Source organism: Aulonocara stuartgranti, assembly GCF_965226115.1.
Source record: "Aulonocara stuartgranti genome assembly, chromosome: 16".
Classification (NCBI taxonomy): domain Eukaryota; kingdom Metazoa; phylum Chordata; class Actinopteri; order Cichliformes; family Cichlidae; genus Aulonocara; species Aulonocara stuartgranti.
This window is the reverse complement of record NC_138952.1, coordinates 35,336,833-35,397,780: the sequence shown is the minus strand read 5'-3', so window position 1 is coordinate 35,397,780 and position 60,948 is coordinate 35,336,833. Positions and strand designations below refer to the sequence as shown.

General features: G+C 41.6%; 3 protein-coding genes across 27 annotated transcripts; 1 reads left to right on the top strand and 2 right to left on the bottom strand.

Annotated features, from left to right (window-relative positions):
• Window positions 1-2,794: 2,794 nt before the first annotated feature.
• Window positions 2,795-18,668, top strand: LOC309690755 (uncharacterized protein). 18 transcript variants are annotated; one of them, XM_082508069.1, is made up of 16 exons: window positions 2,795-2,826; window positions 3,413-3,556; window positions 4,711-4,873; window positions 4,961-5,153; window positions 8,365-8,409; window positions 9,114-9,158; window positions 9,863-9,940; window positions 10,612-10,689; window positions 11,361-11,438; window positions 12,110-12,187; window positions 12,859-12,936; window positions 13,819-13,872; window positions 14,051-16,040; window positions 16,157-16,222; window positions 16,671-17,093; window positions 17,588-18,668. In XM_082508069.1, the coding sequence occupies exons 1-16, from the start codon at window positions 2,805-2,807 to the stop codon at window positions 17,800-17,802; spliced, it is 3,750 nt and encodes a 1,249-aa protein (XP_082364195.1). In that variant the 5' UTR covers window positions 2,795-2,804; the 3' UTR covers window positions 17,803-18,668. The 18 variants fall into 18 exon arrangements, with proteins under 18 accessions (XP_082364195.1, XP_082364207.1, XP_082364210.1 ...); XM_082508081.1 differs by having other exon boundaries at window positions 9,114-9,191; XM_082508084.1 differs by having other exon boundaries at window positions 8,365-8,442.
• Window positions 18,669-24,049: 5,381 nt separating this feature from the next.
• Window positions 24,050-32,725, bottom strand: LOC309690704 (uncharacterized protein). 8 transcript variants are annotated; one of them, XM_082507981.1, is made up of 4 exons: window positions 27,839-32,725; window positions 27,627-27,691; window positions 25,704-26,153; window positions 24,050-25,523 (listed from the first exon to the last, which is right to left on the bottom strand). In XM_082507981.1, the coding sequence occupies exons 1-3, from the start codon at window positions 27,859-27,861 to the stop codon at window positions 25,726-25,728; spliced, it is 516 nt and encodes a 171-aa protein (XP_082364107.1). In that variant the 5' UTR covers window positions 27,862-32,725; the 3' UTR covers window positions 24,050-25,523; window positions 25,704-25,725. The 8 variants fall into 8 exon arrangements, with proteins under 8 accessions (XP_082364107.1, XP_082364114.1, XP_082364109.1 ...); XM_082507988.1 differs by having other exon boundaries at window positions 24,050-26,153; window positions 27,839-27,886; window positions 28,036-32,725; XM_082507983.1 differs by having other exon boundaries at window positions 24,050-26,153; window positions 27,839-27,957; window positions 28,082-32,725.
• A 16,236-nt stretch (window positions 32,726-48,961) lies between these two features.
• Window positions 48,962-54,468, bottom strand: LOC309691193 (uncharacterized protein). The gene is made up of 5 exons (XM_082508790.1): window positions 54,428-54,468; window positions 53,188-53,239; window positions 51,347-51,502; window positions 51,019-51,114; window positions 48,962-49,875 (listed from the first exon to the last, which is right to left on the bottom strand). Exons 3-5 carry the CDS (start codon window positions 51,449-51,451, stop codon window positions 49,558-49,560), a joined length of 519 nt encoding a protein of 172 aa, XP_082364916.1. The 5' UTR covers window positions 51,452-51,502; window positions 53,188-53,239; window positions 54,428-54,468; the 3' UTR covers window positions 48,962-49,557.
• Window positions 54,469-60,948: the final 6,480 nt, after the last annotated feature.

The window sequence follows — 60,948 nt, the reverse complement described above, 5'->3', positions numbered from 1 at the left end:
AAGTTACACACCGATTCAATATTGATTTTAGTGACCTCCGATTGGCGTAACCGGGTGTCATTACTGCCGACGTGAATTATGATTTTACTGAATTTACGTTTACCCTTAGCCAGCAGTTTTAAATTTCCTTCAATGTCGCCTGCTCTGGCCCCTGGAAGACAATTGACTATGGTTGCTGGTGTCTCTAGCTTCACATGTCTGAGAACAGAATTACCAGAGTTTGACCCCCGACGGGTGTGTCGCCGAGTGGGGAAAAACGGTTAGACATATGTATGAATTTGAGGAGTGGAACCAAAATGCAGACACAAAGGAACGTGAAAGAAAATTTGAATATTAACAGAAAGCAAGCCGTTTATTAATCTCTACTTTTAAGATTAGGCTTCAAACTTTCCTTTTTGCTAAAGCATATAGTTAGGGCTGGATCAGATGACCCTGGATCCTCCCTTAGTTGTGCTGCAGTAGATGTAGGCTGCCAGGGGATTCCCATGAAGCACTGAGTTTTTTCCTTTCCAGTCACCTTTCTCACTCACTGTGTGTTAATAGACCTCTCTGCACTGAATCATACTTGTTATTAATCCACAGCATGTCTTTGTCCTGTCTTCCTTTTCTCACCCCAACTAGTCACAGCAGATGCCCGCCGCTCCCTGAGCCTGGTTCTGCCAGAGGTTTCTTCCTGTTAAAAGGGAGTTTTTCCTTCCCGCTGTCGCCAAAGCGCTTGCTCATAGGTGGTCCTATGATTGTTGGGTTTTTCCTCTGTATCTATTATTGTGCGATCTACTGTACAATATAAAGCGCCTTCAGGCGATTGTTGTTGTGATTTGGCGCTATATAAATAAAATTTAATTTAATTAAAAGATTACAAAACAGAAGGCAGAGGTGAAGATAAACAATAACCTAACCTGGGGAAAATATTTTTTATTAAAAAAAAAAAAAAAAAAAAAACCATGAAACCTGACATGGATACAAAGATACCTGGAACATGGAAACGTGGCACCAAAGACAACAGATGACCTGACACTGAACAAATTAGGACAGGACTTACAGTGGCTTGCAAAAGTATTCGGCCCCCTTTAACTTTCCCACATTTTGTCACATTACAGCCACAAACATGAATCAATTTTATTGGAATTGCACGTGAAAGACCAATACAAAGTGGTGTACACGTGAGAAGTGGAACGAAAATCATACATGATTCCAAACATTTTTTACAAATAAATAACTGAAAAGTGGGGTGTGCGCAATTATTCAGCCCCCTGAGTCAATACTTTGCAGAACCACCTTTTGCTGCAATTGGATTCCATTAAAATTGATTTGTGTCACGGCTGGGAAGGCGAGCCGTGTGGTGTGGAGGAAGGAGGACCCGAGATGCAAGCAGTGGATGAAAATGCTAGTGAAGTTTATTTACAAGGTGTAGTGGCAAACAAGCAGTGGGGCATGACAAATAACTGAAGACACCTAAACTGGGAAGAACTAAAATAACAGACCTGGGAGCATACGACAAAGGGCTGAGAGGCCGAGACGACGACCAGCAGGACACCGAGTAACACAGACTGACACGGAGGAACACAGACAAACCGGCAACAGGCAGGAGAACACACAGGGCTTAAATACACACACCAGTAATCAGGGGATGAGAGACAGGAGGGCAACACGGCTGGGAGGAATCAGAGCTGACGGGACAGGGGAAACGTAAAGTGAACACACTCACATCAGACAGAGACCTTCACAATAAAACAGGAAACTCAGACACGGGGAACCAAACAAGACACAGAACTAAACAGACAGAGTGACACCATAGACAGAGACACAGACTCAGAGGCAGACCAAATATAAGACATAGAACTCAAACAATAATAATAATCATCATCATAATAATAAACTAGAAAATGATAATAAACTAAAAGCGCTAGGTCACCGACCCAGGACCATGACAATTTGTGTTTGTGGCAGTAATGTGACAAAATGTGGAAAAGAGGGACGAATACTTTTGCAAGCCACTGTAAGTACACAGAGAGATAATGAGGGGATGAGGAACAGCTGGGACAAGGGGAAACAAAACTAGACTCATTGCATATAGGACAAGGACTTTCCCAATAAAACAGACATCACAAGGGTAATCTAATAAACAAATGAACTTAGCAAACCTAAAGAACTTATAAACAAACATCGACATCCAAACAAACTAAAACTTAAAACGCTGGGTCAACAGACCCAGGAAAGTGACAGTAAAATCATTTATTATATACATTATACTTATTTTCTTAAATTGCTTATCTATTATCTGTATTTTAACTTGGGGGTCTAGGGGTGCTGCATGTTTATGATAACACACTGACAATATCAGGACAATTTTAGCCTTACTCTATCAGTGAACAGCATGCCCATGCTAACTTAAACTAGACCAGCAAGCTAACCACATGTGTATTAAGTGTTACTTAAGAATAGGAACCAAACAAATTAACGGAACGAAATTAACTGTAACAGCAGTTTGCAAAACATTGTGACAGTTCTCAAGTGTTCCTACCTCAAATACAGCACGTGTTGCTGTGTTTTTGTTGTTAAATGGACGAGGAGAGACCGTGGCTGGTGAGAGGATGCAGCATTTCGTCAGTGGAGCATAGAACGACGTCTCTGATTGGTCAACAAGTGAGTAAAGATGCATCTGATTGTTCGAAAGCCTCAACCAAAGAGCTGCTGGTCACGGCAAGATACAAACTCGCCGGAGCTCTGCGTGAACGGCACATCCGGGACCTTCAGCACTCAGGAGAGATTTATCTTGACGTATGTATTTACCTTTGATATCCATGATTTCACGCACGCTTCGAGGTAAAGTTGTATGTTTAACAAGCTAATTAATGTTAGCTAAATGGAATGGAAACAACACACAATCGATTTGAATAAAGTTAAAATGGTGCATGATGATAAATGGTAATAAATATACTTTAGCTTTATCTTCAGCAACAGATATTAGAAGTTAAATTTAGTTGTTTTTAAATTTCCACTGGAGTTAAAGGGCCTGCGGCCCTCTCTGCATCTGCAACTGCAGAGACAGTCAGTCTAAGCTCTTTTTAAGTGTAGGCTACTGCAACACGCATTTTATTTCAAGATATGTTTTCTGGGATTTAAATGATAATATTAATGTTTTCCTGTTTAGCACAAATCAATGACATTAGTGTTTCAGTAATGGTAGTAAAGTGCACAGTTTACAGTATTTGTCCGTGTATTGGCATGTTAAAATTATTCGTGAAGGTAATTTAATGTCACATTACATTTGCAAAGTGTTTGCACTGGTATATTAGTCTGATTAGCAAATGCATTGTGATTTAAGGCAGAAAAATACTATTTAAAATACCATGTAAAGAAAGTACTGGTTGGTTTTGTCTTGCTGACTTTTCGTCATTTTCTCATGAAGATGTGTACAGGTTGAGCAGATTGAGAGTGAAGAACATGTCAAAAAGAAGACTCAGACTTCGTCCTGAAGCAGAGGCTGCTCACTTTATTTTATCTGGAAGTGACAAGACTTGTTTAAAGGCCCAATGGATCAATGACTATAAAGGTATGTTATATGTTGTTCCTTATGGCTACTGCATGAATATTACCAGAGCTGCAACTAATGTTTATTATAATATTTAATAATATTGTCATGGCCCTGCGACCATGACTCGGTGACTTTGTGTTTATGTTCTTTATTGTTATTACTTTCATTATTATTCATGGCTGTTTTGGGATGGTTTGTGTTTGGGATTTTAGACACTGGGTTCTGGGTTTGTGCTCCCTCTGTTGGTCCCTGGTGTTAGTGTTCCCCTGTCTCATCAGGTTAATCAGGTCCAGCTGTGTCTCCCACCTGTGTGTGACTTCCCAGTGTCTCTCTGTGTATTTATAGTGTGTGTTTGCCTCTGTTCCTCGTCGCGTCGTCTGTGTTCATACCTGGTGTAATCCTCTGCGTGTTCTCCCTGCTGTTCTCCCTTCATGTTCAGGTTTGCCACGCCTCTGTGTAGTTTATCCCAGTTTAGTTTCGTCCTTAGTTCTGTTTGCCATCTCCACTTTGTGTTTGATATTATCAATAAATCACCCTCACACCTGAATAAGTGCTGCGTTTTGGGTCCTCCTTCCACTCTCCACACGGCCGCTGCCCCGGACCGTGACAAATATATAACAATTGCTTCAGTTTCCCTGAGGGAACCTCCCAAAGCTAGCTAGCTATCTATCTATCATCTAGATTAAAAAATGTTTTATATTTTCATGTATTTGAAATTTGTTGCCAACTATTTTAATAATTGTTTTTTTTATTATTAGCATTTATTTATTGTATCAACTCATTTGTTGCAGCCCTGAACGTAAGCATCTAGATCAGGGGTGCCCAATCCCGGTCCTCGAGAGCTACCGTCCTGCAGCTTTTAGATGCATCCTTGTTCCCACACACCTGAATCAAATGGTTTGATCTCTTCAGCATGCCATCATGTTTGGCAAAGGCCTGATAACAAGCCATTCATTTGATTCAGGTGTGTGGGAACAAGGATGCATCTAAAAGCTGCAGGACGGTAGCTCTCGAGGACCGGGATTGGGCACCCCTGATCTAGATGTTCCCCTCACAATTAAAACATTTTGTGATTGTTTGTTCTGCATATGTTTTGTCAGTGGCTGATCAGCTGCAGTAAACCTGATTTGGATTGTATTACTTAACGCTACTTATTGAACATCTTGTATTAGGACGTGGTGTATTTGCCTCTGAACCAATTGAAAAGGGATCCTTTGTGGTCGAGTACCGTGGGGAGCTTATCTCAGAACATGAACGGGACAAGCGGCAGAAAAAGTACACAGAAAAGCAAACTGCTTTCCTATTTGATTTTAAATGGAAAAATAGCACATGGTGGTAAGTAAAGGCATATACAATATCAGTTGTTCTTTACAACATTATGTTTTGTTCACTAAAAACATATGTTCTTTTCTTCACTTTTAGCATTGATGCCTCCCGTGAAGACGACTCACTTGGCCGGCTGGTTAATGATAACCACAAGTACCCAAACTGCAAGATGAAACAGCTGGCAGTCCAGGATAAACCTCATCTCTGCTTGTTTGCTATTGAAAATATCCAAGCGGAGAGTGAAATCACCTATGACTATGGAGAATCTATGTGGCCATGGCGAGCTCTGGTAAGTAAATCCTCTTCATAGATTGTGCAGTACAGGGAATGTTAAATATTAGTAGATGAAAAGATAGATATTATTCTAGTTATGAAGACCAGAGTAGATCAGTGCAGGGTTTTATTGACAAAATTTGATATTTTTGTCCTTTTACAGATGTTTTTGTCCATTTAACCTGAAGCTGATCAGTTTACATGATTGGATTTCTGGGGAAATAGATGGCTTTACATCAGTGTTGGGTTTAGAGCTTTTATTGCCAACAGCAGGACAAGTTAGAAGTCAGGAACATGAACTCTACATGTGTTCAGTCGTCATGTCCTCATATTGTTTCAAGCTGTGAAGAACATGAGTGTGTTTCAGAATATATATATCTTTGCAGCAGTTACGATAATAATGTGCTGTTTGCACGATGAGCACTGCTGCTCTTTCTCAGCAAGAGCCTCCCCGAAATTGACCGTGCGCTTTGTGTTGTCCGTGCGCGCGTCTGTGCATTTCGTGGCGTCTGTGCAGAAATGACTCGCAAGACAAGGCTGCAAACTATTCTCACAGACTTCAAATGTGCACTTGAATCCAAGAAGATAGAAAAGGATCTCTCTCTGTCTCTCCCCCAGCTCTGCTGACTTGCCACTGAGAGAGTAACAACTGCCCCTCCCCCCTCTGCTCTGCAAACAGGTGGCTGTTTTTGCACCCCTCCCCCCTCTGCTCTGCAAACACGTGGCTGCTTTTGCACCCCTCCACTCACTTGCTCAGAGCCAGTGTGTGCAAAGTGGAGCAACATAACACTGACAGAGGTTCAGAGAAGGGAAAAAAAACAAAAAACGGAGCAGGCTGCCGTTGTTCACTTCAAGAAGGCGGCTCTATAGGCTGTTTTGTTTGCGACCGACACACAGTATAAATATATTCTCAATCACATTCACACCACTCTGTTATATCAGTTCCACTACATCAAGACTATTTTATGGTGGTGAGCTGTTTTATTGTCATGTATTTTGCATAGTAAGATAACCATGTCCTGCATTCAAAACCACTGAAAATGTCTATGGTGGTGCTGTACCTAATATTTTGCTCATTTGATCCAAAACCTATTTTTCCTTTATTTTGAAGGCTGAGGCTTAGATCCATTAGGTATTCACGAGAAAGGCATCATCACATGTCAGGATTACAGTATATCGAAAATATGTGATTATAATGGGAGTCAATGGGACCCAAAATGGTACGAGGAACACAGGAGGTAACACTTATGTGAATCTCCTTTGCTATATACCACACCATAGAGGGGATCATTGAATTTTAAAAATAATCCTAAAATGCACCTCATGGCCAAGTTTCATGCAACTAGTCTTTAAAATGATTGATATATTGAGAATCAAAAATCCAAAGGGTCCCTATTTTGACTTAAACCCTCCGAGGATTTTAAAGCATCAATTTGGTCTTTATTCCAATTAAATTTAATATTTTTGTCCTTTTACACATGTTTTTGTCCATTTAACCTGAAGCTGATCAGTTTACATGATTGGATTTCTGGGGAAATAGATGGCTTTACATCAGTGTTGGGTTTAGAGCTTTTATTGCCAACAGCAGGACAAGTTAGAAGTCAGGAACATGAACTCTACATGTGTTCAGTCGTCATGTCCTCATATTGTTTCAAGCTGTGAAGAACATGAGTGTGTTTCAGAATATATATATCTTTGCAGCAGTTACGATAATAATGTGCTGTTTGCACGATGAGCACTGCTGCTCTTTCTCAGCAAGAGCCTCCCCGAAATTGACCGTGCGCTTTGTGTTGTCCGTGCGCGCGTCTGTGCATTTCGTGGCGTCTGTGCAGAAATGACTCGCAAGACAAGGCTGCAAACTATTCTCACAGACTTCAAATGTGCACTTGAATCCAAGAAGATAGAAAAGGATCTCTCTCTGTCTCTCCCCCAGCTCTGCTGACTTGCCACTGAGAGAGTAACAACTGCCCCTCCCCCCTCTGCTCTGCAAACAGGTGGCTGTTTTTGCACCCCTCCCCCCTCTGCTCTGCAAACACGTGGCTGCTTTTGCACCCCTCCACTCACTTGCTCAGAGCCAGTGTGTGCAAAGTGGAGCAACATAACACTGACAGAGGTTCAGAGAAGGGAAAAAAAACAAAAAACGGAGCAGGCTGCCGTTGTTCACTTCAAGAAGGCGGCTCTATAGGCTGTTTTGTTTGCGACCGACACACAGTATAAATATATTCTCAATCACATTCACACCACTCTGTTATATCAGTTCCACTACATCAAGACTATTTTATGGTGGTGAGCTGTTTTATTGTCATGTATTTTGCATAGTAAGATAACCATGTCCTGCATTCAAAACCACTGAAAATGTCTATGGTGGTGCTGTACCTAATATTTTGCTCATTTGATCCAAAACCTATTTTTCCTTTATTTTGAAGGCTGAGGCTTAGATCCATTAGGTATTCACGAGAAAGGCATCATCACATGTCAGGATTACAGTATATCGAAAATATGTGATTATAATGGGAGTCAATGGGACCCAAAATGGTACGAGGAACACAGGAGGTAACACTTATGTGAATCTCCTTTGCTATATACCACACCATAGAGGGGATCATTGAATTTTAAAAATGATCCTAAAATGCACCTCATGGCCAAGTTTCATGCAACTAGTCTTTAAAATGATTGATATATTGAGAATCAAAAATCCAAAGGGTCCCTATTTTGACTTAAACCCTCCGAGGGTTTTAAAGCATCAATTTGGTCTTTATTCCAATTAAATTTAATATTTTTGTCCTTTTACACATGTTTTTGTCCATTTAACCTGAAGCTGATCAGTTTACATGATTGGATTTCTGGGGAAATAGATGGCTTTACATCAGTGTTGGGTTTAGAGCTTTTATTGCCAACAGCAGGACAAGTTAGAAGTCAGGAACATGAACTCTACATGTGTTCAGTCGTCATGTCCTCATATTGTTTCAAGCTGTGAAGAACATGAGTGTGTTTCAGAATACGTCCTCATATGGTTGGACCAACAACTCTAGTGTGTGTGTTACACTGTCCTCATATTGTTGGGTAGCAGAACTGTACTGTGTTAAGTTTCTATAGAATCTGGCATAAGGAAGTCAGATCCTTCTGTAATAATGTTCACTGAAACAAGTATGATCTGTAGTTAATGAGCTAGTCAGCATTTGTAGTACAGAATGTTTCTGACATTATATTGTTGTCTTTTGTTGCAGACACCAAGTGTTGAGACCCTGTCCCAACCTCCTACAGACCAAGAAGTGAGTGACAAATCCACTTCATTCCTCCAACAGGTTACGCATAAATTTTTGTATTTGGAATCAAGTATATGAGTCAGTTGGGCCTAGTGCATAAATGAAATGCACTTTGATTGTATTAAAACAATCAGTTTGAGTGAAAGTTTCCCAAAATCAACATTAGCATTAGGAGAAGGAAATTGGCTATACCAGTTGTTAGTCCAAACTTTCCCTTTAAAGCATCAATTTGGTCTTTATTCCAATTAAATTTAATATTTTTGTCCTTTTACACATGTTTTTGTCCATTTAACCTGAAGCTGATCAGTTTACATGATTGGATTTCTGGGGAAATAGATGGCTTTACATCAGTGTTGGGTTTAGAGCTTTTATTGACAACAGCAGGACACGTTAGAAGTCAGGAACATGAACTCTACATGTGTTCAGTCGTCATGTCCTCATATTGTTTCAAGCTGTGAAGAACATGAGTGTGTTTCAGAATACGTCCTCATATGGTTGGACCAACAACTCTAGTGTGTGTGTGTTACACTGTCCTCATATTGTTGGGTAGCAGAACTGTACTGTGTTAAGTTTCTATAGAATCTGGCATAAGGAAGTCAGATCCTTCTGTAATAATGTTCACTGAAACAAGTATGATCTGTAGTTAATGAGCTAGTCAGCATTTGTAGTACAGAATGTTTCTGACATTATATTGTTGTCTTTTGTTGCAGACACCAAGTGTTGAGACCCTGTCCCAACCTCCTACAGACCAAGAAGTGAGTGACAAATCCACTTCATTCCTCCAACAGGTTACGCATAAATTTTTGTATTTGGAATCAAGTATATGAGTCAGTTGGGCCTAGTGCATAAATGAAATGCACTTTGATTGTATTAAAACAATCAGTTTGAGTGAAAGTTTCCCAAAATCAACATTAGCATTAGGAGAAGGAAATTGGCTATACCAGTTGTTAGTCCAAACTTTCCCTTTAAAGCATCAATTTGGTCTTTATTCCAATTAAATTTAATATTTTTGTCCTTTTACACATGTTTTTGTCCATTTAACCTGAAGCTGATCAGTTTACATGATTGGATTTCTGGGGAAATAGATGGCTTTACATCAGTGTTGGGTTTAGAGCTTTTATTGACAACAGCAGGACACGTTAGAAGTCAGGAACATGAACTCTACATGTGTTCAGTCGTCATGTCCTCATATTGTTTCAAGCTGTGAAGAACATGAGTGTGTTTCAGAATACGTCCTCATATGGTTGGACCAACAACTCTAGTGTGTGTGTGTTACACTGTCCTCATATTGTTGGGTAGCAGAACTGTACTGTGTTAAGTTTCTATAGAATCTGGCATAAGGAAGTCAGATCCTTCTGTAATAATGTTCACTGAAACAAGTATGATCTGTAGTTAATGAGCTAGTCAGCATTTGTAGTACAGAATGTTTCTGACATTATATTGTTGTCTTTTGTTGCAGACACCAAGTGTTGAGACCCTGTCCCAACCTCCTACAGACCAAGAAGTGAGTGACAAATCCACTTCATTCCTCCAACAGGTTACGCATAAATTTTTGTATTTGGAATCAAGTATATGAGTCAGTTGGGCCTAGTGCATAAATGAAATGCACTTTGATTGTATTAAAACAATCAGTTTGAGTGAAAGTTTCCCAAAATCAACATTAGCATTAGGAGAAGGAAATTGGCTATACCAGTTGTTAGTCCAAACTTTCCCTTTAAAGCATCAATTTGGTCTTTATTCCAATTAAATTTAATATTTTTGTCCTTTTACACATGTTTTTGTCCATTTAACCTGAAGCTGATCAGTTTACATGATTGGATTTCTGGGGAAATAGATGGCTTTACATCAGTGTTGGGTTTAGAGCTTTTATTGACAACAGCAGGACACGTTAGAAGTCAGGAACATGAACTCTACATGTGTTCAGTCGTCATGTCCTCATATTGTTTCAAGCTGTGAAGAACATGAGTGTGTTTCAGAATACGTCCTCATATGGTTGGACCAACAACTCTAGTGTGTGTGTGTTACACTGTCCTCATATTGTTGGGTAGCAGAACTGTACTGTGTTAAGTTTCTATAGAATCTGGCATAAGGAAGTCAGATCCTTCTGTAATAATGTTCACTGAAACAAGTATGATCTGTAGTTAATGAGCTAGTCAGCATTTGTAGTACAGAATGTTTCTGACATTATATTGTTGTCTTTTGTTGCAGACACCAAGTGTTGAGACCCTGTCCCAACCTCCTACAGACCAAGAAGTGAGTGACAAATCCACTTCATTCCTCCAACAGGTTACGCATAAATTTTTGTATTTGGAATCAAGTATATGAGTCAGTTGGGCCTAGTGCATAAATGAAATGCACTTTGATTGTATTAAAACAATCAGTTTGAGTGAAAGTTTCCCAAAATCAACATTAGCATTAGGAGAAGGAAATTGGCTATACCAGTTGTTAGTCCAAACTTTCCCTTTAAAGCATCAATTTGGTCTTTATTCCAATTAAATTTAATATTTTTGTCCTTTTACACATGTTTTTGTCCATTTAACCTGAAGCTGATCAGTTTACATGATTGGATTTCTGGGGAAATAGATGGCTTTACATCAGTGTTGGGTTTAGAGCTTTTATTGACAACAGCAGGACACGTTAGAAGTCAGGAACATGAACTCTACATGTGTTCAGTCGTCATGTCCTCATATTGTTTCAAGCTGTGAAGAACATGAGTGTGTTTCAGAATACGTCCTCATATGGTTGGACCAACAACTCTAGTGTGTGTGTGTTACACTGTCCTCATATTGTTGGGTAGCAGAACTGTACTGTGTTAAGTTTCTATAGAATCTGGCATAAGGAAGTCAGATCCTTCTGTAATAATGTTCACTGAAACAAGTATGATCTGTAGTTAATGAGCTAGTCAGCATTTGTAGTACAGAATGTTTCTGACATTATATTGTTGTCTTTTGTTGCAGACACCAAGTGTTGAGACCCTGTCCCAACCTCCTACAGACCAAGAAGTGAGTGACAAATCCACTTCATTCCTCCAACAGGTTACGCATAAATTTTTGTATTTGGAATCAAGTATATGAGTCAGTTGGGCCTAGTGCATAAATGAAATGCACTTTGATTGTATTAAAACAATCAGTTTGAGTGAAAGTTTCCCAAAATCAACATTAGCATTAGGAGAAGGAAATTGGCTATACCAGTTGTTAGTCCAAACTTTCCCTTTAAAGCATCAATTTGGTCTTTATTCCAATTAAATTTAATATTTTTGTCCTTTTACGCATGTTTTTGTCCATTTAACCTGAAGCTGATCAGTTTACATGATTGGATTTCTGGGGAAATAGATGGCTTTACATCAGTGTTGGGTTTAGAGCTTTTATTGACAACAGCAGGACACGTTAGAAGTCAGGAACATGAACTCTACATGTGTTCAGTCGTCATGTCCTCATATTGTTTCAAGCTGTGAAGAACATGAGTGTGTTTCAGAATACGTCCTCATATGGTTGGACCAACAACTCTAGTGTGTGTGTGTTACACTGTCCTCATATTGTTGGGTAGCAGAACTGTACTGTGTTAAGTTTCTATAGAATCTGGCATAAGGAAGTCAGATCCTTCTGTAATAATGTTCACTGAAACAAGTATGATCTGTAGTTAATGAGCTAGTCAGCATTTGTAGTACAGAATGTTTCTGACATTATATTGTTGTCTTTTGTTGCAGACACCAAGTGTTGAGACCCTGTCCCAACCTCCTACAGACCAAGAAGTGAGTGACAAATCCACTTCATTCCTCCAACAGGTTACGCATAAATTTTTGTATTTGGAATCAAGTATATGAGTCAGTTGGGCCTAGTGCATAAATGAAATGCACTTTGATTGTATTAAAACAATCAGTTTGAGTGAAAGTTTCCCAAAATCAACATTAGCATTAGGAGAAGGAAATTGGCTATACCAGTTGTTAGTCCAAACTTTCCCTTTAAAGCATCAATTTGGTCTTTATTCCAATTAAATTTAATATTTTTGTCCTTTTACACATGTTTTTGTCCATTTAACCTGAAGCTGATCAGTTTACATGATTGGATTTCTGGGGAAATAGATGGCTTTACATCAGTGTTGGGTTTAGAGCTTTTATTGACAACAGCAGGACACGTTAGAAGTCAGGAACATGAACTCTACATGTGTTCAGTCGTCATGTCCTCATATTGTTTCAAGCTGTGAAGAACATGAGTGTGTTTCAGAATACGTCCTCATATGGTTGGACCAACAACTCTAGTGTGTGTGTGTTACACTGTCCTCATATTGTTGGGTAGCAGAACTGTACTGTGTTAAGTTTCTATAGAATCTGGCATAAGGAAGTCAGATCCTTCTGTAATAATGTTCACTGAAACAAGTATGATCTGTAGTTAATGAGCTAGTCAGCATTTGTAGTACAGAATGTTTCTGACATTATATTGTTGTCTTTTGTTGCAGACACCAAGTGTTGAGACCCTGTCCCAACCTCCTACAGACCAAGAAGTGAGTGACAAATCCACTTCATTCCTCCAACAGGTTACGCATAAATTTTTGTATTTGGAATCAAGTATATGAGTCAGTTGGGCCTAGTGCATAAATGAAATGCACTTTGATTGTATTAAAACAATCAGTTTGAGTGAAAGTTTCCCAAAATCAACATTAGCATTAGGAGAAGGAAATTGGCTATACCAGTTGTTAGTCCAAACTTTCCCTTTAAAGCATCAATTTGGTCTTTATTCCAATTAAATTTAATATTTTTGTCCTTTTACACATGTTTTTGTCCATTTAACCTGAAGCTGATCAGTTTACATGATTGGATTTCTGGGGAAATAGATGGCTTTACATCAGTGTTGGGTTTAGAGCTTTTATTGACAACAGCAGGACACGTTAGAAGTCAGGAACATGAACTCTACATGTGTTCAGTCGTCATGTCCTCATATTGTTTCAAGCTGTGAAGAACATGAGTGTGTTTCAGAATACGTCCTCATATGGTTGGACCAACAACTCTAGTGTGTGTGTGTTACACTGTCCTCATATTGTTGGGTAGCAGAACTGTACTGTGTTAAGTTTCTATAATATCTAGAATAAGGAACTCAGATCCTCCTGTCAATAATGTTCACTAATGTATCTGTGACATATATGTGAACTCAATGCAGCCTTTCATCTCAGCAAATATAATTAATGATTGACAGGGTTCACAAATGAATTTTCACCCAAGATTTTATGTCAAAATGACATGACACAAAGTGTGTGATATGTATGTTAAATCATTCTCACTATTAAGTTACAATGCATTGTTTTTCATTTCTTAACCTACTAGCAATGTTTTTTACAGTATACTGAATTGCATAATAATTTTGAGTTAGTTTTCAAATGAATTATAATTACAAACATTGAATTTGTTACGTTTCATGTAAGGCCAGACAAAAATCTCGAGTTCTCACCTTTCACCAGACAGCTACCTCAGAGCAGGTAAGCCAGCTGCCTTTTTCTTCTTCATTCAAATTGTTTATGCTATGTAATTATGCATATTTACTACATGAATGCATTTTCATCAAGTCATGGATTGCAGAATGTTCTGCTACTGGAGGGGGAATGACATTCTAGCTATTAATAAATACAAAGATGCTTTTTCTCCATTTTCGTTCAGATCTCTACTGATGAATTCTCAGATTGTACGGATTATGAAGATAAAGACTATTTCCCAGATTCATGTGGCAGTTCCTCTGACACAAGTCTCCATAGTGTGGACATGAAAATCACAGAATCTGTGGTTCCCCAAAATACGTTAAATGACATGGCATTGGAGACGGCTTCAGGACACAGTGGGAAGATCACCAGTTCAGAGAAACCTACAACATTTAGTTTGTCACTGAGAAGTAGCAGTCACAGTACTTCGGTAACAAGCCGCAGTTTTGATTCATCAGGGGTCACATCACCTAAAAACAGCTCCATAAAAGTCCTACCTTTGCCAAACACGGAAAGACAAAGCAAGTACAACAAGAAGCAATACTGTCTATATTGTAAAAAGGCCATTGCTAAATTGGCAAGACACCTTGAATCTGCCCACGGTAATGTGCCGGAAGTTGCAAGCGCCTTCAGTTATGATAAAAGATCCTGCAAAAGAAGAGATTTGTTGCGCTCTATTAAGAAGAGGGGAAACTTTAACCATAATGCTACTGTGGCAACTTCTGGTGCTGGAGAAATGGTTGCTTGTCGAAGACCCACTACTGCAACAGGATCTGAGGACTACCGTCATTGTAAATTTTGTCAAGGACTATATGCAAGAAATTGCCTTTGGAGGCATGTGAGAAGGTGCCCTCAGAGGTTTAATGAGGAAGCTCCCTCTGGGCAAAGACGGATGCATCTGCAATTACCGAAACCTGATCAAGTTCATGAAGCTGTATGGAAGATTGCTTGTGAAATGAATCAGGATGACATTTCCTTTGTAGTAACGAGTGAAAGAGACATTCTTAGCCTTGGTGAGTCACTGTACAATGGCAGAAAACCAAATGAGAAAAGGAATGATTACATACGCCAAAAAATGAGAGAGATCGCAAGGTTATTGATAACCGCCAGAGCTATGACACCTTTGAAGAGCACAGAAGACCTTGTTATGCCTACTAACTTTCCCCATGTCATACAAGCAGTCAGAGCTGTTGCTGGTTATGAGCAGGAGAGCAACTCATATAAAACCCCATCCTTGGCTTTGAAATTGGGACACAGTTTGGCTAAAGTTGCAAGCATTGTGCAGTGTAAAGCCATCATTGCAAATCGCTATGATGTTGCAGAGTCAGCCAAGCAGTTTGCCACTCTGTATGAAAAAAAGTGGTCAGAGTCCATTTCAGCTGCTGCATTGGGCACACTTCAACAAGCCAAATGGAATAAACCACAGATTTTGCCATTTACACAGGATGTGTCACTGCTGCATAAGTTTCTTGCTACTAAGTCCGCAATGTACATGAAGGACCTTGAGGAAAAACCCAACAGCACAACCTTCGGAAATCTTGCTCAAGTGACTTTGACGCAGGTAGTGCTATTTAACAGAAAAAGGCAAGGAGAAGTTTCAAAAATGGAGCTCCAGGTTTTTACATCCCGGAATCGCACAGAGTTGAATCCTGACATTATGATCGGCCTAACTGAGTTTGAAAGGAAACTTGCAAAGCACTTTGACAGAGTTGAGATTCGTGGTAAAAGATCAAGAATGGTACCTGTGCTTCTCACACCTGACATGATCACTGCAATGGAGCTCCTCGCAAAAGCCAGAAGTGAGTGTCAAGTCCACACAGAGAATGTGTACTTGTTTGCACGCCCAGGTGTCCTTTCCCATTACAGAGGCTCTGACTGCTTTCGCAAGTATGCAAATAAATGTGGTGCAAAGTACCCAGAGGCCCTTACCTCAACAAGATTGCGGAAACAAGTTGCCACTTTGTCCACAGTACTAAATCTAAAAGAAAATGAAATGGATCAACTTGCCACCTTTCTCGGACACGACATCCGTGTCCATCGAGAATTCTACCGGCTTCCAGAGAGTACCCTGCAGCTTGCAAAAGTCAGCAAACTGTTGATTGCAATGGAGAAAGGAAAACTGTCTGACCTGCAGGGGAAAGGGCTGGATGACATCGTGATCAATCCTGATGGTGAATTCTTTTTCTTTCTTTTTTTTTGAAACATAGTTATCTTTGAATATAACATTTGTGAATGTTCAGCAGATTCTAATATAAATATTTTGTCTTGATTATTTTTCCCCAACAAGATGAAGCAGTTACAAGTGATGATGATTCCAGTGGAGAAACCATCACTGACCCTCAACAACACAAAGGTATCTTGACTTGCCCAGTGTGTGATAATATCTTTAAGTTATGAGACTGGAGACAGTTAATAGGTTCATGTCATGTTAGATGGGCTTAAGGGACAGCAGTATATAAATTAGACAGAATGGTAGACACCATTCATTAATATGGTACTAAAAGATCTGGATACATTGAAGTCTGGCAAAATGCATAAATAAGCAATACAAAGGCAAATATTAAATATAAGGATTAGGAGGTCCACTTCTGTGAGATTAGGCACACAAGTTGAGAGGTAGTGCATGCAAGTAATGTGTTTCTAGGGAGATGCCTGAGTATTGATGAGTATTATTAGTAGATTATGTTCACATGTAAAATATTCATATCAAATGTAAAATTACACACTGCCCAATGCTGACTTTGCCTACAATGCAAACAAAAAATGCATTAATTCTCATATTTCACTGTTACTTTTCAAAGGCTCAAGGACCAAGAATTCTGGGAACCAAAGCCACACACTTTACTCAGCTTCCCTGGACAATATGGAGGGCGCTTCTGCCTCAACCACCCTGGACAATATGGAGGGCGCTTCTGCCTCAACCACCCTGGACAATATGGAGGGCGCTTCTGCCTCAACCACCCTGGACAATATGGAGGGCGCTTCTGCCTCAACCACCCTGGACAATATGGAGGGCGCTTCTGCCTCAACCACCCTGGACAATATGGAGGGCGCTTCTGCCTCAACCACCCTGGACAACATGGAGGGCGCTTCTGCCTCAACCACCCTGGACAACATGGAGGGCGCTTCTGCCTCAACCACCCTGGACAATATGGAGGGCGCTTCTGCCTCAACCACCCTGGACAGCAAAAACATCAGCAACACTGCACCAGGAAAGGGTAAAGGTACCCATATACAAAATGTTTTAAGTGAATATACTTGTTATCAATGGACATGTTTATTCTTTTCAGGCATGACACTATTAAGAGCTTTTATCATAATCCGTTTCATCTTCTTTGATTCCCAGCAGAACACAGCACTTCAAATGGTTCATCCCAAGCATCCTTGAAGGAGCATTAAGCAATATCTTTTCACTGCTAGGTGTGCTGTTTTGCACTGCCTGTAAACCAAACCAAAGTCTATGGCTGGAGATCAACACAGAGAGAGGGATTGTGACTTCATGCTGTACTCCAGATGAAATTACACCTCTAATTATTCACATAGCCATTTTTAATTCCTTCAACCTAAGTATGATGAATTGTGCTTATTGCTCCTTTAAAGTGCTCCAGTAGAAAGCAAGGTTTAAGAACATTTTGTATTCACATTAGAAACTAGAATATTTTCTCTCTTATCTTACATTCGCATTAAGATATATATTTTTTGTTTCCATTTATGACAGCTGGGAAGGCAAGGTGCAAGTGGACAGATGATGAAGTAAAGGCTGTTGAGCGGCACTTACTTCATTTCATAACAAGCTGCAAAGTACCTGGCAAAAAGGAATGTGACTCCTGCATCCAAGCAGAGCCGGCAGCTCTGAAAGGCAGAGACTGGGTTGCCATAAAGTATTACATCCACAACAGGATCGTAGCATTGAAAAGAAAGATGAATAAATAAAATTACAAAATGCAGGTTCAGGAATGCTGCATCAGTTAAAATTAACTTGATTTTCATTTTTATTTTTTTTAAATTTTTGACTTTGTCTGTTGGGTTAGTAATGACTAAGTTACTCAGTCCTTTCTCCTGGTTTTTGCCATCATAAGTTAATACTCAAGGGAGATAGTTTGTTACTCTCAGTTATTTCAGTATTGCAGGTCACTCACAGTTATTTCAGTATTACAGGTCTCTGCATTGCATTGTTTATACCCATAAATCTGTTTATTATGGGTGCATTTTGTAATTAAAAAATAAGAAAGGCAGAAAATGTTCCATGTTTTTATTCACATAAACATTCACTGCAAAATTAATGCAATACAATATTAAGACTTAAAAAGTAGACTGACCACATTTTTGAGCTATGTCTCTTTTTAAGTCTCTATACAGCTCAGATTTACTGTGTTGTATTAACACATGAATGTCTGATATTTCTGTCAGAAGTTACCCGACTGGTGAGCATTACTATTGTGCATCCATGCCTATTATATTGTAATCTCAAAAGGAGCCAAGCTGAAAATACAGACCCTACCCTTACCTGGTCCTTATAAGTCATGTATACTTGAAAATTATGTGTGTATCCATGGGCTTCACAATTCACCTAAACATGAAATATCAGTGTGTGTGACCTTATGGTACTCATAAGTCACATAAACCTGACAGTGTCCTCATAAGTAGCAGTAAATTCAGGTTTGACCAAAATTTAACCCTAGCCAAAATCTCAACAGATGGGCGTGTTCCTGGAAGCATGGGTCAAATTTTTTGTGATTCCCATGCCTCTAGGACCTTCGGAAAGGCACGTTCCCATTTGTCACATTTTTGTCATAGGTACTGATATATCATGAAAACACGTATGTGTGTGTGTGTGTGTGTGTGTGTGTGTGTGTGTGTGTGTGAGGGAGACTGGTAAAGATGCAGTGACTGAAGAGTGCAACCAAACAGCTGGTCCTGCAGCTACAGGAACGGTTTCATTTACATGCAAATGAAGGTAATAAAGAAAGACTCCCTGCTGATATAGAACTTTATGAATGTATATTATTAGTACTGTTGTTGTTACTATCATCATCATCATCATCATCATCATCATTATTATTATTATTATTATTATTATTATTATTATTGTTGTTAATAATAATAATAATAATAATAATAACTTTTCTTGAATAGAACAGTAGGAATCTTTGATAATCTGCTCTGTGAGCAGCAAAAAAAATTGAAAGTCCTCATTTCTTAGAACAAAAAGTGCACACAGCAAACCCAAAACTTCAAAAAAATGGAAAATTCCAAATCAGCAGATTGATGTAAACACCTGCTATGATCCCGTGGTAATTAAAGAACTTAATTACATTTCAAGTCATAAAATGATCAAATTTAAAACCTTCTTAGTAAACAAAAAACTTTCTTGAGGAAGTGACTGAAGAAAAGAAAAGGTGTTAACAAGTGATACATTAAATTTGAACACACGTGGATTACCATGGTGTCTAATTTATTTGAATTTACAGGAATGCAATTCATGGCCAACATTTTTTGTGCTGAAATTCAAAATCTTCACATTAAAATTTGGGGAAAAATCCCCCACACGGTTATACCAACACACATGCAAAGGCTTTATGTATGTGTCTCAACACAAACATACACAGTGGTGTGCAGACTTGAACTCTGCATGTCTCTCTCTGTCTACAGTCTGTCAACAAGTGAACTGTGAGAGCCAGCAAAACAGTTGTGGCACAAATGGCCACGGTTGTTTTATCATGGGTGAGTAACAAAAGTGGCATTGAGTTGTACAGGCCTCCCACACTGTTACTGAACACTCTGTGTGTGCGTGCGTGTGTGTGTGTGTGTGTGTGTGTGTGTGCGTGCTAAGATCCATAACTCATACATGGATTAACTGTTGGATGTTAGATGTATGTGTGCATGTGTGTGCCCATCTGCCAGGAAGAATTTGTTCGATAAGGATTACTCAGTCATTAAATGTCACATGTTGACTGCTCACCTCTGATACTCGAGATTGTTTCACACAGACAGGGGCGAGTGAAACGTTGGGTTATATTCTGTGATAAGATAGAACATTTACCAGCAATAAGCCGATATATTCAACAAAGAAGGACTAGAACAGATAATCTGTAAACCAACACAACAATATCTAAATTTATTTATGTTATGATTATTATTTTAGGAAGGTTACAGTTAATTTTGCACATTGTGTTTAAAAAAACAACCAAACACCTAAACACACTTTCTTAAAATGGCAAAACACAGAGTACAAGAAGAAAGCTGTGTGTGCCCCCCCGGTCACTGTGCAGTGTTATTTTAAACGGCCTATGGCAAAAAGCAACTCAGTAAATGATTTGGTAAAAGGAACAGAAAACAACGATATAAAGTTATTAGAAACAAACTGATAAACAATGAGATATGACGAAAGATGCTTTTCTTATATTTCACACAATTCCTCTGTGTACTCTGGTGTATTCTGGCCGTCTGGAAATTAATGAAGCTGGAATGAAAAGGTGTCTTTGTTGCATACATGGACACAAACTGTACTTTGGCAGTAAGAATTTGAATCCAGTAGAACTGAAATCCACATATTTATTTCCCACAGATCCGTGACAGGCCTTAGACTTAACCAGAAATGGTGGTTTGTTACAGTGGCATGTTTGTTAACCAGCTCATCATCTTTCTCTAAACATGGTGTTGATGCCTAACACTAACCAAAGAGCAAAGACAACAAAACCAAAAGAAAGACGTTTAAACATGTTGTCATCGTGTAACTGAATTATCAGCACAACTTCACTTGTGTCTTTTGTATGATTGTGCTGTGTTTCTTTGTGTGTGTGTTAGGGCTGGACTCTCATCACACCTGTGAAGTTTGGTAGAGACTGAGTATTGTGTCTTTGAGTTACAACAGTTTCGTGCTTCACGGTGATTGATCAAAACTCGGAGTGTTGCTATGCCATTTAGTTTTCATGAAAACTCTTTAGGATCCATTAAGTGAAGATCGTGTTGAGCTCATGAAATCCCTCAGTGTTTGTTAAGGTATGAGGCCTGAAATTAGCAGAAAATGTGGCCAAAATTACACATTAAATTCAAAATGGCAGACTTCCTGTTGGGTTGAGGATGAGACTTTTATTGTATATCTTGATATCTGACATTAGGATGCCAAGTTTCAAACGCATAGATGAAAAAGTGCAGGGACTCCTTTAAAATTTCATAGGTGGCATTGTGGAGCCATTTTGCAATATTCAATGAAAAGGGCTAGAAAACAGGAAAGCCTTCATCACATTTGAGAGTCTGCCAGGTTTGACGACTTTTCAAGCTTTCCAAGCTCTGTGAAAACTACTTCCTGATGATGGCGAATCTGTCATGGTCCTGGGTCTCTTGACCCAGCGTTTTAAGTTTGAGTTTATTTTGTTCATTAGGTTATCTAAGTTCATTTGGTTATTAGACTCCTTGTGTTTTCTTCCCCTGTATTTAAGCTTCCCCTCACCCTTCGTGTTTCATGCTGCGTGTCTTATGTTATCAAGTTTGTATTATTATGCCTAAGTGTTTCTAGTTATTATTTCCCCCTCGTGTTCCAACTATGTTAAATCTCCCTTGCCCTTCGTGTGTTTCATGTCTGTTGTCTTATGTTGTTATGTCTGCCTCTCATGTTCCTGTTTCATTTTGGAGAGATCTCGTGTTTTTATATTATGGATTATGTTTTGAGTCCTTTGTGGTACTGTTTCGTGTTTCCCTAGATCTCAGTTATGGTTATCATAGGTTTAGTTCTTTGGCTTCATCATATGGCTTCCCTGTGTTCCATGTTATGTCCACTGTGATGGTTTTGTACCATATTTCAGGTTCCTATATTCTGTCTCCCCAGTTGCTGTTAAGTTTGCATGTTTAGAATTCAGTCAGTGTGTTTCCTGTTTTACTTTGAAGGTCCATGTCTCATGTGAGTGTTTCTAGTTTTGCTTCCCTTGCCTCGTCCTGCTTTATTACCCTCAGCTGTTCCTCCATGTGTTCCCACTTCCCCTAATCACCTCCTGTGTATTTAAGTCCTCTGTTTTCAGTGTGTGATTGTCAGGTCGTCTGTTGTCTACGCCATGTTTCCCATGCCATGCTTCCAAGTTTCTTGCCTAGGTTTTTCTTATTGCTTGTTTAGATTCCCCAGTTTAGGTTTGTGTTAATTTTGCTTCAGTTTGCCTTGCCCTTTGTTTGTACCTCTTCTACTAGCCTTATTAAACGGCTCGCCTTTTGTTAACATTTCAAGTTCTGTTCCCTGTTCCTTGGCGTCTGCGTTTTGGGTCCTTTTTCAATTCATACAGTCTGCCCTCGCCAGACTGTGACAGAATCGCTATTCTACATGGGTGCGCCGTTAAATGAAAGCTCACATTTTCACACTGAAGCATCATCAATTTCTGATGTTTATTCAGACAGCTTTTGAGGTGTATGGGGTCAACCTGGGAGGAGCAGTACATCGAAGTATAAAACATCACATTTCCTTACAACTAGGTGGCGCTGTAGCTTTTGCTTACAATGAACATAAGCTGTTCAGAGTCTGACTCTCGTCATGCCTTTAAAGTTTGGGAGAAACTGGACAAGGTGTCGTAGAGTTATAGCAATTTCGTGCCTCATGGCAAAACATAAAAATTCGCAATGTTGCCAAGGTTACACGCTTAGATGAAAACTCAGTTTTCCTTGTAGTGTAAGACCAACTCGAAATTTGAGGTTGCTGAGGTCAGCTGCCTTGAAACTGTACCCCCAAAGTGTAAAACATTACATTTCCTGTTCCCACTAGGTGGCGCTGTGAACACTGTACAATATTGCAGTTAATATGTATTTGGGGGCGGAGCCTGATGACATGTGAGACCTTTGGTTCAGACTGGACAAAATATGTCAGCCAATTAAAATTTCACAGCAAATGATCAAAATTCCCCCAAAAACAAACTCTTCAACGAAAACTCAAAAGCTCAGCAGTTTAATGTTGCCCACGTCAAAATATGAATCTGATAAATGATCCATTAACATCCTGAGGAGTTCAAAAAGTATTCACTGGACCCGATGCATGTGCAAAATTCAATACTTCATTAGTGTTTGAGCATGCTAAGGCCTTCAAAAAGGAGATTGAAGATGATATTAAACAGATCACTTGTAATAGGGCCTTCACACTTTTAGTGCTCGGGCCCTAAAAGCTTAAAACTTTTAAGCTACCAGCCAGCCATCAAAGCTAGCCGGCCCACCTCCTCCCAGGGTCTGTTTGTTCCCAAATATAGCATACAAACAGTGTATTTACATGGTTTCCTTCTGCAGCTCCTCAAATATAACTGCCATTCAAGGGTCTGAACTTGGATCTCTTCATATCCCCACCCCATGCTGCAGTGATGCCAATTGAGTTAAGCCAGCAGGCAAATGAAGTTCAAACCAAAGAAAGTCTCAAAAGTATTATTTCAGTAGTTTGTGCAGTGGTTGCTAAATGCTTCAGTTTGTGAACAAATGTCTCAACACACATATCAGTTCACTGACAGTGTTGCCTTTAAATTACAATTGATTATATGCATAATATTCTTCCCCCAGTGCACCATCTATCACTTGACATTGTTTTTCATGACAGTCTATATTATTAAAAAACATATTGTGGCCACATAACAGTGAGGGTCAGGAAGCATAAGCGCATGCATTTGTCTGGTCATTTCTGTAATCTTTAATTACACAAGACTGGAAATTCAGCCATGTAATCCACAAGACACTCTCAGCTCTCACACAGTAACAGAACAGAATACCAAAACACACCAGCATTTCGTTTTCTGAGCAGAGCGGTAAAAGTCCTCGGCATCTTCTGAACATCCGCTGTAAAAGGTTAAAGAAGTAGTAAAAATGACAACGCTGACATTTCCCCGAATCCTCTGTTTGCAATCGCTGTTATCAACAATTGCCAAACAAAATGGCAGCAGTGCTTACTGCGTATGTGTCTGAGCAAACAAGGACTACATTACACTTTGGAAGATTTTACCCCAGGAATTTATTAATGCTGTTTTTTAATGACATAACACAGATGTACACAAACTAAAAAAACTAAAAAACAAAATGGTAAATGGTCGGTATTTGTATAGCGCTTCACTCATCCCTAAGGACCCCAAAGCGCTTTACATATCCAGTCATCCACCCATTCACACACTGGTGATGGCAGCTACATTGTAGCCACAGCCACCCTGGGGCGCACTGACAGAGGCGAGGCTGCCGGACTCTGGCACCACCGGGCCCTCTGACCACCACCAGTAGGCAACGGGTGAAGTGTCTTGCCCAAGGACACAACATCAAAAATAATAACACTAATATTAATACTACTACTAATATTAATAATAAATAACAATAGTAATAAAATACAATGTTAATGTGTTCTTTATCATTTCAGAAGCATTAAATGTAAGACTTTTGGTATTGGCTCTCAGTCAATAAACACACTAGACAGATTAGAAATTGAACCATAAAAATTCATATTTACAAACTTTTTGGCAAGTCTTCAAGCCTATTTTTGCATCAGTTATTGTGCAACAGAAAGTCAAAAATACATCTGCATGTCATAATTTGCAAAGATAATTAGATGAATCATTAAAAAATAATATCAAATGCAGGTTCTCAGAGAAAGCCTAAATCTGACATCAACAATGTATCCTGAAAAAACAATTATGTGATTTACACATGAATAGCATATTTTATTTACTGGAAGATCGACTAAATAATAACAACAATGTATCACAATACAGCAATTAGCAATGAAATTTTATTTGTTCTAGATTTTAATCTCACTGCAATTTTCAATTCTCAGTCCTGTCCTGGAACCAAAATTGAGAGCATACATAAATATTATATGATGCATACTCTGATGCAACAATATGGAAGAATATACAATTTAATAATTAAACATAATTTAAGGAAGATAGGTGACTTGTTTACTATAATTGTGCATATTCATAAATAAGTAGAAATGCACTCAATATTTAATAATAATAATAATAATGGATTGCATTTATATAGCGCTTTTTGGGACCCCTCAAAGCGCTTTACAATTCCACTATTCATTCACTCTCACATTCACACACTGGTGGAGGCAGCTACAGTTGTAGCCACAGCTGCCCTGGGGCAGATACTTGTAACAAATGTAGCCTATTTCTCAGTTTAACTGATTTACAACATTAAAAAGTCAACTCAATTTTTATAATGACCCTGAGCACTGGCCACAAAACAAGTTCTTGAACACTGCACTAATAAATATTGTTATACTAAGGAAAGGGTCACGCGACTAGACGTGTAGCACACATAATCAAAACGGTTACTTATAGTGAAAGAACCCATGGAGAATTATTCCATTTTACAATTTTTTGGCCAGTTGCATCAATCTCATTTATAATTTCATTAATGATTTTCTCTTACTTCTGTCATTATGTCCAGAACACAACATTTTGTTGCTAAAAAGTCAGATTTGAAAGCAAAACCGGGCTGAGACATCGTGGTCAGTCTTCCTGTGCAGGCTCATCGTATCCATCTTTCTCTCCTCTCCTTCCTCTGTCTGTGTGTGGAGGTGTGGATATGTGTGCGGATTACCCACATCTTCTGTGGCAGGGGTGGGTCTCCCTCTGCTTCCTGCCTTTCAGTCTAGCATACCTGTGATAATTAACTCACCTGTTAACAATCCTGGATCCTGGCTGCTGTTTAAGGAGAAAAAATACCTTCTGTTACATATTCCCTATTTATGAGGAATGATCCCTGTTTGCCAGGGCGTGTGGACACTTCTTCAACACACTCCGACTTGCCTGGTTATGCCCCACAGCTTATATATAAAAAAGCTGTACAGATGTGAAATCACTGGTTGCTTGATCTCCACTTACTGTCGGGTGATGTGTGTTTGCTTTACACAGTGTACAGTGTCTTTCCATGACCTTCGTGGTGGGGAGCCTGTCGGTTGAAGAGCCCGCTACTCTTCACACTGTTGCTCAGATCCTCACTGATGTTGATGTCCAGGAATCTGAAGCAGATGACTCTCTCCACCTCTGCCCCTTTGATGTGGATGGGGGTGTGGCCTCCTCTCTGCAGTCTCCTGTAATCCACGAGGAGCTCCTTGGTTTTGCTGACGTTAAGCAGCAGGCTGTTGTTGGGGCACCATGATGTCAGGGCTCTCACCTCTGCCCTGTATGTCATCTCATCTCCATCAGAAATGCAGCCGATAATGGTGGTGTCATCTGCAAATTTGATGATGGTGTTGCAGCTGTGTGTTGCTGTACAGTGGTGGGTGAACAGGGTGTACAGCAGGGGGCTGAGCACACATCCCTGGGGGGCACCTGTGCTGAGGGTGAGTGTGGATGAGGTCCTGGAGCCCAGGACTCCAGAGCCGCAAATAGGCTACATTTGTTACAAGTATCATTACTGCTAAGGGAGGCTGAGGAGCAACTGCATCTGACACAATGAGCAGGAAAGTGCAGGAGGGACAGGTGAAGAGGCCATGCTGCTAGCGAGTTGGCTACGAGCTAAGTTAAGCTAGTGAAACCCTAAAGACACAGTAAGTGAAAACTGTGACCGTAAATTAGCGAGAGAACATGCAGAGATTGTGCTTCAGATGAAGCATGTGAAGATTACACTATGAAATAAGAAGTTATCTATAAGTTTTTAATTAAACTGCTACACAAAAACACCACTGTGTGTTGGAACAGTAGCAGGAAGTGATACTCTAACGCAGAGAGAGTGAACACCAAGTGACAGAACCACCAATGTCATCTGGCAGGGCCTGGATTGGGTTGGCATGTAAGTCCATAACTTAAGGCCCCCACATTAGCTAAGCTGCGATGTAAGGAAGTTTCGGTGGGGCTAACCGAAGTGTGATAAACTGGGATGAAGAATTGTTGAATATTAATAGTAGCATATGGAGGTTGGGTAACGATCAATAGTTTGGCAAGTCCTGAAGTTCTGAGGTGTCATAATGTGTCTATAAGTACAGACTCAGACAGAGAGAGATATGTAAAGACAGTGGCTGCATTCATCCCAGGAGTTCAAGTTACAACTGAGAGGAATTTTGGGAATTAAGCTCAGTGCAGACCGTAGCTAACATTTTTAACACCAGGATTGTGTGTGGTCCCTGCTGAACATGTGCATGCGTGTGAGAAATGCATTGCATGTGTCTGAAGGTGTACCTGTGTATTTGATGGAGGGAATTTGAGTGAAGAAGTGTAGTAGTGGTCTTTTTGGCTGTAAGCATCTCATATGGTGATGGTCTTGTATACTAAATGATCTCCCACCCATTCAAGCTGTTTTTCAATGCTTTCTCTGCATGACAGCTTTGTCTGTAATATTCACACTTATTCATACTTCGATTGTTGTACTGGAGAGCAACTCGGGGGTGTTATCTTGACCAAAGATATTTGGCATACAGACTGAAGCAGCTAGTGTTTGAACCACCAGCTTTCCAATTAGTAGCTGACCTGCCCTTACCTCCTGAGCTGCAGCCACCCAAATTATCATCCCAGTTACTTTCAGTTACAGAAACAATTGGAAATGCTAAAAAACGTAGCGCTAGTGAAAAAACAGAAATGCAGAGACGTTGTTGCCTTTTATTTTCACTTATCTTAGAATTTTAAGTCAGTCTTGTTAAACAGTGCTGATAGCCATGTTTACAGGTGCAGGGCTCAAAGTTAAAAATGGGCTCATAGAACCAGGCTGAATAACAACAACCCACATTCATCAAGAATCTAATATGGAATCACATCATACTATATTATTCATGTGGGGACAATGCGAAGCAAATGTAGCCGATGTTTTACCTGATGGGTACAATGTTGCTGCTGCTGCTGATGGTGCTGGAGGGCAGGGCTGTGCTGATCTCAGACTGGAGACATTAAGGAGTCCACAGGAGAGATGGGAGCTGATTAAACATGTGTTATGAGATAATAATAAAATGCAAAGACTGGTGACAGAGCTTGGAACCATAAGGAAACAGATATAAAAAATAAACCAGGCTCTGCCTGTGACTCACTCTTTGAATCTCTTCCATCTCATCTATCACTCTCCACTTGGTGTCCATCTGAGAACAAGGCACAACTTCCTGTTGCATTAAACTGTTATTTAATTATCCACACGTAACAACTCTTGCACCTAATCCATAATAAAGTAATGATAGAAAACTGTTATAGAACAAAAACATTGCAGTTGTGTTTATTATTATTTTCATACTTGAACACCTCTGCAATGCAACAACTGGTACAGCTGTTATTGTGACCTGAGCTCTTTGTAATCCAGCTGCTGAGGGATCCTCACACAGCGCCTTCTGTCACGGTTTCCTCCTCATTTCCTTACAGGGCAAGTCTGGACAATGTTGTATCATGAGTAATAATTTAAAAATCTATAAACATAAAACATGCACACACATGCACACACAGTGACATGTTATACCTTCTTCAGAATACTGTGTATACTATGGCCACAAGTTTGCTCCTTGGAGCTGCTCCAGAATCCTTCCTTTAATATTTATTCCTAGTGCTATAATAATAAAGTAATGAGAATAAAACAATAAAGCAATAAATGTAAAATAATGTATTTATCATGATTCAATTTGCTTGACTATCCACTCCGTGCAGGCAGAAAGTTTATTAAATGTTTAAATTGTGGAGATAATATAATTTTGCTGCTGTAAAATCAACATTTTGTCATATTTGAAATACAAATCTAATATAAACTGTCTCTAATATAAACTGTGTTTTTTCATAGTTATAATAATCCATAATTATGTGGATATGCATATTAGCCCTGTAACTTACTTTAAACTAAGCATGTTCCCTAAAACGGTGAACAGAGCTACAGACCCCTGAAACCCTTCCCCAGTTAGCTAGCAGCTAATGACCAGCACACCAGTTCATAAAAGGACCAGTAATGTTTGTTTCAATTTGTCAGTCGTCACAAGACAACTGACCAACATATACATAATAAGCTAATACTCGTGTGTGCTATAGACTACAGTGTACGCTGTAAACCTGCTTACTGGTTTTTGTTGCATCAGTCTGCACCGCTCAGGCGGCAACTGCTCTTTGCAAGCTCATTCCCGGCTCGTAACCAGCGCCCTCTGCCATTAGGGGCGAACATTGGTTAATGGTCATCATGTGACTGCTGCAAGCCAGATCCTTATATTTAACAAAACTGTGATTAATAGTTAAATATTACTGTTGAGGGGCACAGACAGGACTCCACACACACACACACACACACACACACACACACACACACACACATTACAAAAAAATAAATAAAAATTTGTGTCAAGAAAAGGGCACTTGGGGCAAAGGGGCAGGTGCAACAACAAAACACTGTGAAATAAATTGCAGTATGGTGAATTTTCCAGTAAAGTGTTGCCAGTATTATTTTTGAAAATTTACAGGATTTTTCTGACATTGCTAAATAACCGTTAACAACCTGATTCTGGGCCGAAACACGGCTTGCCAACAGACAACAGTTGGATAGGTGCATGCTCCACCAGCACTTTCAGATTAGGATCAATGAGAAATCACCTGGTTAAATGTGTTAAGTTTAGCTGTTTTGCTAATATCCTGTCTTCATGTATTTATTAATATCATCTGTATATGTTAATAGTTAACTGTGTCATGCAGTGTTCAAGCATTTTAATCCAGGACTTCCTCTGAGCTAATCATCACTGCAGTCCCTCTTCAGAAAAACAAGCGGAGCCTTTGCTGTCCAATATGGCGAGTTTCAAAGTACAGAAGAAAAAAACGTCTTTGCACCTTAACCTTCGATTTTGTTGGGATAGTGGCAAAGGCCTCTCACAGTTAGGATGAGGTTAACGGTTTTAGAAACAGGGCACGTCTGACTATGTCTAATACGGTACACACAAACAGTAATGGCCTTTACCTGTCTACTGTGCTGGCACTGCAACTGTCAGAAGAAGAGAACCCTCCTCTTCTTCACCTTGAACAACAGCAGACACTGATCCTGATTATACCTGTTCTCTCTCTCTCTCACACACACACACAGTATATTGTTATATCCTCACATTCTTTATATAAACACAAACACTCCCAACTCATACATGCATACTGTATGTATGCACAAAACAAACCATAAATATCTGTTTATTCAAACACACATGACCTTCTTGCTGTGAGGCAACAGTGCAGTCTTTACCTTTAGATTGATTTCTAACATTTCTTCCTCTCCTGCCCTCTCATACATCCTTCTCCATCTCTGAGTCATCTCTCATTCTTTTACTCATTATTAAACCAAAACTAACAAGCCTGTCTTGAAAATGTAAGCAGTAGAAAGTACAGATATTTGAGTAAAAAATTAATATATCCAACAGATGCCCAATTCGACTGGCATCTGGGGGATTTAGAGAGCAAGTCAGCAGCATGGTGCACCGCGTATTCTGACACCATTATATCAGGACCAGAATGAACTTCAAAAATGATTCAGCCTTTACTTATCCATGTAAACTAACACCCATTTGGAACAATCCAGATATTTGTAAGAAAAGGTAAAAACTACATTTTTGATCACAGCATGAAAGAGATAAAAAAAAAAAGGAAAATGTTATCCAGACAGAAATGTTTTTCATTTGAAGAACGCAAAAAGAAAACACTATAGAGGACAAAGGATGTTACACACTGAAACACATGCACCTATTGCAAAGACAACTCTGCTGAGAACTATATGCATGCTATACGCGCCAGTGTGCTTGTTCAGAGGATCTGGCAAAGAACATGTGAAGACCTATTCATGTGGTTTGGTTGCTGTATCCCAACCTCATCCAAGCTGTACACTTTAGGAGCGTACACGGATTAGAAATGGAAACAAAAATACTCAAAAAAACAACTGGATGAGCTGGTTTCTCACTGGTCCCCACTGATCAGTTCCATTACTTAGTGGGGGTGGTCGGCTGTGTGCCTTACAGGTGGATGAGAGTTGTGTCTGGGACTAAGAGTGTCTGGCAGCTTCTTGGGTGCTGGAGAGCTGTGGTTGCCATTGTGGAGTGTCTGTGTGTCTGCATTAGAGACAGAGAGATGCCGGTCTCAGGCAGGGACGTTTGCCTTCATCTGGGGCTGCCCTCCTCCTCTTCCTGGGATGGATGCAGGTCTTCTCTACTATTAGATGCTGCGGATGGCCTGCATCTAGTTTTGTCTGCCTCAGCTTCCCATGCTCATTATTATTTATATTCTGTGAAGCCACATACACCAGAGGTGGGACCAAGTCATTGTTTTGCAAGTCTCAAGTAAGTCTCAAGTCTTTATCCTCAAGTCTCAAGTCAAGTCTCTAATGTCAGGCAAGTCAGAGTCGAGTCTCAAGTCACTGGTGTAAAAGTCCGAGTCAAGTCACAAGTCTGAAACTTTGAATTTCAAGTCCTTTCGAGTCTTTAAAAAAAAAATAATGAAAAAATAATGTTGCAGTTATGCTAAATGTAAATATTAGACCATGTAATTTTAAAATCTGTGTTTTTCTCAACACATGACAAAATAGTGAACTTAGAAAATATACACAAATTGTAAAATTGCACCTCTTTAAAATGCAGCTCAATTAAACCTAGCTCCAAGAATAATTTTCACCGACAGTTCTGAGATAAGCTGCATGTTATTCTTGGATGCGGTTGTAGGACCAGCTTTAAAATCGCATGACAAAAATATCATACACATTAAAAAAAACTGCATCACCAACGTAGCCTGGACAACATTTGCTAGTTAGATGAAGTCAGCTATCTCATCTTAGCATATTTATATGCATATTTATAATCATACGGTTCTTGGAGTGAGTGCATACACTCATGAAGTTTAGTAACTTCAGGTCACTGCAACAAGCCCAGGTACAGTTTACCGACGGATGGGTGCAGGACCTTGAAATGCACCGTGTAGAACGAAAGACCATCGTACGTATCATAAGTTTACCAGTCTCACAAATTGTCGTCATAAATACACATTCCTTAACCGTTTATTAATAGGATCTTTGAGCTCAACGGTAATTAATTAGTAGTGGAAATAATTTCTGGTAGCATTACAGAAATGTAGCAGTGACAATAATACTGTATGCTGTAATCGTACTGGGCAATTAGTGATACAAAAAACCTGTTTTATCCTGTGAATAAAAGCATATGTTTTTGTCAATGTACCATAATAACAGAAGCGAAACACAATATTGTGTCAGGACAATTCACTATTTATGCACAATAAATAAAGGAGCATAGCGCGACAATTTCTGTTCAGCGCCAGACTTGCTTGTAACCTATATCACCAATTATGTTAAGAAAAATGACGCATTAACTACAACAGCAGACTGACCTTTGTGTAAATGCTTGGAGCAGACTAACCTGTGAGCTGGAGGGTTCTGGGACGTTATATTTGATCTTTGAATGGCTGCAATCCAGGCCATCCGTCGCGTCTTTGTTACTCCGGAAACATGGCTTGAACAATTTCTCTTCAACGACGTAATCCGATAACAACCGATCTCTTTACCCGTCGGCTTCCCGTGGCTGTCATGCGACCGGCTATTGCAGTTAATAATACAACAGCTTCTTGACATTTTTGTGTTTCTTTTTATCGCTGTGTGACTGATTTTAATTGAAAGCCTGCGTGCGCTAGTACCGCTTGCCACGAGTTCCCAGAATCCTTTGCGGTTCTACCCGTGAATGACGTCACATTTTCAATCTCTATATAATATGCATGTTAAATTTTATATTTGGGGTAAAATATCAAGTCTTTTCAAGTAAACCGGTTCAAGTCCAATTCAAGTCCCAAGTCATTGGTGTAAAAGTCCAAGTCAAGTCACAAGTCTTAGAACATTTTTTCAAGTCAAGTCTAAAGTCATAAAATTAATGACTCGAGTCTGACTCGAGTCCAAGTCATGTGACTCGAGTCCACACCTCTGACATACACTCTCTCTCTCTCTCTCACACACACACACACACACACACACACACACACACACACACACACACACACACACACACACACACACACACACACACACACACACCACAAGAAAACTGCTGATTTATGTGTCTATGCAATTTTAGACTTTTGTGTTCCAGGTGCTGCGTGTTTTCTTTCCCTTTGGGTTTCCTTACAGATAAAGTTTGTGATACAGCATGCTTCTCTATTTGTGTTCGATCCTTTTATTATATTTTCTTCTATTTTCTCCCCCATGTTTTGTTTTTTCTGTCGGTCAGCTTAGACATCAGGTAGGCAGTGGTGGGACGTCATCACATGTAGACAAACTGGGATCTCGCCATTGTGTGAAAGACTGAAGGGGGACGGATGTTTCGAACAGAGCAAGTGTACAGCAGGTATAAATAACAAACAGGAGAAATATATACAATCAAGAGGAAAAGGGTTACTTAGACTATGGCTCAGATTGGGGGAGGTGAGTGCAGGGGTGGGATGTGAGGGGATAGTGCTTGTTAACAGTGTGAATGGCCTGGGGAAAGAAGCTGTTTAAGAGTCTGGAGGTGTGGGACCTGACTGACCTGAGGTGCCAACCAGAGGGCAACGGGTCAAACAGGTAGTGGGCAGGGTCACCTGTGATGGCCCTGGTTTTTCTGAGACAGGAGGCTCTAGCGATAGCCTCCATGTGTGACAGAGGGCAGCCAGTGATTTTTTGGGGACCATTAATTACCCTCTGCACAGCCTTCCTGTTTTCAGTTGTGGCCCCTGCATAACAAAACTCAACAATAAACAGTTAACCCGTTGAATCCCAATGCCCTCGGTACCAGGGTCGGAGGGAAAATACCTGGTTTAACAGGATGTCCCACCAAATCTTTTATTTAAATATAGAGATGTGTGGTATCCACAGAAACATCAACATCTCAGCTAAAAGCTCACAAAACCATTTCAACAACCTACAAAAAGCTAAAACAGCAAACGAATAAAGAGTAGGTAAACAGATTCTGTAAAAAGATGTAAACACAAAGCATCGATGCTTCCGTCATCTGAAGGAACATACGGACATGCCGTCGGGTGCTTAAAGCCGACATCTCACAGATTCCAAAACTGCAGGTTTGGTCACTCTGTGACCAAAATTCACTGAACCAGTAGCAAAAGCAGACATTTGGAAAACCTTGTCATGAATTTTGTCTCACCTTCACTGTCTTGTTTCCACCGCAATAAATTGCACCTCTCCCAAGGTCGTTTCTATACAGGTTCAAACAAACAACCTTCATTTGTCACATACACAATCATACAGGGTACAACATGTAATAAAATGCTTGTGCTGCAGACGTAACTAACACATAAATCTATGTACATTTACACTTTTCTTTTATTAAAAAAAAAATTCTGTTAAATTACAGATTTCTTTACTTTGTACGTTCTAACTTATTTTCATCCCAAACTCTAAATAACAATTGTTTCTGGGTATAATTTTATGGCAAAAAAAAAAAATTAATAAATGGAACCAAACACAGAGTTGCTTTACTAGTCTAATCGGCTAATGTCCGATATATATTGCTTTCCACAAACCAGTTCACACAAGTCTCAGCATCCAAATGATAGAAATAAAAAGCACACACAAATACTCAGCTTGAAGAACTTTTCAACATGTGGTTGCACTTTGCAAGCAGTGACATGCAAGATAATGCGCTGCAACTACTGTACTGCTGCTGGGTGAAGATCATCCTGCCCAGATTCAGCTCTGACTTCATGTGAAGGGAGTGAAAATTCCTGACCATCAGTCAGAGAGGCAGCACCTCACCAAGCTTTATGTCTCAATCCAGCTACTCTTACAAAATCTGTTAGACGATCAGTGGTTGTTGCTTGAGGCAACGAGCAGGCAGAGATAGATGAGTTTGAATTGTTAGCAAAGACAGCGTCTGAAAAACCTTTCGTTGTGTCTTTCAGATTTGTAGTGGTTGGAATTAACATTTATTATTTAACATAATTAGAATAATTTAAATTATTATTATTAAATTTAACTTCAAAATTTTGCTAATTTCAGAAGCAACATACCCAGTCTAGATAATCATAATGTCACAAAAGTGGCTGTCTTACCCAGGCAGAATAGGCAAAGTTAGTCCAGATGTGGACTAACTTTGACTAAGTTTTATTTATATAGCACCAAATCACTACAACAGTCACTTCAAAGATGTTTATAGATAGATAGATAGATAGATAGATAGATAGATAGATAGATAGATAGATAGAACTTTATTAATCCCTCGGGTGGGTTCCTCTGGGAAATTCGATTTCCAAAAAAGCACAGCACCGACAGAAGTTACAGAGTTACAGAATATTACACACACATATATATAAATACAGAGACAATATAAATAAAATATACGAAGGGGATAAATAGAATAAATAGGAATAAAAAATAAAAATACAAGTGAATTGCACATTTCAAGTATTGAGGTCTATTGCACTGTTGACTATTTACAAAAGTATTGCACAAAAGGTATTGCACAGTGAGGTGAAGAGGCACTACAGCTTAGTTTATATTTATATTGCAAGTTTATATTGCAAGGTGAAGACCTGACAATAGTACAGTGAAAACCCAACAATTAGATGAGCAAGCATGATGCATGGAGTGGCTGTAGCTCAGGAGGCACGCCATCTACTAATAGGAAAGCTGGTGGCTTGATCCCTGGCTGCTCCAGTCTGCATGCCAAATATCCTTGGTCAAGATACTCACCCCAAGGTACTCTCCAATGCATCCATTGGAGTATGAATGTGAATGTTAGATAGAAAGCACTTCAGTAGAAAAAGCTTAGAAAAAAAGTGCTTGTATGACTGGGTGAATGAGGCAAGTTGAATAAATAAATGAATAAATAAGTAAATAAAATTATTTATTTATTCAACTTGCCTCATTCACCCAGTCATACAAGCACTTTTTTTTCTATGCTACGATTTTAATGCACAGGTGGAGCAGAAAAGTGCTATTTAAGGACCAGTCCACTTACACTTGGCAATAGGGGGAAGGAAAAACTCCCTTTTAAGAGGAAACCTCTGGCGAAACCAAGCTCAGGGAAGTGCAGCCACCTGTCGTGATTGGAAAGAGAGCCAGAGATCATTAGCAATTATTTTTAAATACAGAGTGGCGTATAAGCACAAGGTGAGTGAAAACTCACTCATACAGCAATAAAGGAGACCATTCACGCGGTACGCCATGTTTGGAGGAAGAGAAATGCTGAAACATTTCTTGTTTCTTGTAGCCACTTATTTGTTGCATTTCTTAGTGTTGAAACAAGAAATGCAACAAATAAGTGGCTACAGAAGAAACTCAGATAGGTCATGGAGTGGCCAAGCCAATCTCCAGACCTCAGTTCTATGGAAAATCTGTGCAGGGAGCAAAGCCTTGAGCTTCCAAATAGCAGACAAAAAAACCTAAAGGATATAGAGACTTTCTGTAAATGAGGGGCCAACATCACTCCGGTGAACCTGGTGAACGACTACAAAACAAGTCTTTCCACTGTGCTTGACAACAAGGTTTCTCTATCATTTATAAATATTTATTTCTCCCAATAACATGCAAGTTACCTTATGTAATGTGTTTTTCTGGCTTTAAAATATCTCTCTCTCTCTCTCTCTCTCTCTCTCTCTCTCTCTCTATCTATCTATCTATCTATCTATCTATCTATCTATCTATCTATCTATCTATCTATCTATCTATCTATCTATCTATCTATCTATCTATCTATCTATCTATCTATCTATCTATCTATCTATCTATCTATCTATCTATCTATATATATATATATATATATATTGTGGAGGTAAGCATCAACGACACAGAGCTCTCAGTTCTCACTCCTTCTTTATTCGTCTCCAACATCAACTGCGCATATCGCGCCACAAAACACAGGAACACACTTCCTATAGGTGTAAGTGGAGCCCTCTAGTGGTCCGCCACACACGCCCCCCCCCCCCCCCCCCCCCCCGAACACCCAGCAGAACTAGTCCAGGACCCGGGGCTTAAGCAAACGGCCGGAACGGCTGAACTGGGGGGTGGGGAAACGACAGAGGGCAACCCAGCCCGGGAGCGAGGCTGGCACTGGCGGTCAGAAAAAGCTGCAGACGACTCTGACTCCGTTGATTTTGGGTCGCTCCTGGGGGAGAAAACAGAATCCATCAGCCCGGCGGCAGGTGGGCGGCCGCAGCGAGGGGCCTGGGCCGGGACCACCTGATCCTCTTTCATAACATGTGCAGGCTTAAGTCTGTCAACAGAGACAACTTCCTGCCGACCGCCAAAGTCCAAAATGAAATGTTTGTTGCCTGGTTTAAGAACCCTGTATGGCCCGTCATATGGTGGACGCAGCGGAGTCCTATGGGCATCGTGCCTGACGAAAACGAAACGAGCAGAGTCCAACGAACTCGGAACAAAAGTGTCAGGCAGGCAGTGGTGCACAGGACCAGGAACAGGAAATGAGTCTCTTGGGGGGCAAAAAGGCAACAAAGAGGTATCGAAACATGGGGGAGGGCTCTCAGGTAAGAATTCCCCAGGGACCCGGAGAGGCTGGCCGAGGACCAGTTCAGCCGGGGAAACCCCGAGGTCTTCTTTAACAGCGCTACGCAATCCCAGCAAAACCCACGGAAGACGGTCGACCCAGTCGCCACTTGTTAAGGAAGCCCGGAGCGTGGCCTTAAGTGACCGGTGAAACCGTTCGCACATCCCATTAGCTTGCGGGTGGTATGCTGTGGTGCGGTGGACCTTGACTCCCAGGCCGTCAGCCATAGCAGACCAAAGCTCGGAAACAAACTGGGGGCCCCTGTCCGAGGTAATGTCGGCAGGGGGGCCGAAACGTGAAACCCACGTTGACAAAAATGCCCTGGCCACCGTCGCCGCTGTCGTGGACGCCAGGGGTACCGCCTCCGGCCACCTGGTTGTGCGGTCCACCACAGTCAAAAGGTGCGTGAAACCCTGGGACTGCGGCAAGGGACCAACCAAGTCCACATGAACGTGATCGAAACGCCTACCCGGGACACGGAAAGGTTCGAGGGGTGCCTGTGTGTGCCGCTGGATTTTCGAGCGTTGGCATGGGATACAAACCGCCGCCCATTCTTTCACCGTCTTGCGAAGGCCCGGCCAAACAAACCTGGCGCTGACCAGCTTGACCGAGGTCCGGACGCCGGGATGAGAGAGGGCATGCACCGAGTCAAAAACACGACGACGCCACGAACGGGGAACCACCGGGCAAGGGCGGCCGGTGGAAATGTCGCAAAGAAGGTGCGGACCGCCGTCCCACACCGGGGTGTCCTCCAGCACGAGGCCCGTTTTTGTTGACTGAAGGGCAAGGACGTCCGGGTCAGGACGTTGCTCGGCGGCCATGTCAGTGTAGTCGATGCCAACATACACCGGAGAAACCAACACACGTGAGAGACAGTCAGCAACGTGATTGGACTTACCAGCCACATGCTGAATGTCTGTGGTAAACTCTGAAATGGCCGCCAACTGGCGCTGCTGGCATGCGCTCCATGGGTCAGAGACCTTGGACATCGCAAACGTCAAAGGTTTGTGGTCAACATACGCAGTAAAGTTGCGACCCTCGAGGAAAAAACGAAAATGTCGTGTCGCGAGGTGCAGGGCCAACAACTCCCTGTCAAAAACACTGTACTTGCGTTCAGCATCCCGGAGCGTACGACTGAAAAAGGCGAGCGGTTGCCAGAGACCTGAAACCCGCTGTTCCAACACCCCACCCACTGCCACGTCAGAGGCGTCAGTGGTCAACGCGATCTCCGCCGACGGAAGCGGGTGGGCCAGCAGGGCGGCGTCAGCCAGCGCAGACTTGGCTGCGGAAAACGCACGGACGCGTTCTGGCAGCCAGTCAACCGGATCTTTGGCTGTTTTACCCTTTAAGGCAGCATAGAGTGGCTGTAGCAGTGGGCAGCTCTGGGGAGAAAGCGGTTGTAAAAATTTATCATCCCCAAGAACTCCTGCAACGCTTTAACCGACGTGGGACGCGGAAAAACCGAAACGGCCTGGACTCTGTCAGGCAACGGAACCACACCTTCAGCGGAAATGCGGTGCCCGAGGAAATCCAGAACAGGCAACCCAAACTGGCACTTGGAAGGGTTGATGATCAGGCCATGCGCTGCCAAACGCTGGAAAACCTGGCGCAGATGGGACTCGTGCTGGCTCGCTGAGCAGCTGGCCACCAATATATCGTCCAGATAAACAAAAACGAACGGCAGCCCACGCAAAACGGAGTCCATCAGCCGCTGAAAGGTCTGGGCGGCACCTTTCAGGCCAAACGGCATGCGCAAAAACTCGAACAAGCCGAAGGGGGTAATGACAGCGGTTTTAGGAACGTCTTCGGCGCGCACGGGAACCTGGTGATACCCCCGCACCAAGTCAATTTTAGAAAAAATCGATGTTCTGGCGAGATTGGCAGAAAAATCCTGAATGTGGGGGATGGGGTAACGGTAATTCTCCGTGGCATTATTTAAACGGCGGAAATCTCCGCATGGCCGCCACCGACTGTCCGATTTGGGCACCATGTGAAGCGGAGAGGCCCATGCACTGTTCGAACGCTGTACAATGCCAAGGCGCTCCATAGCTGCAAACTCTTCCCGAGTGACGGACAGTTTCGCGGGGTCGAGGCGGCGTGCGCGCGCGAACACCGGGGGCCCGACCGTGGGAATATAATGCTCAACCCCATGCTTCGTTACCGTGCTAGAGAAATTGGGGACAGACAGCGATGGAAACTGTAAAAGCAAACGCTGAAAAGCATCCCCGGAGGTCACTACATTAGCCCAAATCAGGGGCTCGGCGGCCCGAGTAAAACAGGGTAGCGAAGAAAACGAAACAGCATCGATTAAACGTCTGTTAGCAACATCGACAAGCAGTCCATGAGCACACAGGAAATCAGCACCCAAAATAGGTACAGAGCTAGCGGCAACAACAAAGTTCCACTGGAAATCCCGGCCATGAAAACAAACAGTCACCAACCTTTCCCCAAACGTTTTGATGGGAGAGCCATTAGCTGCAATGAACTGCGGCCCATAGTTTGCTGCTAGTCCGTCGGCAGCGGTAGGGGGAAGGAGGCTCTTCTGGGAGCCGGAGTCCACGAGAAAACGTCTCCCGGAGCGCGAGTCCTCTATGAAGAGCAGCCTTTCTGTATTGCCAGCGGTCGCGGCTGCTACGGCGCGCTGGCGGGTCCGTTTCCCTGGGCCGTGAAAGTGCAAGGCGGCAGGCAGCGATGCGCTCTGTCGCCAAAACGCTGATGGTAGAAACAGATGCTCTTTCCGCGGCGCCGGCGTGTAGCAATCCCTGCCGTCAGCAAGGGGGCGGATGCTCCGGGGGAGGCAGGTGGAGGCGTGGAAGGTGCCGCCGGCGTGTCCGTAGCCAGGGCGTGAACGTCGAAAGTGCGGCTAGCCAGGAGAATGCGATCCGCTTCTTCAGCCAGGGAGCGATAATCCTTCGCAGGCAGAAGCGGAGAGTTCGCGAGGACAGCTCTCACGGCGGCCGGTAGTTGGCGGAGGAAGAGGTGGGCGAAGAGGAAACCACCGTCATCTGGCCCGAGCAACGATAGCATGTTCTCCATGAGCTCGAGCGCAGTACCCCCACCCAAGCCTGACAGGTTGAGGAGCTTTTCGGCTCGTTCAGCGTCGGAGAGGGCATAGCGCCGAAGAAGCAGCTCTTTGAGGGCGGCGTATTTCCCTTGGGCGGGTGGGTCCCGGAGGAGCGCCATCGCGCGACGGGTGGCCAGCGGGTCGAGCGAGGCCACCACATGGTGATATTTCGTGTCGTCAGCAGAGATGCCGCGAAGGGCGAACTGAGCCTCCACGTGTACAAACCATGACGGGGGGTCATGGAGCCAAAAGTCCGGCAGTTTCAGCGCCACAGCGAACGTAGCTGTAACAGGAGGCGGAGGTCCGGCGGCCGCTGATGTATCCATAGCGGAGTCTGTGTTATCTGCGGCCCGTTGCATGCTCGAGTCAGGGGTCACCAATGTGGAGGTAAGCATCAACGACACAGAGCTCTCAGTTCTCACTCCTTCTTTATTCGTCTCCAACATCACCTGCGCATATCGCGCCACAAAACACAGGAACACACTTCCTATACACTGGGTGTGAGTGGAGCCCTCTAGTGGTCCGCCACTATATATATATAAAAAAAAAAAAAAACACCCAGCACGCCCCTGCGGGCGGTTTATCCTTCAAGCTCGGGTCCTCTACCAGAGGCCTGGGAGCTTGAGGGTCCTGCGCAGTATCTTAGCTGTTCCCAGGACTGCGCTCTTCTGGACAGAGATCTCCGATGTTATTCCCGGGATCTGCTGGAGCCACTCGCCTAGCTTGGGAGTCACCGCACCTAGTGCTCCGATTACCACGTGGACAACCGTTACCTTCACCCTCCACATCCTCTCGAGCTCTTCTCTGAGCCCTTGGTATTTCTCCAGCTTCTCGTGTTCCTTCTTCCTGATATTGCTGTCATTCGGAACCGCTACATCGATCACTACGGCCGTCTTCTTCTGTTTGTCTACCACCACTATGTCCGGTTGGTTAGCCACCACCATTTTGTCCGTCTGTATCTGGAAGTCCCACAGGATCTTAGCTCGGTCATTCTCCACCACCCTTGGGTGCATCTCCCATTTTGACCTTGGGACTTCCAGGTTATACTCGGCACAGATGTTCCTGTACACTACGCCGGCCACTTGGTTATGGCATTCCATGTATGTGAGAGTAGTCCCTTCTTTCGAATGTTGGAACACTGAGCTACTAGTTGTTGGCCGTCATTGTGGATGTTGGGTATCGAAGAATCCATAGGTCCCTCATCCTATTCATGTAGCCCCTTCCGCCGGGGTTACAATATATATATATATATATACAGTGGGGCAAAAAAGTATTTAGTCAGCCACCGATTGTGCAAGTTCCCCCACTTAAAATGATGACAGAGGTCAGTAATTTGCACCAGAGGTACACTTCAACTGTGAGAGACAGAATGTGAAAAAAAAATCCATGAATTCACATGGTAGGATTTGTAAAGAATTTATTCGTAAATCAGGGTGGAAAATAAGTATTTGGTCACCTCAAACAAGGAAAATCTCTGGCTCTCACAGACCTGTAACGTCTTCTGTAAGAAGCTTTTCTGTCCCCCACTCGTTACCTGTATGAATGGCACCTGTTTGAACTCATCATCTGTATAAAAGACACCTGTCCACAGCCTCAAACAGTCAGACTCCAAACTCCGCCATGGCCAAGACCAAAGAGCTTTCGAAGGACACCAGGAAAAGTATTGTAGACCTGCACCAGACTGGGAAGAGTGAATCTACAATAGGCAAGCAGCTTGGTGTGAAAAAATCAACTGTGGGAGCAATCATCAGAAAATGGAAGACATACAAGACCACTGATAATCTCCCTCGATCTGGGGCTCCACGCAAGATCTCATCCCGTGGGGTCAAAATGATCATGAGAACGGTGAGCAAAGATCCCAGAACCACACGGGGGGACCTGGTGAATGACCTGCAGAGAGCTGGGACCAAAGTAACAAAGGTCACCATCAGTAACACACTACAACGGCAGGGAATCAAATCCCGCAGTGCCAGACGTGTTCCGCTGCTGAAGCCAGTGCATGTCCAGGCCCGTCTGAAGTTTGCCAGAGAGCACATGGATGATACAGCAGAGGATTGGGAGAATGTCATGTGGTCAGATGAAACCAAAGTAGAACTTTTTGGTATAAACTCAACTCGTCGTGTTTGGAGGAAGAAGAATACTGAGTTGCATCCCAAGAACACCATACCTACTGTGAAGCATGGGGGTGGAAACATCATGCTATGGGGCTGTTTTTCTGCCAAGGGGACAGGACGACTGATCCGTGTTAAGGACAGAATGAATGGGGCCATGTATCGTGAGATTTTGAGCCAAAACCTCCTTCCATCAGTGAGAACTTTGAAGATGAAACGAGGCTGGGTCTTCCAACATGACAATGATCCAAAACACACCACCCGGGCAACAAAGGAGTGGCTCCGTAAGAAGCATTTGAAAGTCCTGGAGTGGCCTAGCCAGTCTCCAGACCTCAACCCCATAGAAAATCTGTGGCGGGAGTTGAAAGTCCGTGTTCCTCGGTGACAGCCCCAAAACATCATTGCTCTCGAGAGGATCTGCATGGAGGAATGGGCCAAAATACCAGCTACTGTGTGTGCAAACCTGGTAAAGACCTATAGTAAACGTTTGACCTCTGTTATTGCCAACAAAGGTTATGTTACAAAGTATTGAGTTGTATTTTTGTTATTGACCAAATACTTATTTTCCACCCTGATTTACGAATAAATTCTTTACAAATCCTACCATGTGAATTCATGGATTTTTTTTTCACAGTCTGTCTCTCACAGTTGAAGTGTTCCTCTGGTGCAAATTACTGACCTCTGTCATCATTTTAGGTGGGGGAACTTGCACAATCGGTGGCTGACTAAATACTTTTTTGCCCCACTGTATATATATATATATATATATATATATATATATATATACCATGCAATGGCATGTCCTTCCATGATGGTTCCTCCTCTTCCTCCTCCTTCTTGGGTTTTTGCTGCCTGAGGTATTCACTGATCACACGGTCGGTTGGGGCCATCTTCCTGATGTATTCTTGGATGTTCGTTGTCTCATCCTGGACTGTGGTGCTGACACTCACCAGTCCCGGCCTCCTTCCTTCCTCTTAGCGTACAGCCTCAGGGTGCTGGACTTGTCTGTCTTGTCGCCTCTGTTGTTTCTATTTGCCTGTGGGACTCCCAGGTACTAGTACTAATACTAGTTGTATTGCCAGATGCTTGTGTGTGTGCAGTCAGCTTCTTCAGTCAGTAGGCGTGAACCATGTCGGGGCCTGGTGCTGTCCAGCTCTTTATACTGGAGACCCTTTCTTGGATGTCTGCCACTGTTGTGGTTACTGGACCCTGTTCAGGGAGGTTTCTGTGGTCTGCTCTTAGACCCACTAGCCGTTGAGCATTGCTCTTATGGACGCATCCTTGTCCCATTTGCTCTTCCAGTATTGCTCCAGCCTTGGTGGTGCTGTTCTCATATTGTTCCCCTGCCACTGACAGTACACCTTGGCTGGTTCTGCAGAGGACAGCAGATTTATTCTCCTGACTTGGTGTACCTCTTCAAGCAGCTTGTCAAGGCTGTGAGTCTTTGCTTGGCATTTCCAAGGCCTCAGGTATGGACAGCTTACTGTACAGTGGGGCAAAAAAGTATTTAGTCAGCCACCGATTGTGCAAGTTCCCCCACTTAAAATGATGACAGAGGTCAGTAATTTGCACCAGAGGTACACTTCAACTGTGAGAGACAGAATGTGAAAAAAAAATCCATGAATCCACATGGTAGGATTTTTAAAGAATTTATTCGTAAATCAGGGTGGAAAATAAGTATTTGGTCAATAACAAAAATACAACTCAATACTTTGTAACATAACCTTTGTTGGCAATAACAGAGGTCAAACGTTTACTATAGGTCTTTACCAGGTTTGCACACACAGTAGCTGGTATTTTGGCCCATTCCTCCATGCAGATCTTCTCGAGAGCAGTGATGTTTTGGGGCTGTCGCCGAGCAACACGGACTTTCAACTCCCGCCACAGATTTTCTATGGGGTTGAGGTCTGGAGACTGGCTAGGCCACTCCAGGACTTTCAAATGCTTCTTACGGAGCCACTCCTTTGTTGCCCGGGTGGTGTGTTTTGGATCATTGTCATGTTGGAAGACCCAGCCTCGTTTCATCTTCAAAGTTCTCACTGATGGAAGGAGGTTTTGGCTCAAAATCTCACGATACATGGCCCCATTCATTCTGTCCTTAACTCGGATCAGTCGTCCTGTCCCCTTGGCAGAAAAACAGCCCCATAGCATGATGTTTCCACCCCCATGCTTCACAGTAGGTATGGTGTTCTTGGGATGCAACTCAGTATTCTTCTTCCTCCAAACACGACGAGTTGAGTTTATACCAAAAAGTTCTACTTTGGTTTCATCTGACCACATGACATTCTCCCAATCCTCTGCTGTATCATCCATGTGCTCTCTGGCAAACTTCAGACGGGCCTGGACATGCACTGGCTTCAGCAGCGGAACACGTCTGGCACTGCGGGATTTGATTCCCTGCCGTTGTAGTGTGTTACTGATGGTGACCTTTGTTACTTTGGTCCCAGCTCTCTGCAGGTCATTCACCAGGTCCCCCCGTGTGGTTCTGGGATCTTTGCTCACCGTTCTCATGATCATTTTGACCCCACGGGATGAGATCTAGCGTGGAGCCCCAGATCGAGGGAGATTATCAGTGGTCTTGTATGTCTTCCATTTTCTGATGATTGCTCCCACAGTTGATTTTTTCACACCAAGCTGCTTGCCTATTGTAGATTCACTCTTCCCAGTCTGGTGCAGGTCTACAATACTTTTCCTGGTGTCCTTCGAAAGCTCTTTGGTCTTGGCCATGGCGGAGTTTGGAGTCTGACTGTTTGAGGCTGTGGATAGGTGTCTTAAATAAATAAACAATTTTCCACAAACTGCAGACAATTTTTTTGTTTCCTTGCCAGCTTTAGTCAGGCATTGGAAAAATCTCATAATATACAGATATTGAGTTCAAACAGGTGCCATCCATACAGGTAACGAGTGGGGGACAGAAAAGCTTCTTACAGAAGACGTTACAGGTCTGTGAGAGCCAGAGATTTTCCTTGTTTGAGGTGACCAAATACTTATTTTCCACCCTAATTTACGAATAAATTCTTTACAAATCCTACCATGTGAATTCATGGATTTTTTTTTCACATTCTGTCTCTCACAGTTGAAGTGTATCTCTGGTGCAAATTACTGACCTCTGTCATCATTTTAAGTGGGGGAACTTGCACAATCGGTGGCTGACTAAATACTTTTTTGCCCCACTGTACTTCTTAGACACCCTCTTCATTGCATCTTTCTGCAGCTCCAATAATTGGCTAACCACTTCGTCACCTCGTTGCCACTTATCATCAGTGTCCTGGTTCCTCAACACCTGGTGTAGACCTTGTTAATCCAGGCAGCTTGGTTAGCATGGGCGGTCTAGCCTAGGACCCTTAATGGATAAACGCCCCAGTCGGGAGTCGATCCTACTCCTGTTCCAAAGGCATATATATATAAATGAACTTCCATAAAAATTTGAGACTGCTTTTCTTTTTCTTTTTTTGTAAGTTAGCAGCCTTAGCATCTGTGTATTCTTTTAATAATTTTGTTGCAGTCTTTTAATTTGCTGTTTACCTGAAGTATGTGATTAGTTAGTTGCCTAGCCAAGTCTGAATATGTGAGCAATGAGAACTCAGTACCCATGTAAGAGTGCTGAAATACTGACTCAGTGTGTCCACTGGTCTCACTACAGGTAGAACATCATCACAATATTTTTTTGTTACATTTTTACATTGTTTTGTAAATTCAAGCTTTTAATCTCAGCAGGTCTTTGAAACAGTGTTTGTGGATTATAAAAACATAAAATTGTAATATTTCATTTGAACATACAACATACAACATTTTTGAGTTTTTGTTTTAAAGTTATGTTTTTACACGTCATCATCTTCTTATCATCAAAATTCCCCTAAACACCATGGTCTTTGAAAAGGGACTTTGAGTTACATAGCAACATAACTCGCTTTGGTTTATTGAGTTAAATGAATATATGATGGGTAATTCTATATATAACGGCTGCAGACAGGAAGATACTGCCAGCACCGGAAACGTGCTCGTCATCTCCGAGCATGAAGTAAGGAGAGCCTTCAAGAGAGTGAACACCAGGAAAGCAGCAGGACCAGACAGGTCCTCAGAGACTGCGCATACCAGCTAGCTCCTGTGTTCACTGAGATATTCAACATCTCTTTATCTCAGTCGGTGATCCCCACATGCTTCAAAGAGTCCATCATTGTTCCTGTCCCGAAGAAACCCCACCCTGCTTCTCTCAATGACTATCGCCCTGTAGCCCTCACCTCAGTAGTGATGAAGTGCTTTGAACGCCTGGTCAGAGACTTCATCATTTCTTCACTACCAGACACACTGGACCCACTACAGTTTGCTTACCGTCCAAATCGTTCCACAGACGATGCCATCTCTCATCTCCTCCACACATCACTCACTCACTTGGACACTAGAAGGGGGAATTATGTTAAAATGCTCTTCATAGACTACAGCTCTGCATTTAACACCATAATTCCCTCCACACTCACCACCAAGCTGGAGCATCTGGGACTCAGCTCATCTATGTGTCAGTGGATCTCCAACTTCCTAACTGGCAGACCACAGGCAGTAAGGATGGGCGGACATGTTTCAGCCTCCACCACTCTCAGCACTGGAGCCCCCCAGGGGTGTGTTCTGAGCCCCCTGCTGTACTCTTTGTACACATATGACTGTGTGGCCACTACCAGCTCCACCACCATCATCAAGTTTGCTGACGACACCGTCGTGGTGGGCCTGATCTCTGATAACAACGAGACGGCCTACCTGAAGGAGATTAGGAATCTGGAGAACTGGTGCCAGAGGAACAACCTCCTTCTAAACGTCAGTAAGACAAAGGAGCTGATAGTGGACTTCAGCACTAAGCAGGAGAGGAACTACCAGACCCCCGTCATCAACGAGTGCCCAGTGGAGAGAGTGGACAGCTTCAAATACCTCGGAGTTCACATCACGCAGGACCTGTCATGGTCCTGTCACATCAACACCGTGGTGAAAAAGGCCCGTCAGCGTCTCTACCACCTCAGACGCTTGAGAGACTTCCAACTGCCCTCCAAGGTGCTCAGGAACTTTTACTCGTGCACCATAGAGAGCATCCTGACGGGAAACATCTTAACCTGGTTCGCGAACAGCACCATGCAGGACAGACGAGCTCTACAGAGGGTTGTGCGGTCAGCTGAGCGCACCATCCGCTCCGAGCTCCCTGACCTGCACTCAATCTACAGCAGGCGGTGCTGGACCAAGGCCAGGAAGATCGTGAAGGACCTCAGCCATCCCAACAACAGACTGTTCTCTCTGTTGAGGTCAGGAAAGCGATTCCGCTCCCTGAAGACCAACACAGAGAGACTGAGGAGGAGCTTCTTCCCGCAGGCGATACAGTCTCTCAATCACACCACCACACAGTACTGACCCACACATACAGTTCTTACACACACACTGGACATTCTGGACTTTGTTTTCACTTCATTACTTAATCACTTTAAGCATATTTGCACTGCACAAGACATAATGTGGATTGCACAACACTGGTCACTACATTCTTCATTTCCAGTCAATACTTGTACAGCTGCTGTTATTGTGTATTTATTTATATTTCTTCATACATTCTTATATAGTTCTATACTGTATATTGTGTATTTTGTTGTACAGTTATTTTATTTTCAACTTTAATTTATATATTTTATCTTATTCTTTCCCAGTTAAATTTACCCATCATTCTAATTTGTGTTGTACAGTTATTTCATTTTTAACTTTAATTTTTATATTTTATTTTATTCCTTCCTAGTTAAATTTACCCTTTTTAATTTTCATATTTATTTCCTATCTTATTCATAGCCTTTTCTTTTTTTCTTTAGGTCACGAGCAGTTGTCTAAGCATTTCACTGCATATCGTACTGTGTATGACTGTGTACGTGACAAATAAAATTTGAATTTGATTTTATTTACTACATTTACAATTTTTATTTCAAAATGCTAGTCATTTAAAACATTACTTTGTCGATCAAACACAAAGTAATCCAAAGTTAAGAAGACCAGTATAAGTTAAAACAAACACTCTAAGAACTAAAACTGATAATTACTTAAATATTTTGGTGCAACACTTTTACACTCAAAAATAATGAGTAAATGCAAAAACAATCACATCTCTTAAATAAACCTTATTGAGTAAATCCAACTAAAATGGAATAAGTTGTTATGAACAATTAAAGATGTTACAGTAACATACAAAATTGAGTAAATACAATTGAAAATCTAAGTTAAAACAACAGTAACCAAAAGTTCAAACTACATAAAATATTAATTAGGAAATGCTGAAAGGCTTGGCACATTTAACCTACACCATTACAATTATTTGTTTTTAAATAATGGTGCAATTTACTTAATATTTTTAAGTTAATTGTAATTAATGTTTTTGCTTAAATTAAGTGTTTATTTTATTTATACACACACACACACACACACACACACACACACACACACACACACACACACAGGAAAAAAGAACCACGTCAATTCAACATTGTTCACAATGATTTATTTTAAACAGCTTTTTTGTGAATCACACATTTAGCAGATTCCTTCTCTGAACACAGTGAGCTGAAATCTGTTCTACATTCAGTGGATAAAACTTGGATAAAATTTCAGTCACAACAGCCTTATATAATAAAATTGCATCCAAATTGGCATGCTTGATAAAACTCTGTAAAACTGGGAATAACAAAGAATAAAAGTGGCTCAAGTGAACGCAGTGCTTTACCTTTTCAGAAAAGGTCAAATGACAAAAATAAAATTAAGATCCCAAAAAGATATAAATCGTGAAAAAAAAAAACCATTTGCACTGTGACATAGTTTTTGAACATCTTATTTTGATTCCAAAAAATTGGGAAGATTATAACTAAAGAGTGACCAAAAAACATCCATAATGATACTCTCCCATTTACACCTTAATGTGAATCTGGAAAGTTAATACAAAAACACAGTTTATGGTACAAACATTATTTATGAACAGGAATGTCAAAACAATGTAATGTCGCAACTGAACCTTTTGATGAGCATTACATGTCACTTAACAAGTCTAACACTTTAAGAACAGCCCTGTGAAATTTTGTCTACAATGAACAGAGGTCATTTTTCAGTCTTTGAACCTTGACAGAAAGGTTTCCTGGATCCAGCTCCATGAACACTTTTCGAAATGCTTCAAATGTGCATTTGAAATTCTTGGGGTATTTCAGATCCAGAGCATAGCACAGTCCCAAAAGATAGCAACAGGCTTTGCTCAGATTCCCAAGTTTGCCCAGAACAGTAACGCCTTCAATAACAATACCCACATCAGTAGGTTCGCCTGACCTGTCTTGATTCTGCAGCAGGTAAATCTTCATCACCTCCTCAGCCAAAGCCTCTTCAACAAAGACAGCATCAGCACCGTCCTTTAAAAAGAGAAACAACTGTTTTAAGCTCACATATTTCCAAACATTGAAACAAAAAGTTTCATTTGTATGACATCACCGGTACTCATAATATGTAGACACTGTGCTCCAAAATCTTATAGCAAATGCAAATGCTATTCTTTTGTATGCTTTGAAGTGTTTTTTTTTTTCTTTAGAACAGTATCTTAAAACTTTTCTATGATCTCACAAGCTAAAATAAACTACCGTAATTGTCGGGCTATAAGCCGCTACTTTTTGCACCAGCTTTGAACCCTGCGGCTTTTAGTCAGGCGCGGCTTTTCTATGGATTGTCCATGATTTTTGTCATATCGTAAGATTTGTTTTGTTTGTTCCGCTGTTGCCTGGCGGAAGGGCATGTGATCAGACACACAGTATCGGGGTTCAAGAGTGGTATGTTGGTCACATGTCCAGTGTGAAAACATCCACGATCACCAACGGATTTGAAGGGCTGGACTGCTGCATGATGGAGAGGACACCGCCACGGCCCTTCTGAGGGTGTTCGACTCTGACACTGACAATGAGGATTTCTTTGGTTTTGAAAGTGACAACGAAGGAGAGAAGCGGAGAGTGGATGACGAAGCCATCCTGAGCCTGTTCGTTTCCGACACTGGAGAAGAGGACTTTGGTGGTTTCAGTGCGCAGGAAGAAGAGAAAGATGGTGGTGAAGGACTGACTTTTCTTCTTGTTAAAGCCGTGTCGCTGCACCTGAGCCTAAAAGGTAGTCTGAATCTATTTTTCTGGTGTGCTGCAGGTTATTGTTATGTACTACATTTGTTACTCATTTATGAAGCACAGTACATGTGTCCTACTTGTAATTACCGCTACTTGTACATATACCTAAAAAGTTATGCAAATATGTACCCATAACTTGTTTTTCAAGATATTAATAAAAGGGGTGTGTCTCCAAACAGCCATCTCTTTCCTGACAAATCCCTTTGTGCATATTCTCTTACATATGATAAGTCAACATTGAAACACCTGCGGCTTTTGGTCAGGTGCGGCTAATGTATGTACAAACCAGGATTTTCCCCTGATTTTAGCTTGTGCGGCTAATATTCAGGTGCGCTTTGTAGTCCGGGAAATACGGTACTAATATTCCTAAAACAGATTTATTGCACCAACCTCAAAGGTTTTGATTAAGGCACTTGGATCCTCTCCCAGATGGTCAATGAAACATCTGATGATGACTTCTCGTTTTTTCTCGATGGAATTTCCACTCTGTAAAACAGGAAGTCTCAACTGAGGCAAAATTTGCACATTTAAAACATGACTTACCATTTCTAGCTTAAACATAACTATTTTTTTTCTGTTGTTGACCTGTTTTCACACCCACCATCAAGGTAAGAACACCTGTGGAGCTAAAATATTGAACAGAGCCGTTTTTAGTGGAAGGGCCTCTTCAATGCTGTGTTGGAACGTTTTTGTGGTTAGAAAATGCAATCTTCCTTACCTGAAGCAGAAGGTTTAACTGTGCCCTGTGGCGTTGTCCAGCAGCACCTTTCTTGGCTTGAAACAAGGACAGGAGTTTGGATGAATACAAGTCCAACGATGACATGAACTTTGGTTCAAGGTTCAGGGTCGTGATCCTATGAAACGCTGCACTGACCTGGATGGGAGAGGACAAAAAATCTGAAGGCCAAAATTCTGATTCAATCAAAAATAAATAAATAAATAAAAATCTACCATTTTTTGCAACCTGGACCTTATTTTCTAACATGCAAAAGATTAATTTACACATCCAGACATAAATCCATATAAGTGGAGTTGTTCAGTATGCAGACTAAACCCTTAACATAAAGTATTATCTTCCACTAAGCTTCTAAATTTTATGTCATGAATTGCTTGCACTATTTCCCTGTGAGATTGTATAATCTTAGAGGGAAGAGGCGGAGCCAGGTTGCCCTCTGAACCATCGTCTGCCAGGCAGCGATGCGAGAGGAACACACCGCTGAAGTGGCGCACATATTCAGAATCGTGTCAGCGGCTTTACAGAGAAAGCCTTTCAGCTCCTCTGGCAGCTCTGCTTCCTCCACCTTCCTGGAGATGACAAACGCTAGCAAGGCAGTGTTGTTAGTCACTGCAGCTGACTGAACAGTGCATTGATGTGCGTGATCAGTGAACCTTGCTATCAGCTGGTCAAGTTTGGCGGGATGGGCCGGTCGCTGTCCAACGACCTTGGTCATTTTGGTGCCGAAAACTGAAGCGAGGCTCGGCTCTAGAGGGGGAACAGGCGGAAAACTCCGGTCTGTGAAGCCCTCTGTGAAGCCCTAGGTAGAGACCGGCGCTCTAATCTTCGCTGGCTCTGCTGCTGCCTCAGAGAGGTTGGTCATCATCCCTGGGAACTGAGGCCAGATGGGATCTGGGCAACGAGAGTGAGTGGAGCCATACCTTCCCGCCAGATCATCAGATGGGGGTGGAGCAGGCTGAGGGACGGGAAGTTCCTTCTCACCAGCTGCCTCCTGGATGATGCCAGGCAGATCCAGGAGCAGCGCACCAACAACTGGGAGCGGCGTCCTTGCCGACATGTGAAGGCCAGGGGTGGATGAGCGTCGGCTCATCCACCCTTCTGTCACCAGGCTGCCCAGCTGGGAGGCAGTGGAGCTGCCACCACTGCCGTTTTCCTCACGGTGGGTGGAATCATCCAATTCCGGCCCACCATCGAAGAACTCGATGGCTTCTTCCAGCGAGTGCCTCTCTTAGTGGGAATGCCTCCTCAGCATCAGCCTTGAAAAAGGCTGACCTCCGCTGCTTTTCCTCTGGCGGGAGGAGCTAACAGGAGCAGCAATAGGATTAAGGTGTGAGGGCGAGGTCCGCATGGTGAGGACCGAGGCAGCCCACGCAGACGGCATGTCGGTCATACGACATGATGTAGCCGGTCTGGCAGGATGGACACAGACGGATGGTCTCGCTGGACATCTTCTGGCTGGCTGAAGAAAAACGGTAGAGCCGATTTCCTGGTCTCACCGTAACTTATACTAGACCAGGGTGAGGCCCACACAGCAGGTGGGCGTGGACTAAAATACTTCAGTGCTGCGCGCACAAGGGGAATACCCACTTAAAGGGCTGCGCCTATACTCATGGTGACACTGGATGACAGACCATGAACTCATCAATATATTTACCGAACTGAAAAATTCTCAAAATTTAGATTTGGCATTTGTATGACTAAAATAACCCACCACAAAACCAGTATAAATATTTAGGTGGTATCACCATCCACTACTCAGCTTGTATAAAACAATATCATATCCTTCCAAAATTTAACGCATCAAGTCCTCTGAGTAAAATTACCTGCTTTACTTTGTAGTTGATGCAGATTTTTTTCCTGGTGGTGAAGATGGTGCTGAAAAAATACAAATCAAAACTTTATCATTACAAAACATGTCACTGAGTAATCTGCCATAACACCAATCTCTTATAAGAAAGTTTAGCTTGGATTGAAATAAACATTTATTTATGTAAATTGGGAGTAACTAGGCAAGGCAAGGCAAATTTATTTGTATAGCACAATTCAACAACAAGGTGATTCGAAGTGCTTTACAGAGAAACAAAAACAAATAAAAAGCATGATTTAAAATTGATTAAAGCAAGCAAACAAACAAACTAACAAACAAAACAGTATATAAAATCAAAACAAAATCACAACAGTAGATAAAATCAGTAGTTAAATGTAAGTTTTGAAATTTAAGCTTAAAAGTGTGGATTTGGTGCTTTATTCAAATGCAGCAGAGAATAGGTGAGTCTTCAACCTGGATTTAAATAAACTGAGTGTTTCTGGAACTATACTATACTAACTATATACTAACTATACTGGAAATGATGGTACTTTTGGCTTGACCAAAAGGACCAAAGCTTTTTTTTTTCATTATTTTCTGGGATCTGAAAGGAAGTAGGGCCCCCAGTCTAAATTTACTTAAGGCCCCATAGTACTTTGGACCGGCCCTGGATGAGGTAATCTGCTGACCCGGGCGGTCCTGTCAGCGTTCTCTCAAAAACTGGCCCTGTTCGGGACAAAGCTGAAAGCAGCGTCTTATATGCTCTGAAAGACCCCACATAGAACAAGAAAGCTAAGCAGCATGGTTGCTGCTATGAACTGTTCCGCGGGCAGGTCTTCTTAGTTACCAAAGCCATTGATGACGTCTGTTCATCTCCTCCTGAACAACCTGACAGAGTGAGTCAGGCCGCGTGACTACCGCAGCTCCCGCACCGCGACTCAACAGGGCCATTTTCTAGAAATGTCTGAGCACACCTGCTTTCACGTGGTTCCTAAAATGACCCCGATTAAACGGTCAGGTCGCTGGTACCGGGACATTCCGGTCAAATTACCCGGAACGCAGATAGCGACTCAGAACGTAAAAGGATAAAAGGGCGCGGTTTCCCGCCGCCTTGACTGGAAGACGGGTTGAAAACTTAAATTAACGTGCACAAACACGCTGCGAAAAGTGAGCCACCATGACAAACGCTTTCTTCAGAACATGTTATAAAAGAACGGTGTGGATAAAGACAGCTAATGTAAGAATTGGTCACTTACCTGAAAACGTTACCAAGTCTGCAGTGGATGTGTGTCTGTCTCGTTCAACGTGCAGAAAATCTCCCATGAGGCCATGCTCCTCGCGTGCGGTACATGCCAAAGGTCATTAGTCTTACTCAAAGTTTTAAGTTAGTATTGGGGGACAAAATTATATTGATTTTTGAACCATTAATAATTAAAGTTAAAGCCAATGATAAGTATGAATACCAGTGTCTCAGTTATTATGAGTACTTTCTATGAGATATATTGAGTAGATTTAAATAATGCACCCTGTGTTTCAAATACAGAATTTTTTCTTTTAAATAAACTTGAACAAAAGAGCTCAGTTCAACTCAAAAACTGGTGTTGAAAATTTAAGCATTCTTTTCAGTATTTTCAACTCAAGATAACACTTTTGTGATTTTCAAAGATTTAATCAAGGTCATCTAACTTAGAATTATAATGATATTTACTAAGCCCCTGAATAATTTTTTAGGGTGAAGGACGGTGGTTTAAATTGTATGAAAACAAGCTGTTATGAGAGAAATGCTTTTAAATATCATGCTGGATGATGGATATTTCACTTGGAAATTCATTCTGTGCTCTATAGGAGAGGGGAATCATATGGATTAACTGTGTGTGACTATTAGGAGTTCATACACTCAAATCAGACCTGACATGTTGGAAAATGTCAGAGGCTGAGGTTCAGCCAGAGTTCAGAGGGCTGCATCAAACACCCAGGGAGCCTCGTTTCCATGTGTCACTCTAATATGGCGAGAGATGGGGAGCTGCTCCTGTCCAGCCTGTCATCTGCTGGAGCCAGACACCCAGTCTGACGGTGTGTGTGTGTGTGTGTGTGTGTGTGTGTGTGTGTGTGTGTGTGTGTGTGTGTGTGTGTGTGTGTGTGTGTGAGTTTATATTGTGTATCTAATGTGGCCGTGAGTCTTGTAGTTGTGTGGTAGTAAAGATTCGATTCGATTCTCCAAACTGCAGTAGAGTTATCATCAGAAATCATGGACATGATTGTCACTGCTTTTAATGATTTCTTTCAACTGAATTACTTTGAACAAAAACTGTGTGCACAAGTTTGTATTTTGAATTTTTTTCTAATCTACACAGGCTCAAAAATATACATGAAGGCTCAAAACAGTTTTTGAAATATCCTTTACCAAGTATTACCTCAAACAGAGACGTTGGCAGCCAGCAGCAACGTTCTGGCATAATCAATATTTCACCAGTTCATCTAAACTGGTTGGTTTCCCACCAAGCTTTAAAGGATAGTCCACAAATTTCAAAATGCTAAAAGACTTTTAAAAACATTAACTTCTTATAATTTACAACTAAAGTGCTTAACTCCAGTTTGAACAGTTGAGGTGAGGGAGCTGGAGGTGTGGTGTACTCAGACTACTCAGACAGTGAGTTTTGTACTGGTTTATTTATAATCATACACATTAAACCACCCAGTATGTTCCTATATGTTATTTTGGGCAGAAAGGGAAGAGATTAATTCATTATTTTACTTTAAAATAAGACAATCCGTATCTATTAAAGAACTGACTATTAACTCGTGCTTGCTTTAACATTGTTCTTCTTTCAAAACATTTTTCCAAATGCAAGCGAGCAGCTTTGTGCCACTTTCTGCAGGAGAGGCTTCATATTTACATGGCTAGAAACCAATCAATGACAACGGTGGCGCAGCCCCCCACAACCGTGAATTAGAGAAGTGAGAGAACACGGATGATCCCTTTTTTGTGTACTGGACATGAAATTTTGATTAAGTCATGTTTTAGCATTTTGCATAAGTGTTTCCAGTTTTTTTCCAGACTTCCTGATGCTTGTTTTAATCAGTTATCATTGCCATGGGATTAAATTCCAGCTTCTTGTACAGGACCTGCCACAGGTATTTCCTGGTAGTCATCACTGTTCTTTAATTTATAGGACCTGGTGTCCACATATGTGGACATCAAATTTTGGGTTGTCTAGACCAAAATACTAAATTTTGCTCTACAAGGGCCTGATATCCACTTACGAGGACGTTATACTGTCACTGTTCTATCGAAATTTTAAGTGAATGTCCTCATATGTGGATCTCATTTTAGTCAGAAACAAAAATCATGTAAAAATAAATAAATAAATAACTAAATCATGAAATTCTTTGTTTTTACATTCATCGGGTCCCAATCAGCCCGAATAGCAAAGAGAAATTAAAAATGCCATGAAAGAGTTCAGGTCTTAGGAGGTTAAGTCTGTTTTAAAAGGTTATTAACAACTCTTTCTATTTATATTCTATTTCTAACATAAATAGAAAGAATCAGCTCTGTTTCCTGCTTATTAAACAGAAACAGATCTTTCTATTTAATAATCCAGAGTAATAAACCAGGATCACAGGGACTGGTGGGGATTCCTGAGAATGCCCTGCAGCTTCCCCTCCCTGGTAGCAGCATCGGTGCACGGTGCACTCCCAGTGCACTACTGCGTGAAACATTGGAGAGACCGGATCAGATTATCACTGCCAGTTGTGCCAGCCAGCCTCCCCCCGAACCTGCTACACCACCCACTCTCTGCAGCCAACCCACAAACCAAAGCCCGGGACCCCACAGGTCCAAGACTTACAAATAATCTAATAAATTCATTAACAACAGCACCAGTATCATTAATATTTGTCTCAATATTAGTGAAATACACAGGGTCATTTAACTACCCAGAACTATTTTTTTTAAGCAGGTCACTTTTAAAAGCATTCATGACCCCTCTGATCTCACCTGTTTCTCTTTTAATTTATTTTGTTCTTTGTCCTTCCAATAATTCCTTTATTTTGCTACTGCAAATAAAAGGATTTGATCACTGATGTCATTAATTCGAAGTCCACTTTCAGTTTTGTTTTCTATTCCATTAGTGAATATATTGTCTATTAATGTTGATGTCTCAAGGTGTTTTATATTGTAAGGTCAACCCTACAAAACTACACACAAGAATTATATATTCAATGTTTTTTTCACCTACTCCTTAAATGTTTCCATGTTTAATCTTAGTGTTCTACATATACAACTCACAAGATTGAACATTGAAACAACATATCCAGGGTGTGTACAGGGCCTCTCGCCCTATGGTAGCTGGGATAAGCTCCAATGAGCCTCATTAGCATTTTTCCTGCTCACAGAGGGATGCCTAGCCACTCCTTTTTTGCCTTGGTAGCATGGTCATTGTAATGCTGACAGACCCATCCACGGGCTATTTTCTCACTGAGGGAAGAAGAATCTCGGCAATGATTGTATGGTCCATGACCCCGTTTATGACCCTATGTGCAAAGAAGACGTTCTCTGGTGTTCTGTATGTATTATTGTGGGGTCTACCTTACAATATAAAGCGCCTCGAGGCGATGTTGTGATTTGAGGCTATATAAATAAAACTGAAATTGAAACTGAAATTGAAATTGAATTCTTTGGGCCATACTCAGCAGCACCATGTTTGTGGTGACTGTATTCCCAGCTACCTTTACCTCACTAACAACTCCTCCTGTGTAGTTTTGGCTGATTAATCACCTTTTTCATGATCATCTTCACCCACTGAGGCAAGATTTTGGATGGAACTCCAGACTGAGGGGGAATGATGGTCAGTTTACTATTTTTTCTATGTCTGAAATATTGCACCAACAGTTGTCATCCTCTCACCAAGCTTCTTGCTGATTGTCTTGGGGCCCACTTCAGCCTTGAACAGGTCTACAATCTTGCATTGATTGATTGATTATAATTTATAATCAGCCATCTGCTGAAGCCAGTTCTTCCAAATGTATAACATTAACTCTTATAAAAAATGTATCCACTTTATATAACTGCTGTGTATGCTTATCATAGGTCATCCATTTGAAGGTTAAAGGGATTTTTGCATTGCATTATAGTGTTATTGAGCAAAATGATCATGTAATAAATAAGTGGTGTAGAGCTTTAATAAACAAAGCTGTTAATCTAAAGTGCACTTCCTCTAATGGCTACTCAAAGCTGCTACATTCATGGTAAAATGTCTGTGAAAAGCTGAATCCAACTTGCACAGTGTGGCAGAATCAATAGTCCTTTATTTACAATGCTTTTATGTACATCGGCAGTTGTGCAGCTTTTCAGCTTCTTCGGTAAGCACACGCTCTCTGCAACTTGTTCCACTTTCCTCTCTGTCAGTTCCTGGAGTTCTACTCAAATAGAGAAGGCATGATGAGATGATGGAGATCAGCTGTGTAGGTCAGCCTCTCCTGACACCACACCCTGCCCCAGACCTCTTCTAGAGATGAGCCGCAAACCACACTCAGCTACAGTGACAGTGACAATAAAGATATTCCATTTTATTGTATTGTACAGGGTGGGCCATTTATCTGGTGGATACACCGCAATAACATAGGAATGGTTGGTGATATTAAAGTCCTGTTTGTGGCACATTAGTATATGTGAGGGGGCAAACTCCTCAAGATGGGTGGTGACCATGGTGGCCATTTAGAAGTCGGCCATCTTGGATACAACTTTTGTTTTTTCAATAGGAAGAGGGCCATGTGACACATCAAACTTATTGGTAATGTCACAAGAAAAACAATGGTGTGCTTGGTTTCAACGTAACTTTATTCTTTCATGAGTTATTTACAAGTTTCTGACCACTTATAAAATGTGTTCAATGTGCTGCCCATTGTGTTGGATTGTCAATGCAACCCTCTTCTCCCACTCTTCACACACTGATAATAACACCGCAGGAGAAATGCCAGCACAGGCATCCAGTATCCGTAGTTTCAGGTGCTGCACATCTCGTATCTTCACATCATAGGCAATTGCCTTCAGATGACCCCAAAGATAAAAGTCTAAGGGGGTCAGATTGGGAGACCTTGGGGGCCATTCAACTGGCCAACGACAACCAATCCACTTTCCAGGAAACTGTTCATCTAGGAATGCTCGGACCTGGCACCCATAATGTGGTGGTGCACCATGTTGCTGGAAAAACTCAGGGAACGTGCCAGCTTCAGTGCATAAAGAGGGAAACACGTCATCATGTAGCAATTTCAAATATCCAGAGGCCTTGAGGTTTCCATTGATGAAGAATGGACCCACTATCATTGTACCCCCAGGGCTCTAGCCTAACTTTTTGACATCGGTGCACCGGTACGCCTAACTTTAAAAATTTTGGCGTACCGGCACAAAAGTTAGGCGCACTCAAATTTTTCAACCGCATCGCTTAACACCGCAGTTTTACATGTGCACTTTCTTTGGGGGGGAAGTCCATACAGACAATATTCATTTCTAAATTATTAACTAACAAACTTGTGCTTAAAGTGCTTTGTCAATATTGTAGAAAATGTTAAACTTAATCATCATCTTGGCTCCTCTGACGACCTGTTTGCTGCTGTCTTTTGCTGAGAGGGGACACTTGGGCAGTGCATTTATTGCAGCATATAATGTGTTTCCTGGATACACTGTGCTTTTTCAGCATTCAAAGATTGATGGCACCCTGTCAGAGCACTGGCTATGAATTTCAGACAGATCAGGCCTTAACTTAACAAAAAAGTTAGCAATCGTTCTTTTCATCTTTTCTTATTACCCACAGCTACATCCACTTCTCTCATGCTAGGCTGCTCACTAGGGCTGGGCATCATCACTGATTTCTATAATCCATTCGATTCCGGTTCTCAAAGTCCTGATTTGATTCAATTTAGCCTCAGACAGTCAGAAATATTATAATTCTGATCATTTATCAGTACTGATACATGTATGACTTCATCAGAATTGTGAACATCCCAGCAGATGCCTTTGTGTGAAAGTAACTGAAAATAAAAAACAGAAAAACATGAAGGAGATTTTCCTGGTCTGGCTTTTTATAGCAGATAACCTTAAAAGTATTCTGCAATATTCTGCAATTTTGCATAATTTTAAGAAGTTTAAATTTTTTCAGTATTGAACAGCAGAAATTAGGCTTTCTTGTCCGAGGTCATTTAAGTGAAAAAATAAAAAGACAGCGCTGTAAACTAGGGGTGGGTTTTTATAATCGATTTATCGATTAAAATCGATTCTGGCTTGGATAACGTAAAATCGATTCATTAAAATCCTGAATCGATTTTTTAATATTAATTTATTTTGCCCGAAATGCCAGAATCTCAGGTGAAAGATCACAAAATTTCAACAACCACCAAACAGCTAAGACAGTAAATGAGAGCAGGTACACGGCTTCTGCACAAAGACGTAAACACACAGCGCGACCCGCGGATCAGAATCAGTGAGATGTCGCCTTTCTCACAGTCGGGGCTGAAAGCCGACAGCTCGCTGATTCTGATCCGCGGGTCCGCGCTGTGTGTTTACACCCTTTTTGCGCTGATCATATGACTGTTAGTTTGATCTCTCTCCAAACAATATTGACTGAACCAGCAGCAAAAGAAGATCCAAACTGCGCTTCACATAAACATCGTCATGAATTCCCTCTGACTTTTGCTGACTTTTCAGGATAAAAATCACACTTCATGCACAGCTCTCTCTCTCTCTCTCTCTCTCTCTCTCTTTTCTGCATTAGTCGCTTGC

Coding starts and splice junctions, on each gene's coding strand:
- LOC309690755 (XM_082508068.1), top strand. CDS start 2,805: ATGATTTCACGCACGCTTCGAG. Junction 2,827..3,412: donor GATTTCACGCACGCTTCGAG/GTAAAGTTGTAT, acceptor TTTCTCATGAAG/ATGTGTACAGGTTGAGCAGA. Junction 9,941..10,611: donor CCACTTCATTCCTCCAACAG/GTTACGCATAAA, acceptor CTTTTGTTGCAG/ACACCAAGTGTTGAGACCCT.
- LOC309691193 (XM_082508790.1), bottom strand. CDS start 51,451: ATGTCATCGTTGGACTTGTATTCATCCAAACTCCTGTCCTTGTTTCAA. Junction 51,115..51,346: donor AGTTAAACCTTCTGCTTCAG/GTAAGGAAGATT, acceptor CCTGTTTTACAG/AGTGGAAATTCCATCGAGAA. Junction 49,876..51,018: donor CCTTAATCAAAACCTTTGAG/GTTGGTGCAATA, acceptor CTCTTTTTAAAG/GACGGTGCTGATGCTGTCTT.
- LOC309690704 (XM_082507981.1), bottom strand. CDS start 27,861: ATGAGATGGAAGAGATTCAAAGA. Junction 27,692..27,838: donor AGATGGAAGAGATTCAAAGA/GTGAGTCACAGG, acceptor TAATGTCTCCAG/TCTGAGATCAGCACAGCCCT. Junction 26,154..27,626: donor AGCAACATTGTACCCATCAG/GTAAAACATCGG, acceptor CCCTCAGCACAG/GTGCCCCCCAGGGATGTGTG.